A 72,089-nucleotide genomic window follows, 5' to 3' on the forward strand; every position below is an offset into this window, starting at 1 on the left:
TATTTTAAAATTAGCCCCACTTTTTTTTTTTTTTTTTTTGATATGGAATTTCGCTCTTGTTGCCCAGGCTGGAGTGCAGTGGCACGATCTCAGCTCACTGCAACCTATGCCCCCTGGGTTCAAGTGATTCTCCTGCCTCAGCCTCCCAAGTAGGTGGGATTACAGGAGGACACCACCACACCTGGCTAATTTTGTATTTTTAGCAGAGATGAGGTTTCACTATGTTGGTCAGGCTGGTCTCGAACTCCTGACCTCAAGTCATCCACCCACCTTGGCCTCCCGAAGTGTTGGGAATACAGGCGTGAGCCACCGCGCCTGGCTAGTCCCACTTTTATCTATCCTCTTTTTTACCTCATCCTTCCAGCCAGTTGATGGCCCAACAGTTATTAGTGATTCTGGCTGGTGAAATATCAATTTCCATGGCCGCACTGCAGTGTATAATTTTTAGATTGCAATCCCAAAGACACTCAGAATAAGTTTCCTGAAACTTAGAAAATTTATACACACAAGACACAATTTGAAAACAACAACAAACTCTGAGTGATGTGTCCTTCTCCTTTAACTCATATCTAACGGACAGTCTATTGGATTGTGCAGTGTCATAGAGTTTAACTCTGGGAAATAACAGAGAGATCTTTGTCAACCTCTCCTGAGTCAGTCTCAAAATGTGAATCAAGTTTTAATCTGAGTGTTCATGAAGAAGTGAATGCTACTAGTTGGTAAAAGCATTTGAAGTTTTCTTTATTTCTCAAGTTCTCCTATGAACGAATAAATATTGCCTTGACAATAACTTCATAATCCCAATAATGAGCTCAAGTAGTCTAGGGCTTTGCTACTCCAAGTGTGCTTGTTACCGGTAGCATCTCATTACCTGGGGGTTTGTTAGAAATGCAGAATCTCAGGCCCCACCCCAGGCTTACTGAATCTGAATGAGCATTTAGCAAAAATCCCAGGTGATTCATATGCACAATGAAGTTTGAGAAGCACTGGTTTAGAGGCTCAGTTTCCAAAATTTTCCAGGGAAACAGCCATACTCATCATCTGTCAGATGCCTCATGAACTACTAGCTTGAGTTAAGTTCACAGTTTCAACACTAAATCATACTACATTTCATTTGATGATGTCACATCTCTGCAAAGCTGTGGTTTTGCCAGTTTCTGTGATGAAAGCAATTCCCATACTAAAAATTAATAAGAACAGAAAATGAGAGTGGTGATGTCCAATCAGACTCCAAGTTTTAATCAGTTCTATAGGCCAGGTGCGGTGGCTCACACCTGTAATCCCAACACTTTTGGAGGCTGAGGCAGGAGGATCACTTGAGGTCAGAAGTTCGAGATTAGCCTAGCCAACATGGTGAAACCTTGTCTCTACTAAAAATACAAAAATTAGCTGGGCTCAGTTGTGGTCGCCTGTAATCTCAGCTGCTCAGGAGGCTGAGGCACGAGAATCGCTTTAACCTGGGAGGCAGAGGTTGCAGTGAGCCAAGATCACACCACTGCACTCCAGCCTGAGCAATAGAGTGAGATAGATTCTGTCTCAAAAAGAAGAAAAAAGAAGTTATATGTTGTATAGTACCCAAAAGACCCAAGCATCCCATTAGTAAGTAACTGTGGTTATCTAAGGATAAAAAAGAACATTTTTCTTTCAACTTATATGTATGCTTTTCTTCAAATGACTACCAGGTTGTTAGGACATAAATGCTGAATAAGTTGTTTGGATCTCATTACTCAATAGATGAAATTTCTTTTGACTTAGAGGTGCTGTGAAAAAAATTACTGAGCTATTAGAGTACCATGAGCTAAGACCATTTGGGAACCTCTAGTCTATAGCATTGTCTCAACAAGAGCAACATAAAGGCTATTACGCTGTCAAATAACTTTGGGAAATACTGCATGGCCATTTATTTTTGAAGGAAACAAGGGAGACAGGCTCAAGGCAAGTGGCCTGGGACTCAGAACCATTCTAGAAGGGGCCAGGAGTACAAAGAGAAAGCAAGAGAGATGGCCAGACGTGTGTCCCAATGAGAATTAGGGGGTAGTCCTCTGGTAGAGTAGGCTTCATGGCACCTGTGGACTCACCCCATGCTAAGAGGAGGAAAAATTCCCAAAGATAAGCTTTCTAATATACTGTCAACTTTGATTGGGATAGACCATGAATTAGGCAGTGACCTGATCCTATAGATCAAAGACCTTTAGTAACTATAGCTTAGGAAGTAAGCATGGATGCTTCGGATAATTGTAAGAAGAATGCCACCAAAAGTAATAACAACAGTAATAGCAATTACAGCAGAGTAATAAAAATAATCATATGAAAATTTATTATGTTCTAGCTACTGTTTTAAGTGCTGTGTTTATATTAACTTATTTATTATCCTAAATTTCATTCACTTAATAAACATTTATTAAATGCCTCCTGTGTGCAAGGTGCCATGAGCAAAATAGATAAAACCTCCTTTCCTTACGAATTATATTTTAGTGTAAAGAAAAAGACAATCATTGATACAAAAAATGAGTAATTAATAAATTACATCATATATTGGAAAGTGAGAAATGGTATTTTAAAAAGTAGACAGGGCAAAGGAAATCTCAGTAGTGCTGGGGTAGATGGGGCTCGTTTACGTTTAGTAAATAGAGAAGCCAGAATCGCTTGCAGTGAGAAGGCGGGATTTAAGCAGTCTTGAAGGAGAAGATGCATGAGCAGGCAGATATCTAGGGGATGAGGGTTCCAGGCTGTGGGAACCGCCAGAGCAAAGGCCTCTGTGTAGGAGTGTGCCTCTGTGTTCAGGAGCAGGAAGATCTTGTGGCTAATGCATGCAGGCTGTCATAAGGAACTGAACTTTCACTCAGAATTCAATGTGAAGCCATTGCATGAATTTGATCAGAAGAGACGCTTGGTTTGACCGTATTTTAAATGGATCACCCAACCTCATTGATAATAGATTTGTGGGGCAGGAAGACTGATTAGGAGACTTTTGAAATAATAGTGGTGGAGACAAAGATGGCTGTCATGAAAGTAATGAAAAGTGGCCAAATTCTTACATTTATGTTGAAGGCACAAATAAATTAAGTAACTTATCCAAGGTTACAAAGTTAATAAATGACAGAATTGGGGATTGAACCCAGGAAGTCCAGACTCAAAAACTGCTCCGACATAGAGTATGGCCTGACCTGTAAAAAGAGATGGTGAGAAATCATAAGTGGGAGTTGAACAATGAGAACACATGAACACAGGGAGGGGAACATCACACACCGGGGCCTGTCGGCGGGTTGGGGGCTAGGGGAGGGATAGCATTAGGAGAAATACCTAATGTAGAAGACAGGTTGATGGGTGCAGCAAACCACCCTGTCACATGTATACTTATGTAACCCGTTCTGCACATATATCCCAGAACTTAAAGTATTTAAAAAAAAAAAAAAAAAAGAGAGAGAGATGGTGAGAAGACAGGCAGAGCTTTCTAACAATTTTGCCCGTAGGCAGTGATTTTCGATGGCAGGGCCTAAGTTGAAAATGGAAAGCCATTTGTCTGTGATAAGCAAGGGAGCTTCATACTTGGGAGCAAGATGTTTAATAAAAATGACTTTTAAGCCCCTTCTAACTCTATGATTCCCAGATTCCAAATATAGAATGGCACAGTTTATACTTTTTGTCAATAGAAATGAACAATTCTAATGATTACTGTTTTGAAAACCATTTTCTTGCCTTCATCTAGTTTACCAAGGTGTAAACAATGCTAGATTTGGCCCCTGTTCTCAAGGAAAGGATGAAAACTTGATGAATCTGATGAGTCTCTGAAGTGACTAAAAATAAACCCATGAAATTGCCATTTTGAACGCAAATTTAAAACATTTACATATTTGCAGTGCAAATGCCATTACTAGGTAGTTTGGAGATATAAAATCATAAAATAATAGAGGATACTCATGGATTAGGATGATGCATGATCATTGCATAAAACCCTTCAGTACTGCTATATGGGTCTGGCTAATTGTTCAAACAATCAAGGTACTATACCCTGTATGTGTGCATTGTTGGCACACCACTGGAGTATTAGAATATTTGTGTTTGTTTATGAAAAGTACCTGACTGTTTCTGGTATAGCTGTGGGTTGATACGCTAGGTGGTGATCCAAAGATATGACTTCACCTAAATTGTTTTAAATGTTCTTTACCATAATGTCAAAGTGTTTTGGACAAACTCCTGCTAGGTGTGATTTTCCTGCTGTGAGCAATGTATAGCAAGTCCGTAAAACCTATCAAGTACTGCTAGGGCGTTTGGTGGGGCAGGAAATGTAACAACCTGGGAACAATTTTTGGGCTACTTGTAGTTGACCGAAGAGACCAGATAGATGCATGCAGCTTGGTAGAACGGGAAGAGAGGGAAACAAAATGAGGTTGAAGTAGATCCTGACAATTGAAAAAGAAATGCCAGAGCCTCTATGTAGAAGAAAAGCTATTGAAATTCAACCTATCTCTGAAGGTGGAAAGTTGTAGGTTAGTATGCTTTGCCTAAATTTGAGTATATCTGGAGTGCTATTGGTTAGTCTTTTCAAAGAAGGAAAATTAAGCCCAAAGAGAAGGAGGAAAAAATATACCCTTTTCCCCCTACCCACATACTACCTATAGAATGGAATCTGTGATAATGACCCTGTTGGACTTGATTCTGTTTTTAAAAATACAAAAAGTAAAACAGTTTCTTTCTTTACACTGATGTGTGTGCGTGCATGTGTGTGTACTTTCATCATGCAGATATTCCAAGACCTAACAGAGAGAGCCGTTAGTTACTTGAGGCAACTTGCCAGCCTACTGTAGGGCATAAGTTCAGATCTTAATGGTGACTTCTTGTCATTTGAGACTGTTTGAATAACATATCAAAGGAAGAGAATCTCAAATAAAGTGTCTAAATTTAGTAAAGAAACCTCTTCTCCCTGGTAGTTTTGCTTTGTATTTCTTTTGGAACACCATAGACATAATAAAGAGCACTAAGAATTTCAAGTCTGATACTTTACTTTTTGAATAGCTGTGGCTTTCTTTCAGGTTTTGTTTGATACTAGCAACTGATGTCTGAACCATGAAACAAAACTGTATCAATCTTACCTCTTTGCAATGTATAATTGTATTTCCACTTGGACTCTTGCTGTTTAATTCTTAGTGCAATTTTAATGAGTTCTTTTTGTTTGTCTTCTTCATATGTAATATGCAGCCAACGTACTGTTTTAGAATTTTAGATCAACTTCTATAATCCCAAAAATTAATTGTAGAAAATGTTCCACTTTGTAAATGTGTACATGTAGAGAACTAGCACCCCCTAGTGTATTAAAAGCCCCCAAAGGTGTGATCTGGCATTTAATAAGCTAATAACAAACAGGAATGTGTTCTAATAGACAGGTTATTTGTTAACTTTTCCCACTGGCATTATGACATAATTTGTTTAGGCACAGGGAAAGCATTTCTTAAAGTTAATGAAAATTATAAAGAAAGAATATCATATTTCAAACATGGAAACTAAAATTTTAAAACCATCATTGGCATTTGAACTGCTGGTGATATTTAAAGGCTGTGAAATAAAACAGCAATCTGTGGTCATGTTGCTAATTTTCTAAATTCTCTCTCTTTTAGAAAATTTCAGCAACATTCTTGTTTCTGGAAGGCTATAAAACTGAAAGTGTTTAAGATTTTTCTTCTTTTGGTGACTGTTGTACTGTGTGTTCCCTAATGAAACTGTAAACTGAAAATTATAGCTTTATTCCAGAAAGAGAGAGAGAGGACTTATTCCAACAGATGGCATCAAAACACCGGTCTAAACTGTATGATCGCTGATTGTTAATTGCATCTGTAAAACAATCCTTTTAAACAGAGTAATACATTTTATCATACAGATTATAGTTCCATGCTTTTTGGTTTTTCAATGTGTGTTAACATTTTCTGCTCCAATATAAGATTTGTGCTTGTATAATTATCAGATTAAACAACAGAACAACAGTGACTCAATCATTTTTAGGAAACATGAGCAAGGGAGATGGGGAACCATAAATCACATTTTATTTGGACATTGTACTTTAGAAATGTTGGGATTTTTATCAGGTTATATAAAAAGGAAGAATGGGCTAGAGCTCACCCTCATCAAATTAAAATGGTAGAAACCTATAAAATATCTTAAATATATGCTAAGCGTATACTGTACTTTAAAATGTATCTCACTGTAGGAAGAAATATGTTTCATTTACATAGATCTTTGAAATGAAAAGGGAACCTAAAAGACACATAATAAGAAAGAAATGTTCTCTGAAAAATTAGAGATTAAGGCACACAGCTTCCTTTCTGAAATGGTTTCCATGAAAGCCTATGTAGAAGCAGAGGAGTGGGTTTGATGACATCGTGAAGACAGACCTTTTTAGTAAGATTTTTCCAAGATATAGACGGTATTGGGCAAATGGAATATGAAGATTAGATCTTGTGTTGCTTCTTCAGCCTGAGTGATTCAGAGCTGGGAACCTGAAATTTAGAGATGTGGAAAGGATGGTTAACATTCATGTCATCATGAGACAGCTTTTTGGTTCATAGGTGCCACATCAGATTCTCCTCTCTACATCTGATATATTAAGGGTGAATAAAATTAATGGATGTCAAACTTCTATTTCCATTTTTCGTTCCATCCTCTGGGAAAGGATTATAGACAGGAGAGTACCCTAGCTTGTTGAGCTGGAAATATATATTTAATAAGTCAAATTGTGATGATCCCATTTCTGAGTTTTTAAGTATCTTCACCTGATATATAAGTACCATTAAGATAATACTTGGCTTAGGAAGGTCCACTTATCAGACATTATTAGCAATTTAGATTCTAGATAGAAAATCTCAAAACTGGGAACATGAATTTAACTATAAAGTATGTCTAGCAGCAAAAAGACATATCTTTAAAAGTGTACAATAAACCCTTGCCTAGAATGCACTTTTTTAATTTTAAAAAGAATTCTAACAAATCATTGTTTTCCCTGATATTGAAGCCTAAATTAGAAAGGCAAGTTACTAGTGGTAGGCATGCCTCGTTCTGAAAACAGAGTTGGAAAAACTGTGTTAATAATTCAAATAAACATTTACTAATTACAAAGGGAAAATAGTTACTTGGAATATCTCAGCCAACACCACCTTAACCAAGTGATCAAGGTTAACATCATCAGGAATAAGACATATTACGTCATGAACCCTCTGATGTGATTACCAAAGAAAGGGTGTGACCTTCCTTGTGTTGTAGCATTTCTTACCAAGAATGTATGACCTCAATATAATCATTAGAAAAGTCAGACAAATTGAAGAACAGTCCATGTAATAAACTGACTAGGACTCATCAAGAGTGACAGGATCATGACAGACAAGCACAGACCAAGCATCTGTCACAGATTAGAGGATGCTAAGGAGACAAAAAATTAAACTCAATGTGGGGCTCCGGGTTGGATCCTGGAACACAGATTTGGCATTAGTAACTGGTGAAATCTGAGTAAAGTTTTCAGTCTAGTTAGTAGTATTTTGCCAATATTAATTTTTTGGTTTTAAAGATTATATTGTGGTTAAATAAGAAAATAGCATCAGCGGAAGTTGAGTGAAGGATATATATGGAGACTATACTTTTTTGCAATTTTTCAGTAAGTCTAAAATTGTTTCGGGATAATTTTTTTTAATCCTACAAAACTCAAAGTGTGTAGTAGTCTGAGGCCATTTAATGTAGAAGTATGTAATGTTATATACTTGAGTTGTCTAAAATAATGATTGATATTTAATATAATGAGCTCAAGGAAGAATTATTTGTAATATTATTTGCTTAATATAAGTCAGAAAGCCTATAATATATTTTAGAAGCATAATTTTTAATATGAAAATTCAGAAACTGTAAATGAGAAAATTTCAATTACTTGGAAAATCGACTTTTTGGACAATTTTATCACCAATGATGCTGTATAATGAATCATTATTCTTCGATAAAAACTTTCCTGCCTGTGTCAGACATATAATTCTCCTTCAATCCTCTACCCAAGGATAGATATTTTATAACTTAGAGTAACTGTGCAGATATCTGATGTAATCCAGGCCTTCATTTGATACTATAATCTAATTAAATTTGAAAATTGAGCAATGATTAAAGGAATTTTATCACCCCTTGATTTTGGTACCGTGTATGAATAGGGAATTCAAATAATTTTCTTCAAGGCTTACCTCTGATTTCTGCCTTATAAGCAGGAGTTGGATATTTTAGTATCCACACATCAGCTAGTGTTAATAAAACCATAGCCCTGAGCCCCAAACCTATCTACTAATACTGTCATATTTTTCAATAAAGAGTGGCAATGAGAGGTTTCACCAAAGTCCATGCAAGATGGCCGTGATTAGAACAAACTGTGGGAAGCTCCAGTGTCTTAGGCAACTTAATAAGCTGTAAAATCATCCTTTTTCTTAGCCTATCATTTAGCAAACAAGCCTACATTTCTCTAAATTATACCATCATTAGCTGAAGGAAGCTTGTGACAAGTACTTGTTGCGCACCTACCATGTATTCAGTGCTAGATGAGATGCTGTAGGATTCAGAAGTATGCTCCAGTTCTTCTGTATCTTGGAAGAAACTCTTTAAAACCCTCATGGGAGCTTATAAGATTAAAGAACATATGCAGTTGCAAATCAACCGAGTTGTACATACTTAAATATTTAGACCATTGGTTTCCAAGCTTATTGAGATCAAGGACTCTTTTTTAGTGTCAGATATTTTACAAACTCTATGTGATAGCTGATAAGTGTTTAGTACTTGGAAATAGGAAAATACATAATGGCAAAAGACAAGCACAAATTATTTTAGATTAATGTATTTTACCACAAGTGTCTATTAACTTTCGGAAAATAGTAACAAATACACGTAAGGGACATACAGCTTAGTATATGCTTTGGTGCACATAGGGATTTATAGACCCATGATTTCTTCCCCTGCTCGACCCCATCTCGTGGATGCCGGTCCTCAGGCTGTGAGCCACTGTATTGGAGCATAAATGCTGTTGGAATTCAGCTGAAGAAGGCCAGATGATGATTGCCAGAGCCATCATCAGAGACCCTGGATGGGGCTTAAGGCATGCATCAGAGGTTTGAGAAGGTGGGAATATGTCCAAGGGAAGCCATGGAAAAGCAGAAATAAGGTAGGCAAATTGAGAGGGAATGAGGAGCCAAGGCTGGATGGGGAGTTAGAAAAAATAAAATTGGTTAAACAAGACCAACAGAGATTATGGAGAGTTTCGAAATCCAAGCATAGGACCTGCAAATTTCTATTAAGGCAAGGCACTGGACCAGGACTCAAAGGACTGGGCTATAATCCTGGTTCTGCCAATTACTAGGCTTCATCAAGTTAAATTTTAGAGCCTTGACTGTCATTATTGGTAAAACTGGGATAATAATACATACCACTCAGGAAAGAGAGCATCTGTGAAATTTTCTTGTGGGCTTTCAGTCCATTTGGGTTGCATCTGGAATGTCTAAGGGAACTATCTAAGATTACTGAGCAGGGAATCAGCATGATGAAAGTAATATATTAAAGAAGATTAGTTTGGCAGCTCTTTTGCAGTTTGGATTAGAATCGGGAAACCAATGAGAAAACTGTCCCAGTGATCCAGACTCAAAGACTGTGAAAATAAGGACAAAAGGAGGTTGAGATGAAAATCAATTGGAATTTTAGTTTGATAAAGTATCAAGGATGAGATGAATCAAAAATGATTTTGCAGTTTTAGGGTTAGTTGCTATGGAGGAATGGTGGATACAATGAAAAAGAAAAGGAAAATGGAGAAAAAGCTGATTTGGAGAAAAAGGATGTGAGGTATGGCCATGGTGAATGGCATGTGAGAACCAACAGTCAAGTAGAAATCAACTCTAAACTCTTGGGAATATGTAATTGGAGTGAAGTGAAATTTGTGCTGGAGATGGCTAGAGATGACAAGTCATGAAGCCTAGTGGCAGTTGAGCTGTGAAATGGATGTGCCTCTTAATAGAGATTATAAACAGAAAGAAAAACCAAGGTCCTAGGATTAAGCCTGTGTGGTACTTTCTCTTGAGAAACTATTCTAAGGGCGGTTCAATTCATTATTCTGTAACTAATGTAAGATGAAATTGAATTTTAATCATCTTATGGGGGGTTTTAACTTATGACCATTTTTTTTGCTTGTTTTAAAATTCCTATCGACCAAAGGTATATAAACATGTCATTTTTTTTTTCTTTTCAAGAGGGTGATTGATTATTCATTTATAGCACTGCTCTTATGATGAGGCATTAAAAAAGACTGGGTCATTTCTTCCTGAATTATGGCAGGGGAGCCTGGCAACATTTCTGAGGCTACTGTGTGGCTGAGCCTCTCGTAACAGGTATATGTCCAGTGGGGCACATCTGGCATAAATCCTTCGTGATCTGACTTCTCCCCAGCATCATCGTGCAATATTTCCCAGCTTCTTCCAGCTGCACAGATTTGAACTCCAAATATAACAGTTCTATGCTAGCTCTGAGCTCTCGCTCACACTCTTCAGAAGAAGTAGAAACTTGGAATGCCTTTCTCTTCAAGTCTCCTTCTTTTGAAATTTCTCAAGACCTAGTCCCATTGTCCTGTCTTCCCTGAGACTGTTTCTGATTCCATAGTGGGAAAGAATCTCATCTTCGCTTGTATGTGCTTCCACCTCTGCACAGCTCTCCTTCCAGTCTACCTTGCATTGTCATTACTTGTTTCCACACTATCTCCTCCACATGACTGCAAGTTCCAAACAGCAGGTGATGTGTCTGACTCACCTGTGTGCACCCCACACAGTGCCTAGCCTAGTCCCTCACTTAATGCTTGCTAAATTGAGAAGAGAATGACATTTCCCTGCCCCCAGCCCCACCGGCAACATTTTAGTAAAGCAAAATGGAAGAAAGACAGCCTTGGAAAGCAGGGAAAAGAAGAGCCTTCTGTCTTTGGCTTTCTAGGAAGAAGAGATGGTGACAGCAGTAGGGTAATAGCCGTTTCTGTGGGTGGCCCAGGAGAAACATATAGGAGGTTCCTGGAGAAGAAACATGAAAGTCTGACTTCTCGTGGAAGCCTGTGGAGCCCTGACTCTCTAAGCACTGAAAGCTAGTGTTAAAGACCTGACTTCTCCATGGAAAGTTTTAGGTAATGGGGTAAATTTTAAGAAAATGAATATTCAGGGTGGCCCAGCTGTACAAAAGGTGGGCAATAGGTTATAAAGGCTCAGGGAGGGACAGTTGGGGGTTGTGGAATGGATTGAAAGGAAGAATGTCCAATCTATGGGCAAAAGCTAAATATTAATAACTTAAAACATCAAAATGAGGTTGGGAGTATGGGGAAAAATAAAGGGATTATTTTGGAAAGGAGAAAATTTATCTCAGTCTTGGTTAACCTATTCCCCAAATTATCAAATGAGTAATAACCTATCCCATTTGGTTAAGGCTACAGAACCTTCAATTAAATAGAGGCTGAACATTTAAATTTGATTAAGTAAGGTGACTCTTAATAATACAGGCAATTAGCCTGTGGAATGTGCAGGTAGAGAATGAGACAGAAGAAACAATGCTGCATTTTGAAAGCTGGTTTCAGTAATTTTTAATATAATACCTTATGCATTTGTAGCACTTTTCAATTTACAATTCTTCTTAATCTTTATTATCTCACTTGAGCCTGGCATTCTCCTGTTGGGCAGGTAAAGAAAGCTATGCTCACGCCTGGACTTCCTGTGCTCCTTTCACAGCACCCTGCTACCTCTCTCATGGATGTGAAGATAGATCCAGGGTGTTTAGAACTCTTAGCTGTCATTCAAGTAATACATGACAATGTGGTTTGACATGAGTTATTTGAACGCAAGGCTTGTTTTATTTACTTTTGTAGCTATTCCACATGCCATGTGACACAGCGCGCTGTGTATGGTTAATATCCACTAATATTTGAGAAACAAATGAACTGTTACGCAGTTTCCCTTGTCATCCTGACATTTCTAGAAGGTTCCTGAGAAGCAGTTTAGTGGGAGAATAGGAGTGGTGCTGATGGGCAGAGGAGAAAGGAAGGATAAGCCTAGGAGGCTCCGGCTCCTTTAACTCCAGCAGCTCCCTTTTATTTGTCTTATATGTGTCTTATATATTAAATGTTAAGAGTCAAATTGTGCCGCCAATTCATATGTTGAAGTCCTAACCCCCAGTACCTCAGAATATGGATGTGTTTGAAAATAGGGTCTTAGGATAAAATTAAGTTAAAATGAGATCATATGAGTGAGTTTTAATCCAATATAACTAATGTCCTTATAAAGAGATTTGGACACAGAGATTTACAGAGAGAAAACCATGTGAAGACCCCAGAAGGCAGCTGCTATGGTCTGAATGTTCTCCTAAATTCATGTGTTAAAACTCAGTGGTGCAACAGAGACATAGATCAATGGAACAGAACAGAGCCCTCAGAAATAATGCCGCATATCTACAGCTATCTGATCTTTGACAAACCTGACAAAAACAAGAAATGAGGAAAGGATTCCCTATTTAATAAATGGTGCTGGGAAAACTGGCTAGCCATATGTAGAAAGCTGAAACTGGATCTCTTCCTTACACCTTATACAAAAGTTAATTCAAGGTGGATTAAAGACTTAAATGTTAGACCTAAAACCATTAAAATCCTACAGGAAAACCTAGGCAATACCATTCAGGACATAGGCGTGGGCAAGGACTTCATGTCTAAAACACCAAAAGCAATGGCAACAAAAGCCAAAATAGACAAATGGGATCTCATTAAACTAAAGAGCTTCTGCACAGCAAAAGAAACTACCATCAGAGTGAACAGGCAACCTACAGAATGGGAGAAAATTTTTGCAACCTACTCATCTGACAAAGGGCTAATATCCAGAATCTACAATGAACTCAAACAAATTGACAAGAAAAAAACAAACAACCCCATCAAAAAGTGGGTGAAGGACATGAACAGACACTTCTCAAAAGAAGACATTTATGCAGCCAAAAAACACATGAAAAAATGCTCATCATCACTGGCCATCAGAGAAATGCAAATCAAAACCACAGTGAGATACCATCTCACACCAGTTAGAATGGTGATCATTAAAAAGTCAGGAAACAACAGGTGCTGGAGAGGATGTGGAGAAATAGGAACACTTTTACACTGTTGGTGGGACTGTAAACTAGTTCAACCATTGTGGAAGTCAGTGTGGCGATTCCTCAGGTATCTAGAACTAGAAATACCGTTTGACCCAGCCATCCCATTACAGGGTATATACCCAAAGGACTATAAATCATGCTGCTATGAAGACACATGCACACGTATGTTTATTGCGGCACTATTCACAATAGCAAAGACTTGGAACCAACCCAAATGTCCAACAACGATAGACTGGATTAAGAAAATGTGGCACATATACACCATGGAAAATGGTGAGTTCATGTCCTTTGTAGGGACATGGATGAAACTGGAAAACATCATTCTCAGTAAACTATCGCAAGGACAAAATACCAAACACTGCATGTTCTCACTCATAGGAGGGAATTGAACAATGAGAACTCATGGACCCGGGGAATTTTGTGGTGGGGGGGGACACATTAGGGGATACCTACTGTAAAGATGATTAATGGGCGCACAAAACAACATGGCACATGGTGATTGTCATAGCATTAAGAGGTGAGGCCTTTAGAAAGTGATTAGGTCATGAGGGCTCTTCCTTCATGAATGGGATTAGCAAATTTATAAAAGGGCTGGAGGAAACTATCAAGGCCTTTTTGCCCTTCTTCATGTAAGGACACAGCATTTTCCCCTTTTTTGCATTTCTGCCCTTTCACCATGTGAGAACACACAGACATCTACAAGACAGAGCCATCTCACCAGACACCAAATCTGCCAGCACCTTGATCTTGGACTTCTCAACCTTTATAACTGTGAGCAATAAATTTATGTTCTTCATACATTACCCAGTCTCAGGTATTTTGTTATAGCAGTGGAAATGGACTAAGATAGCAGCCGTGTGCAAACCAAAGAAAGAGGCCTTAGAAGAAACCAACCCTGCTGACACCTTGATCTTGAAATTCCAGCCTCCAGAATTGTGAGAAAATAAATTTCTGTTATTTAAACCACTCAGTTGTCTGTGGTACTTTTGTTATGGCAGCCCTAGCAAACTAGTATATTAAGGTTCTGAAGAGAGTTAAAGGGGGAAAAAAGGAGGTAAAGCACTTAATGCGTTATGAAACTGCAGTTCTATGGTTTAAGATTATTATCTGTGAGAGTCAGATAAATGCTTATTTTACATTTAAATCACATAAGTCATCAGCAAGTAATGATGCTTGAGATGATACAGCTTCATTGGACAAATAGATCAAACAGCTTCTAAATGTTGTTATTTTCCAGCTCTAGAGTATTAAGAATCAATTTGAGCAAACATTGCATCTTGGTATCTTGCAGCATAATTACCATTGTTCCTGAAAAAAAAAAAAGAAGCAGTTTCTAAGCTGCATGTGGCACAAACCTATTCCTTAGCTTCCCACCCTTTGTACTGAATACTTCAAACTCTGAGCATCTTCTAAACCCATGAAAAAAAATTGGAATAATTTCACAAAAGTGCACAAAAAAGCAACATACATGTTTTTTGAGCATATTTTGAAAACTCTTGGGAAGAATTCTACATCTTTTAATATCACTATTTGTTTCAAAATTATCTTGGGTCTCCTGGATCTCAATAAATCACTAACATTGAAAGATAAGCTAGCTCCCCAACATTTTTTAGCATGGTATGGTGTAACTATCACCAATTGAGGATGCAGTTTTACAGCAGTGTCACTGTCAAGAAAACTTTTACTGCTGTTTACAAAAGGAAACTAGTGGGAAGGCCTGTAATAAAATTGTTTCTAAAAAGGCTAGATGTAAACTTGGATATTTGGGATCCATTGTTATTTCGCCTGATTCCAAGTTTGTATCATTTGCAAATTAAATTAACATCAGGTTTTTATTTTTTATGCCTGCTGGAGTCACAATACTGAATCTGCTCTGAAGGATTCATATTTTGTATTTTCTAATTTGAACCTAAATTCTATAGGGGTTTTGAATGGAATTGAAACATGAAACTTAGTTATTACTAAGTGTAAAAAAGGTTAAGAAAAATAGGCCAAGTCTACATGTTTACTGTCTTTCATAATAAGTGTTGTCTATATGGCATTCTTTAAGAACACAAGTGAGCCGGGCGCAGTGGTTCACACCTGTAATCCCAGCACTTTGGGAGGCCGAGGCAGGCAGATTGCCTGAGGTCAGGAGTTCGAGACCAGCCTGGCCAACATAGTGAAACACAGTCTCTACTAAAAATAAAAAAGGTTAGCTGGGCGTGGTGGCAGGCGCCTGTAATCCCAGCTACTCGAGAGGCTGAGGCAGGAGAATTGCTTGAACCCGGGAGGTGGAGGTTGCAGTGAGCCGAGATTGTGCCATTGCACTCCAGCCTGGGCAACAAGAGCAAAACTCCATCTCAAAAAAAAAAAAAAAAAAAAAGAACATAAGTGATTGGAGCCTTTTAAGAAACAATCAGACAATTGTCTAATTAGGAAGTGGAAAAGAAAACACTGTTTTATTTACAGTCTACAAAAATAATGCTTTACATGAAAGCATAACTTATTCCAAATGATCTGTTGTGTCAGTATCTGGCAAGTTTTTAAAATTAAAATAATTATATGTAAATGTAAATACAGACTATCATTGACCATATTCCGGTGATTGAATATGCAAGCTGATTCTCTCACAGGACCATCCTCCTAGGACATAAGCCTGCTGGTAACAACAGCAACCAAAATGCATATTCTATTATCTCGCTGGCACTCAGAACGCTCACAGGTTATTCCAATAGAAAGGCCTGTGGTTTGTAAAAGGTTATTGGCTTTTGAGCCAAACATTGTTTCTTTACTTAAGTATTGAAGCACATGTAATGTGTCACCTTGAAACTGAGAGTTGAGCAATGAAAGTCAACTGCTATGCAAGAACAAAGGGGTGCATCTTCTCGTGTATGCTGGGAGCTGGCAACCTGGCAGGAGTCGTTCTAAATTGTCATTCCCAGCCCTTTCTTAAAGGCTGGAGTGTATCACAGTCTTGTACTTACTGCCACAGATCACTTTAGGTTTGCATAATCTATACTGCTTGTGAGTGAGATTGACTACAGTATCAGGACAAAATGGTATAATTCATCCTCTGTGAAGAGTCTAAAGTAAATTCCCAATTCAGTATGAGTATGCAATTCACCAGTGTGTGTTCTAAATCAGCATCTCTTTATGTTTTCTAGTATCATGCAATGTACTTGAAATAATAGATATCCCCCAACTTTTCAAAACTTCGGTTGCATACATTTGCTTGTAAGTTCGTTTAGAATTCAGAGCATATTTTTTCCTATAGAAACAAGATTATGAATATGCCAGTAAAATCCAGCTCCTATTAGAGTTAATATTGCCAAAATATTGCAAGGCTTCAACTGTCTTCTTCACTAATAAACAGAACCAGAACAGAATAAAATGCAATTAGAATTAGCTTCATATTTATCTTGGCCAGTCGTGTCTAAGGAAAAGAAGGATCAACTAAAAAAAGGTGGCGCAGAAAACATAGTCTTCTAGACACTTGAAAGACCTTAAAAGAATGAAGGTCTTAGTGACGTCAAGCTTAAAGATGGGGATGGTTTTCCTTTTCTTGATACAAATGCGCCGTTAACCATGCTCTAATGCTAATGCTTATTGACGATAATTAGTATTAGTCTTTGGGCTCACGGTGACTTATAAGGGGAGGGCTTGAGAGAATAAGGGAAAGAAATGTTTCTAGGCAAACGTGCAGGGATTTGATGTAATGTAAAGAGAAAAGGGGGCTCTAAATATAAGCATATATGTGAAAAGAATATTTACCCGAATAGAATTTATGATGAATTTAAGGTCGAAATACAACAAAAAGTCATCAAGTCTATCACCTCCTGGCCTGCAGAGAAAGAAGGAAGGGAGTAGGGCAGAGGCTTGAGATCTGACAGCTCCCTGTTATCAATCTCTCAGTGACATGACAGCTTGACAGCTACCTGGAGGCGGTAAGGGAGCAGGAGGCAGTGAGGAAGAAGCGCTAGAGCCAACTGGATAGCTGTATGAAGGGGGTGTTTGTAGCTTGAGGATGATTCATGACAATAGGTGTTTTAGTATTATTCCATTATTTATAAGCATCATAGCCATTGCAGTTTGTGTTGCTTACTATCTTTCAGGCACTGTGTTAATCCCTTTATAAACATTATCACACTTAGTCTTATTAACTTCAAAAGAGAAACATAATTACACCTATTTTCCAGATAAGGCAACTGAAGTTACATAGAAGTTAGTGTCTTGTCTAAGATAATAGAGCTAGTAAATAGTGGCCCTGAGACTTGAGCCCTGAGCTGGCCATACTAAGACGTCACTCTGGCCTAGAATGAGACATGAGCCCACTCTCTGATCCATATTGAGGTTTCGTGCCATTAAAATATGAGAGAAAAAATGTGCACTTAGAACAGTGCTTGGCACAAAGTAAATATTCATTAAACATGGTGATTATCATCTGCCAAGGTAAAATATTGCTTATAAAATACCAACAGGGTCAATGTTGGGTCTTGGTATTTATTATAGTTTTTGCTTCATTTTGGTAGTCTTTCTCCACCCTTCAGGCATCTCATGGTTATACATTTCTAACTTCTTGAAAATCCACTGATTTTTCTTTCCTGTGCTTAACCAACCTACAAGCCTGCAAGAACAAGGACTGTTCCTGGAACATAGTAAGCACTCATGAAATATTTGTTAGATGGGATCATTTAATTCAACAACTAGATCACTTACTTTGGCAAGAAGGCAAAATAAAAAATTTAGTTCCATGGAGAAATATCTGTACCATATATATATATATATATATATATTATAATATATTATACCTTAAATATTATAATATATTATACCTTAAATTTTTGGTATAATATACCTTAAAATTTTGAAGTAAAACATTAGAAACTGAGTAGGACTTTTTTTTTTTGTCCTGATGCTGTAGTAACATCCTATGGCATACCATACATACCATTAGGCTTTCCAATGTAAATAGTGTATTTTCATGTTTACACTAAACTAACACGTGAGGAATTTAGCATTACTCTTCACCAGTTGTATAAGACACCTCATTTGAATTTTTGAATTCTATTCTATTGAATATTCTATTGAATTATATTTGCATTCTATTTCACACATGGCACTGCGTCTCTCTTCTTATATTTTAAAAAATTACATTTAGAAACAAGAGTGAATATTGCCACTAAGAAAGTTCATAATCACGTTTCTGAGATTTATATTCTATCTGCTTTCCTCTGGCTGTGTATCCATTCATGTGTGTAAAAAACAAGAATATTTTATTCTTGTTCTGATATGTCCTACTAATACATGTTTGTGGAATAAAATTGCCATGGTTATTAAAAGAGTCTGTGACATTTTCTAAAGAGTGTGGGTATTGCCTGCACAGCCTGGCTGAATTCCAATTTGGGTAATTACATTTGGCTTTCTGGTTACCTTAGTGATCCTCTCTTTTGCTCCATGGGTCCTCACGGTGGTTGAGCTCAGCTGAGATATTGCTGTTTGCTGTCCTTAGTTCTAAATAATAGTAGCTGAGGGGTTCTAGTCTTTGGAAATTTAATTTTCATCTATTTTAACAAACAAAATGTTGTACACATTTTGGGGTGTATAATAAAACCTGGCTTTCTAATTGAAATTCTTCTTGGAGTAGAGTGGGCAATCTAATCAGGGAGGAAATTGTGATCCTTGATTTCTTTCTCTGTTCTTGATCATATTTATTATTCCTATGGAAATTGGAGCAATTTTCTAAATTTATTTAATCTCCCCTGCCTCTGAAACTTCACAGCAATTTTCTGGAACTTCTGTTATTCTTATAGTCTGCCTTGAAGTAGAGCTTCCTGTGGGCTTATCCTAGGCCTGTGACAAATGCTAAACTATAAGGACCTCCCTACTTTGTTTTCCCTGATGGAAACATTTGCAGAATGACATGTTGTAGTTGCTCATTAAATGATGAATGAATGATTTCCCTTTAGGTTAATGTTATTTACTATTAACGACTGAGCCTGTGTTTTGAACACAAACAGACTATTATTCAACCTAATACAGTTGTTTCAATGGAAATATTTTAGTTCCTGGACATTAGCATCACTGTGTCATGGCAGGTTGTGCATAGGGACAGCTGCCTCCCACTCTGCACCCTCTATATACTCTTGGAAAACTTAAGGGTCCCGAAAGAACCAAGCCAGAATTATTATAAGGCTAGTATTGGGACTGCAATCAGTTTATTCTGCACTGGACGATTGAATTTGATCATAAAGGGTAATTCAAAGCAGAGGCTTCCCAAACTTTGAACCACTACATCAAAAAAGGAAAAAAATAGAGAAGAATGGTCAGAAGTAGGCAGTATAGTTTTAACTGTCCCATCCCTCCTACCAAAGGGCATTCTCTTTCTCCCACTCAAGGAAACATATTGAGATGCAAATGTCTTAGACTAACTTTACTGTAGGGTTGAACTTGAATTGGCTTAAACTTAAAATTTAAAATGTAAGAAATTCATAATTGTCATTACTCATTATGAGGAATGAAATTCTTGCTACATATCCCTTAATAGATCGCCATGTATTGTTGTCTTAATACAGATTTAGATTGTTCTCAAGGACTTCGGAGGACTCTCTCTTATACCTTTAAGCCTTATCTTAGGGAACTACTCTTGTGCTTGGTACTTTGGTAACACCAAATTTCTATTCATTCCCTGCACACAGGGGGGTTTCTTTGGCCTGGAATGCCATCTTAGTATTCCTGTCTGGCTGACACTTGTGCACCCCTCAAGACTGAATAAAAAGCCTAGAGGAAGGGGTAGGTGCCCTTCTTCTGTGGTTCTGTTGCATCCTGAGTTTACCTTTGCATTTCTTCCTTGTTATAGCAATGTTCTGTTTTTGTATATATGCCTTTCTGTTACTGTTGGTGGAACTGAACTAAGATTTCTTAGACATTGCAAGTATACAGCAAAACTGCTTGCTAAGGAGCCATTTCTTTATTGAGATATAATTTTTCCCAGGACTGTAGTCTTCAAGGAGAAAGTGCAAGGAAGATCACGTTTACCTGTGTTTCTTTTTCTTCTTTCCGTATATAAGTGCAGTCCAACTATTTACTGTTGGGAAAAACCCCATGAATTTGTTTTATAGTAAATGAGAAAGGAGCTTAATTACTTTCTAGTTCAGCTCTTAGAACACCCTTTCTAAAAGATTTATCTGTAAGCCCAAAATTCCTAACTTATGTTTTGGAATTGCTGTTTCCTAGTTTTGGAAAATTTTTAAAATTAAATCTTTTTTTCCTTCTCTTTAGGAGCACTGAAAAAAAACGAATAAAACAGGAGAAAAAGAAATAAATCTTTTTGTCCTCCCTTTAAACCCCAGCAGGAAATGAGTCATTTTGGTAAATGTTTCTATTATTTAAAAGTCAGAAGTTCATGGGTTTTACTCTAAGATTGACTCATTGCTATGATGCCATGGTGTCAATGAATACCAAATCAAAAAGCTACATTGTATTTAAAATGTAAAAAAAATGAGTATTATATTCCTTCAAGAGGCAGTGTGATATTGTCAGAAGGGCACTGACTTGGGCAGGAGAAGACTAATGGTCCAGTCTCAGATTTGCCACCAGCTATGGGACTTTGCCTCTTTGGAACTCAGTCTCCACTTTTGCAGAATGGTGAAATTTAGAATTGGGCTGGTAAAACAGTAGCGACCACAACAACTAAAACTAAAAAACTGGAAGAAATGTTCAACTACTCCATAAAAGGAAACAATTGGAGGAAATCCAGGCATTTGCTAAAGATCCTCCCTTTCAAATGGATAATTGAGAAAACATGTTTTAGTTCTCTCATTTGATAAGGTTACTAAATTCATAAAAAAGACTGATGACAAGGTACAGGTTTAATTTTTAAAATCTTGCATGTAAACCTGGGATACAATATTGAAAATCAGGAGGCTTGTGGTCTGGTTCTTGCTTTTGGAAGAAGGCTGGCATTATAGTACCCTAAAAAGACTGTATAGGGATTGTTAAGCCAAATGAACCAGCTTTGACCAAACCTAGGAGGCAATATTGCCCAGCTGTAAGGAGCATGGGCTTTAGAATCTCTGGTTGCTCCTTGTTAATGGTGCAACTTTAGGCATGTTATTTAACCTCTGTGGAGATAAAGTTTCTCATTTGGAAAATGAGGATCATAATATTGACCCATAGGGCTTTTTGAAAGATTACTTGGGTTAATATCAATTAAGGGTACAGTAAATAACAGCAATTATTGTGAGGTGACAAATTATTATTTGTAGTCTGAGTCAGATGGGGATTGAGTCCCAGACTTGTTGGGGCAATCATCTCAGACTTAGTGGCAAGAGTCTTTACTCCTAATGATAATGATAAACAACATTTATAGAGTGGGTTATAGAATTGCACATAGATGATCTCGTTTGCTCATTATAATAATCATGGATACAGCTAAAGGTCACCCAGCTAGTAAGTAACAGAGCTGGGGCTCAAACCATATTTTCTGCCTCCTAACCCTTATTCTGTCCATTGCAATTCTAGTTCTACTTAGCACTACTGAGTCTATGGCCTAGGTTAATTGCCCAGCTTCTCTATTTAGCTTAATTAATAAAATAACTAGAAAAGCTTTAAGAATACTTTTGCAATTTCAGATAGTTTGTGGACAGGTGAATGTAAATTCTAATGAAAATATGTTGAAACACAACTTTGTCGTATTATATTGCTATTACTATGTATATAAATAAGAAATTCAGAATAATTCTGACCTTTGTTTTGGGGATTGAGATAGTGAAATTTAGGAGGGATTCACAGAGACCTTCAACTTGAGTGGTAACATTGTACTTCCTGAACTGGGGATAGATATACGGTAGTTGGTATATCATTTGTTCTTTTTATCTAATTGATATAGAAATATGTCATAATAAACTTCTCCAAAAAAGACTGGAAGGAAACTCACACAAATAGAGAAATATACTGGTGCATAATAAATGTATTTTAATATTTTCATAACCTAATGCAGAAATGTTTTGCAATGTACATTCATAATATAAGGAGAAATTTAAGCATTATAAAGAACACATTTATATTCCCTAATACCCCTAGCACTTCTCATAGTTAATCCTGACTTTACATTTGGGGACATAAATAGATCTGTATTTCTCTTGGCTGGGACTGAGGATGTTGTGGCATCAGTGTTAAGAAAAACTAAGAATATTAGTACTTTTGAGTAAGTCGCCTTGTTTATAAACAGCTTATTTTGAAGAATAGACAGTTTCTAATTTCTGCTAGTCAAACGAAGGTGCATATGGACCTCAGCTGCTGGCAATATGTCAGAATCCTCATAGCACTGCTGCCCAAGTGACCCAAGTTCCCACAGGCATAATGCTTTATAGCTTACAAAGACTCTCTCTATACCCTTATCTCATGGGAGCCTCACAGAAACTCTATAATACATTCATCACTATTAGCATTTTCACCATTTTAGAAATTGAAGAAACCAAAGGGCTAATTGTAGGATAAATCAGAACTAGGACTGGAACCCACATCATTTTACTGCAAAAGCCCATGATTGTCTTAACTACATCATAACGTCTTTTATTTGCAGCTCTCCATCTGATACTTTGTTTTCCTGAGTTAATCACTAACACCAGCACCTTGGTTTTTTAAACTTTTCTTCTAATGTTAAAGCTCTTGACCTCTTTCTTATTGTAATAATTAAATATGACTAAGACTACTTGAGAGTTTACCAAATGTCCATGGGTTTCAATGATCCTAGGCTGTTTATGTACTTTCTTTACAGCTTTTTCTTATAGTAGCAGAAAAAGTAAGTTGACTTTTTCATTGATGTTAGGAAATATAAGGATATCAAGGCAAACACTCCACCACCCATTCTACCCGCAGCCCCAAATTAACCAAACTACACAACAACCGTGTTGTCTCTCCTGGGGCCCAGAATTTTGTTAGTAGTTTAAGTGAAGACAGAGGATTCTCTGTATTTTTGTCTTAGCATCTAGCACATTGCCTTGCATTTGGCATTCAATTGATTTGTTTTAATTTTACCTAAACCTTTACATTATCTAGTTCCAGCCTGTGTCTCTGCTGAGGTAAAAAGCACAATTATATTCAAATTGATCAAAATAATAATTTAAAAGAGAACTATCCTTTAATGATCATTTACACAGAGACTCATGCTTTTTTCTGTCATTCTTAAAAACGTTATGCCATATTATTATAAATTGTACTGCAAATGTTCATTCTCAATGTGAGACTCACTTTTGAGAGAATTAATTCATACCATCCAGTTCCTTTTCTGGGAGATATCTATTATTCTTCCTACTAGTTTATCCAAAAGAGAAAATAATGTTTTACGCTAACCAAAAATGAAGGCTACTATGTGAACAATGAGCATGGTGCTTTTTCTTGCATAATTGCATTTAATTCTCCTCATTGACCCTGAGAGGTGGGTCATGTTATCCTAATTTTACAGATGAGCAAACAGATTCAAGGGGGGAAGTAACCTGACATGTACACATCATACACCAAGAAGTGGCAGAGCAGGTGTTTTGGAATCTTTTCATAGCATCGCAATCTCCACAAAGATGAAAGGTAGAGGGAGAACAATCATTTTACAGACCATTTTTGCAGGAGCTTCTTCATGGTCATATTGTCCACTGTTTATACTGTCGATAGACCAGCAACCGCCTTCATAAGATATCTGGCTTTATGGCCCATGGAAAATGGATTAGACTATTAATTCAGAAAGAAAGCACTCAAAGGTTGTGGGTGAATTTGGGAGGTACACTGAGGAACCAGTTTTCATATGCAATAATGCAGCTATGGAGAGTAATTTAACTAAATATCTTAATGATTGAATACGTATATTTATGAATATGAATATACACACATGAATATATATATGTCCACACATATATAGTCTTCAGATGTTCCAGGATGAGGCTGAAGCTCAATTCAACTCAGCAAATATTGTGCGTGTGTGTGTGTGCGCGCACACACACAGACTTACTAGGTGCCAAATACTCTTAAGGGTACCCAAAGATGAGTGAGATGTGATTTCTGCCCTACTGGAAGTCAAGATCTAGTGAAGAGAATTGAGGTTGATAAATAGCTTCAATATAGACAAACACAGATTTATTTTTCTTCTCATTTCTTAATTGATGATATTTACCAGGATTTTATCTTCAGCCATTCCCATTTCGTACTTTTTTCTTACCCTCAGGAAACCATCTATTTTCTTTATTTTGACCACCAATGATGATCTGTAGCTCCAGAAGTTTCTCTCTCCTGGATTCTAATCTCCTATTGATAGCTGTCTTCTGCGCATTTCTGACTGTGTTCCTTAGATATTTTAAATGCTAAATATACAAAAGCATTCCTCCTTTTTATATTCTCTGTTTAGTTTAATGGCATCACTCTGCATCCGTTTTCTAAACTAGAGACCTCAAATGCATCATTTACCTATCCACCAGCTTCCCATCCCTCATTTTCAATTGTTCATCAAGTCCTGTGAATGTTCTCTTCTAAACATGCCTTAAATGTGATCTTGCATCTCTATCTTCATGGCCACAGGTTTAGTTCAGCTGCATTTCATTTCTTACCTGGACAATCATCCAACGATTGTCTTAGCCTTTTATTTCATCCCATTCAAAGTCATTTTTAATGCAGTTGCCTGGTTAATCTTTCTAAAATATAACTGATAACATATTTTTTACTTGCTAAATGCTTTCAATGCTTCCCTTCTGCCTCCTGGAATAGGTTCAAATCATTATCATAGCCCTGCTAATGTGTTATTGATCTATTCTTTACTGCCACTCCTCTTTTGCCAAGTATACCTGACTTTGGTTCTGGGCTAATATTCAGTTATTATGTACAAATGAAACCATTTTCTATTCTGATTGGTCAGTACTCATTCCATACTGATTGTTAAATATTTTGAATATCACCCTTTCTTTAGTGGTACCAAACTGTCTTTCTCCCCAAGCATGCACATACTTTTATGCTTCTATGCACTTTGAACAATCAGTTTTATCTACCAGGAACATTCTTCTTTTTTTCTTTACCTGGCAAATGGCAAATTAATATTAATCCTTTGAGATCCTGCTTAAATATTACCTCCTCTGTAAAATCTTCCCTACCCTCCCTCCACACAGGCAAAATTTTTCTTTCCTCCCTGTACATATCTTGATTAAAGAACTTATCATGTTACATTGCAGATATCACTTACTGACCTAGGGGATTTTTAAGAAAAAAATATTTTTAAAATCTCCAACATGTAGCTTAGTATTTGGTATACAGCAAAGGCTCTCATAAAACATTTATTGAATTGATAGATAGATAGATCTAGAAAAGTTTTATGGGATGGAATTCAAGATTGATTTTGAAGACTAGGCTGAGGATTGAGGATGGAAAGGCATTCCAGGATGGAAGACTGCATGTGACAAGGGGCAGGAAAGGTCAGTATATTATGGAACAGTGAGCCTAAGATTAAGATGCAATGGGTTATAGGTAGTAGTTTAAGATAAATAGGTTGGGATCAAAGAGTGGAGTGTTCCAATAGCCATATTAAGAAGTTTGGACTATATCCTATGCATTAGAAGACTGTGAGCATGGGTGACATTTCCCTCTATGTTTCAGTGAGACATCTCTAACAGCACTGTGCTATGTGCATTGAAGACTCGGAGCCTGTAGGTGGCCACAGTCCAAGAAGGGTCAGATGAAAAAGTCACCATCTAAATCTATGAGATTGCAGAGGTAGAAATAAAAATGAAATTCATTTTGGAGGCAGAATTGGCAAGATTTTAAAATTAGTAAAGTGTATGACTAAAGGAAGAGTGAGAAATGAGTTATAATTACAATGTTTCAAAATTAAGTGACTAAGAGACCAGAGATGGTGTATCATGGGATGATTCACAGAGGTTATGTTTGGTGAATTAAAACAAGACAGAAGAACATAGATGCTACCAGCTATAGACACATATTTCTACTATCCTTGGAATCTTGATTAAAAGTTTACCTCATATGTTTTCTCTGTATTTTTCTATGTTTAATTCCCAAGTGTAGTTACAAGCCTCACTGGAAAATTCAGAAGCAATGGTGATAAGCACTACCAGTCACTACTGTAGGAACTTGTTAAAGATAATTCAACTAACAGAGACAATTATAAATGTTCCTTTTTTATGGAGCTGAGACCACAAATGTTACCTCTCAAATATTTGTTGTCAAAGCAACTTATTTTATATATTGGAACATACATTATTTTGTATTATTGGGTACACCAAAACATCATTAACTTAAAACACAAGAGAGGAAATACTTATTCACGTAACAGGGTTTGAATTGCTCATGTTAACCAATATGGTAACCAGAAGCCACATGTAGCTGTTGAGCACTTGAAAGTGGCTAGTCCAAACTGAGATGTGCCGTAAATATAAAATGCACACTAGAGTTTGAAGACTTGGTACAAAAAATGAAATAATGTCATATATCTTATTAATAATTTGATAGTTCCCTTACATGTTGAAATGATAGTCCTTTGAATACATTGGTTAAATGAAATACATTATCAGAATCAACTCCACCTGTTTCACTTTACTTTTTAAATGTGGCTCCTAGGAACATTTAGAATTACATATATTGTTCACATATTTCTATTGGACAGTGCTGGAGTGGTGTTCTTATTTAGCAACCAGCCAACGGGCATCTTTTTAGTTCTTGTGTACAGATGATTAAGCCTTGAAGTTAGCTGAGAAGTTGCAATTGCATAAAATGATGTATTTTTAGGGCTTGATGACATTTCAATCAATATACAAAATGTTGGTTAAAAAAGCAGATCAAAATGTCTGTGGATTTGATCTGTCTCCCCTTTTGAACATTAGTTCTGTTTTTTTACACTATCTCACCAATATCCTATTAGGTGATTTATAATGATCCATTAAATCTTCTGTTTGTAACAAAACAGTCAGGAATTTGATTTGCAAGTTCCCTTGGTTAGTGGAAAAGAATTAGCACATATCCACATATGGGTGGCAAGGATGTAGAGGCCTGGAATATAATCACTATGCTTAGTCCTCAAACTATATACTCAACATATCTTACTCGTTCTCTGAAGAGTCAGAACGTACTTCTCAGTGTCATAGGCCTTGGAGTCATCCAGAATATTATTTGTTAGCAACAGCACAGAAGAAAGAAAAGAAAGAGGAGAGAGAGAGGAAGGAGGAGAAGGAGAAGAAGGAGAAGGAGGAGGAAGAGGAGAAGGGGAAGGAGGAGAAGAAGGCGAATGAGGAGGAGGAGGAGAAGGGGAAGGAGGAGAAGAAGGAGAATGAGGAGGAGGAGGAGAAGGGGAAGGAGGAGTGGGGAAGGAGAAGGGAAGGGAGGAGAAGAAGGGGAAGGAGGAGGAGGAGGAGGGGAAGGGGAGGGAGGAGGAGATTATTTGCACTTTATAAATATTGACATTTTGGATTAAAAGATATTTTCTATGTGTTGACGGCCTTACAGATATTATATTTGCACTGTTCTTCCAGATAAACCATGTGAATATCTGTGATTGTACAGAATTCACTATTTTTTAAGTAAAATGACTAGTCAATGGACAATATTTTAATTTCAATTTTTCGAGCAAGGCACTTGATTTTTTAATGCCTTAGTTTCTTCAATCTTCAAATGGGATAGATTTTTATTTTGTTTTGTTTTTATGGTAATGAGAAGTAAATGCTTTATTTTTTAAAAAGCTAAGTCTCTAATTATAATGAAAAGTGCTTCAGTGCTACAACAATATCCTGACTAGATCATAAGTGGCAAAACAACAATGTAATACAGAAGATGCAAAGCATTCTTTGAAAATGGCGACTTCATTTTAAAAGAATTTCTATTGCGTTAGAGTAGTGCCTATGAAAATAAATAAGTAGTGAAAAACCATTCCTGAGTACTCAGAGAGTATTTATGAATACCAAGATACGAATGTAGGTTAGCTTTGCAATTCCGAATTAATAGCCTGCCTAGGAACATCTCTTATTGAAAAAGGGCTGCCTGAATTAAGGTTAAGTTATGTTTGGTTTCCCAAGTGCCAGTCAGGATGTGTTTTTATATTCTGATTACCAAAAAGCATTTTATTTCCTTTTTAAAAAGAAAATTTGCATGAGTTGCTGAATAGCTCACATCATGGACTAAAATGCTCTAAAAGTATGTACAAACAAAGCAAAAAGAGGAAAATGGCTAACTTTTCAAATGAATACTGTGAATTGAATTATTCAAGACTAGACTGCATATTCAAATATGAGTTACGCATTTTGACAAAACATTGTTAACATTTCTGTTGACTGTGAATAAGTATTAATAATACACAGATTGTACCTAGTGTTAATAATACACAGATTGCACCCTGTATTCTGGCTGCAAAATATGCCAAATGTACCATTGTCTCTCTGCATTCAGAGTGGTATATATTTTTGAGTCTGCATTGTAATATATGATACTAGTCTTAATATCTACTCAGTCTCAAAAGAAAGTATCTGTGTAAATGGATTATTTTTATATAACTTATATGTTTTACAATACCAATGACACTTAAAACATTTTGCTTTTTAATTAAAATCTTTAAAATAAAAGGAATTAAGGCATTTAAACAAAAAAAAAAGGTCCAAAAAACAAAAGCATTTTATTCACTGAGGCAAAGACACATGAAATACTTTCTGCCAGGTCAAGCCATCTTTCTGGATTAAGGTGGTAGACTGGTCCCCAAATAAGGAGGAACAATGTCGGCAGCTCAAATAGCTCAGGGATATGAAGCAGTCTTCAGCTTTCAACCCATATGTTTATTTTGAACTGAACGTTTGGCCATTGATTCAATAATTGTTTATTGAGTTCCTTTTATGCATCAGACCTTAGCAAAATAGACATAACTACAGGCTCGTGGTACTTACAAACTATTGGGGGTTGGAGGGGGGGATTAACAAACAGTGACTAGACAATTGTGCAGGTAAGTACAGTGGTAAGAGGCAGTGGTTAAGAGCACACACTCTGAACCCAGGCTTGAGTTTGCATCCTGGCTCTACCACTTGTTAGCTGCAGAATCTTAGGCAAGTTATTTGATGTTGATATGCCTCAGTGTCTTCCTTCACAAGGTTGCTGTGAGGTTTCTGTTAAAACATACAGTAGTCTAGCACATAATAAAGTTTATGTATTTGCTATTATCATTCTTTTTCTTACACTGTAATAAGGGCTGCGAGAGTAAATACCACCAGGTGACTGGAACTGGGTGTGGGAGTTTGGAGAAAGCTTTCCTAAGGAAAAGATGTTTGAATTAGGATCTTAAGAATGGGTAGAACTTAAATAGATTGAGAAGATTGGAAGTGATGAAGGGGATGGAATTGAAGTTTTAAAGAACTTTCCAAGCAGTAAAAATAACATGTACAAAGACTCTGAGGCAAGAGGGAACATGGTAACTAAACGGCCCCCAAAGCAGCCCAGGGTAGCTGCAGGGAGGGAGTGAGATGGGGAACCAAAAGGAAGGGTGATTATCTTTGCTCACAAGAGGAACTCAAGTTTTGCTTCTCCCCCTGCCCCACCTTCTGTCTCTCTTTCTCTGATTCTCTCTCCTCTCTCTTTCTCACAAGGGAGGGAGAAGATATTTTCTGTGTCTTCTCTGCTCAGCCTTGGAATTAAAAATAATTTACAAGTGGCTCTACATATATAACCAAAATGCAACATTCTGTCTAAATATAAGATATGAATTAAATTGCTGCTTGGTATTCAACTTATCTTTTTATATGCATTATAATCCTCTATTTGTGTTTATGCTCCACAGCCAAGCCAAAGTGGTGCAACTAGCTGGAACGTTCTTTTTTTTTTTTTTTTTTAGAATACTCAATACAAAAGAGGTGGGATGATTGGGTACTAATTAAACCTAAGTAGTAAGGGACTTAAGGAAAACGAGATTTCTGTATTTCTCCTAATGGGATGAATGTCATGTTCCAATTCCTACTTTATGTAAAATCCATTGTACAATATGTAAAATAATTCTCCAAATCTTGATTTCCTCAATTGAAAATGACCCTGAGCATAAACTATAAGTAGAGGAAGGTTTGAATTTCTTGATCTTTAGCACTCTTTTGTTCTCTCAGTACGTGGAGTCTTAAATCAGCAGAATAATTTAGGAATGGTAGATATTGAAACAACTAATTTTTCTTTTCTGTAATCTGCATAGACTTCAAAATGCCTACAAAGCACAAAGTGCCAGTTCATATAATTTGTTGGCAAGGATAAAAAGAAGAAAGGAAATTATTTCCTAAGCGTGTGAATCAGCCCAGCTTTAACAGATATTTTTCTGTCATGTGCAGCCTGAGGGCTTATGCCTATCTGAGCTTTATTTGACAATTACCACTTGCCAGCATAATTAAATGATAATTTATAAATACTAAGAAAGCATAATGGGGAAGAGCAAATAGGTGCTTATCAGGGCATTGAATAAAGTTGATCTGCTCCAGTGGCAATTTTCATCTCTTATCTTGGTTGTTAACTGGTCTCACTTTGTATGCGTGTTTTGTTTAGGTTTGATATTTGTTAGGGTGATATTATCTACCTCATATACACCTTTTCCCTCCATACAAAATTCTGATATTTCTTTTGGTTATTCATTTTGCAACCAATGTATTTACAAAATATTGCTTATATTTTAATTCATAATATAAATTTAAGATTTAGAATTGCACGTATTACTAGACAAAACCCCAAATAAATAGGAATTTTTCTGTTTGTCTCCCCTTCCCCCCATCTTTTTTCAATGAATGAGGTCTTTTCTGTGTTGTGTGTGTTATTTTCTTTTAATCGGTTTTTTAATCACCTGGGCTTTGCAGTTAATTACATTCTACAGAGTCTCTTCATCTATTTCCTAGAATGCTGGCAGATTTTTTATAAGTAAGAGAGAAAGCACACATGTAAGCCATGGACTCCGGTGAGGAGGGCTTCCTAATCTTGCAGTGATAAGAATGATACTTTATATGCAGCACGGACATTTTGCTATGTTCCTACTTAATATAGAAATTACCCAAAGAAGAATTCTGTAGGGCAGACAGCTTTTGTCCTATCAGTATCTCTTCTCAAGTTTTCTTACCTATTATAAATATTAGGGCAATCTCTGCAGAAGTTGTGGTGAGGCCTTGGACAGAAACACAGATTTGTCCTGGGTAACCTAGATAAAGCAGTGCAAGAGCAATCATCTATTTGAATGGAAACAATCAGTAGAATGACAAAAAAAAAAAAAAATGAATTTCCATGCCTTTAGAAAAGCAGGTTTGAGGAAGGCAAATGGGGGAAGAAAGCAAGACACATTAGTGGGTCATGAAGAGACTAAGGTCTCTCTGTTGCTCACTCTCTTTTTTTTTAACCATCACAAAATTAAATAATTTTAGTAACTACTGATTAGGATTGTGGTGGTTTGAGTGAAGAGTGTGCGAATGGCTTATCAGGAGAATAACAAAATAAAGGGCTTTGGTGTTTAAAGTTGTCAATTCCTCAAATTATTCAGCATTTTGTCCTTATAAATAGCAATTATTTGCCATTTCAGAGCTGAAAAATTATCTTTCATATTCAAATATTTAAATATACAGGGCCGTTACTGGGGCGAAAAAAAAATCCTAATGTCGGAACCGATTTTTATACAAGGAATAATTTGAAAGTGGTGGATTAGTTTCCACCTTTTGAAACACAGTGCTTTCTGTAATCTTCAAACATTATTTAGGATAATGGAAGCCATCATCCTGGTTCTCAAATGTTAGCACTTCCATTAGAATTTGCAGCTACCTCTTATTTTTTATATTAAAATACAAGGCTTAAAAGGTATTATCTTACTAAAGGGGGGCAATTGTAGAGATGATTTGATTGAATAAAGGAAAAAGCTGTACAGGCCTTTTAAGATCAAGGATGTATTGATGGAAAGCTATCATTAGAGACAATTAATGTTCTCCAAGGGAAGAAATTGATTATGGACAAAGATGGACCCTAAGGAGCAGATATGTCTTAATGCCCTAAGGCCTTAAGGATTATACATCTCATTCACAGCATCTGTATTTTAACCCTTTGTGGTAAATAGAATACTAGCTTATTCTTGCAGTGACATGAATTAAATTTATAAAAAGGACTGTGCCTTGTAAAAGATGCTCATAGTGATTGACTTTTGATTCTTTAAATAATACTAAAATAATTAAATTCATGGTATCTTTTCTCTATATTGCCCTTTAGAGTAGATCTAGACATAGATTTGTAGAAGAAATAAGATTAGATAGTGATGGTCAGTCTTCAGCATTATGGGAGTGTGGTAACGCCCAATAATTATGGTTAAAGACGTGTTTTCATTAGGAGCCCCTGAACTTCAGCTGCATTTATGTTTCCAAATAACGTATCCCTTTAACTTTGCTCGTCCTTCCTATAGATCTTGTACAAAGCATTCATCATGTTGTTAGCCAGTCCCTAGCAGCCGCAGATCACAATTGGGTACTTAATAAGGTTGCAACCCTACTGGGAACATTTCACATAATTATTCTTAGCAGAAAGAAGATTGTTATGGCTTTTTTTCCTTTTTGAGTCTGGCAAAATTCCAGGTGATTTAGTTTGAGCTCCTAAAAACCTGTTATATATCATTGGTGAATTATACTTCATGTATATGCTGCATCCTCACGTCCCTGCCATGTATATTGCAGGCCAGCAGACAGAGTTTCATTGTACAGTTGGTCTCCTGTACCAGCCAGCCCCAGAACCAGTTCCAGAACCAGTCAGTGATGCAAACCGCTTTTTGGACTTAGGTTTCAGAGCGTGTCAGTCTGAGCATGGAAGTACTTTTTGAAATCAATCTCTCTCAAGACCACTGCACTCTCTCTGATGGTGTATTATGATTATCACTAAATGCACATGAGAAACTCACACATGAAGTAGTAAATAACTTATCCAGAGAGCTCTGTGATTTTAAGTATCAGTTAAGGGAAAGGGAGTTTAGACCTTTGGCCCTAACTTTGAGCTTCTAAATTGAGAAATAACTGGCATTTAGTTAACTAGATCATTAAAGCAGTTTAGACTTCAAGTTCTAACAATTTAAAGCTATACCTTGATTCTCCTGGACCTTAAAGATTATGCATTTCTTTCACCATGGCTGAATAAGTTTGTCCAAATATTTCAAACTATTTGGAAGTGATTATTTTAAAAAACAGTGGGCAAATAAGCATGATACCTTATATTATGGTGCTACTGGATTATAAGTTTAATTCTCCCAGCTGCATGGCCAACTAATGTCTCCTCTCACATGTGACAACAAACACCTTCACATGTAAGAAAAGAGTTTCCTAGATGGTTCTTCTTAACAGGAAAAATGGAGCACAGTATACACATAATCTTTCTTTGATTTAGACCTACGAATAGAACATACAAGGGATGTGAAGGACCTCTTCAAGGAGAACTACAAACCACTGCTCAAGGAAATAAGAGAGGACACAAACAAATGAAAAAACATTCCATGCTCATGGATAGGAAGAATCAATATCATGAAAATGGCCATACTGCCCAAAGTAATTTATAGATATGATGCTATCCCTGTCAAGCTACTATTGGCTTTCTTCACAGAACTAGAAAAAAACTACTTTAAATTTCATATGGAATCAAAAAAGAGCCCTTATAGCCAAGACAATCCTAAGCAAAAAGAACAAAGTTGGAGGCATCACACTACCTGACTTCCAACCATACTACAAGGCTACAGTAACCAAAACAGCATGGTACTGGTACCAAAACAGTTATATAGACCAATGGAACAGAACAGAGGCCTCAGAAATAGTGCCACACAACTTCAACCATCTGATCTTTGACAAACCTGACAAAAACAAGCAATGGGGAAAGGATTCCCTATTTAATAAATGGTGTTGGGAAAATCAGCTAGCCATATGGAGAAAGCTGAAACTGGACCCCTTCCTTACACCTTATACAAAAATTAACTCAAGATGGATTAAAGATTTATACATAAGACCTAAAACCATAAAAACCCTAGAAGAAAACCTAGGCAATACCATTCAGGACATAGGCGTGGGCAAAGACCTCATGACTAAAACACCAAAAGCAATGGCAATAAAAGCCAAAATTGACAAATGAGATCTAATTAAACTAAAGAGCTTCTGCACAACAAAAGACACTATCATCAGAGTGAACAGGCAACCTACAGAATGGGAGAAAAATTTTGCAATTGATTCATCTGACAAAGGGCTCATATCCAGAATCTACAAGGAACTTAAACAAATTTACAAGAAAAAAACAACCCCATCAAAAAGTAGGCAAAGGATATGAACAGACACTTCTCAAAAGAAGACATTTATGCAGCCAACAAACTCATGAAAAAAAGCTTATCATAACTGGTCATTAGAGAAATGCAAATCAAAGACCACAATGAGATACCATCTCACGCCAGTTAGAATGGCAATCATTAAAAAGTCAGGAAACAACAGATGCTGAAGAGGATGTGGAGAAATAGGAATGAAGCCCTTTTACACTTTTGGTGGGAATGTAAATTACTTCAACCGTTGAGGAAGACAGCGTGGTGATTCCTCAAGGATCTAGAACTAGAAATACCATTTGACCTTGCAATCCCATTACTGGGTATATATCCAAAGGATTATAAATCATTCTACTATAAAGACACATGCACACGTATGTTTATTGCAGCACTATTCACAATAGCATAGACTTGGAACCAACCCAAATGCCCATCAATGTTAGACTGGATAAAGAAAATGTGGCACATATATGCCATGGAATACTATGCAGCCATAAAAAAGAATGAGTTCATATCCTTTGCAGGGACATGGATGAAGCTGGAAACCATCATTCTCTGCAAACTAACACAGGAACAGAAAATCAAATACTGCATGTTCTCACTCATCATTGGGAGTTGAACAATGAGAACGTATGGGCACAGGGAGGGGAACATCACACACTGGGGCCTGTCAGGGGGTGGGGGGCAAGAGGAGGGATAGCATTAGGAGAAATATCTAATTTGGATGACGCGTTTATGGGTGCAGCAAACCACCATGGCACATGTATGCCAATGTAACAAACCTGCACGTTCTGCACATGTATTCCAGAACTTAAAGTACAATTAAAAAAAAAAAAGAAAAGAAAGATTATGGCTAATTTTTTATTTAATTTTGAAATTTCCCTTTCCCATTCATTTTCCTTTTTGGGGAAGGGCAGAGGTGTTGTCTATAATTTGTATTGCCCACATTGCTGCTGAGAAGTGGCATGAAGGCTCTTTTAGAGAGGTAGTGTAGCTTGTGAAAAGAGTGAGTTTGGAGTAGAAATAGCTAAGTAGGGGCTCCAACTAACTACCTGCCTCTGAGATTTTGAACCCTGATGCCTAGGGAGATGGTGGTGCCATTAACAAAAATAAATAAGGAAGGAGAATGAGCTAGGGAGAGGCATATGGAGTTTTTGAGTTTCTGGTCAAACCCAGGCAGAAATGTCCAGCAGGCAACTGGAAATGAAGGTATGGAGTTTAGGAGAGAGGTCAAAGTTTATAATACTGGTTTGGAGATCTAAAAAAGAATTGAAAGTTAGGAGAAAGAATAGTCTAATGCTGTGACTATTAGTAAGTCCAGAGAGAAGAAACTTTCAGGGAGAGAGTAGTCAGTTGCCTTTGATAATCCAGGGAGATCAAGGACAATAGGAATCTAGAAACAAGGCCATTGGGTTTGATCATTTATAGCTCATTAGTCGGCTGAAAAGTCTGATCTGCTTGAGTTTAAGTCCCAATTATCCAATTACTAAAGGACGTGTGTATCCTTGAGAAAATTACTTAATTTATCCGGGCCTAAGTTGATCCATTTATAGTTTAAGAATACTTCAGTGTACCCCTTAAATTTCTTTGGAGGATTAAATGGGATAGTCCATGTAAAATGCCTAGATTACTAGGTACCTGTGGAACAGTAGGGGCCATAACCAGATAACTGGGATCAAGACATGATAAGGGACTAGGAAATGGAAGATTATAAACCACTATTTGGAAGTAGGGAGGTGAGTGGTTGAACAATTTGTGGAGGAACCAGAGATCTGAGCAGCTTAAAGTCTAAAATATATAAAGCACGAGGGACATATTCTGTACCCTTTATATAAAGTAACTCGTTTTACTTCTTACAACAACCCTGATGGGTGGTAATATCATTACAACAAAACTGAGGAGTAAAGAAGTAACCTCCTTCAAGATACATAGCCAATAAATGGCTGGGCAGGACCTAGCACCAAGGAATGTCTAACTCATAAGTCTCCTTTCTGTTTCATAGATCAGTGGACACAGAAAGATTAAACTAATTAATTAAGTAAGGGACAGAGCCATGATCTGAAGCCATGCCCATCCAGTTCTTAGTTATCTACTTAATAGATTATCCTCCTTTCCAATTCCTGACTATAAAAGTATGGAGGGGAGTTTACAAGGATCAGAAATTTGGGGTCCACTGGCTTCAGGTGGCTCTACTTAGTGACCAGTGACATCTGTAGTTGGACCATGTTGGAAAAACTTAATGTAGTCTGTCAGACCTAGGATGTCAGAGTCTGGGAGACATGTGTATTCTTCCTGAATAAAGCCTGTGAAATGGGCCCTAATAAGATCCTACAAACTTGGATATTGTAGAGTGAGGATGAGGGAGGATGAATGAGAATGAACCTTCAGGCTATGGGAGAGATACCAGAATGTAGTTGTTAAATCTGTGCTGAGGCTGCCACCTGGGGAATAAAATAACAAAAACTGACCCAGATCTGGCACAGATGTGCCTTCTGTGTTTATGCCTTTCCAGAATTTAGCAAAATAAACTTGTCTTTGCTTTAAACTGAGTATCTCTGGACTATCCTGGAGACTGATTAATGCAGAGCAGTGGCTCTTGGAGTTTCTTCTCTGGACCAGCAGCATCAGCATCACCTGGGAACTTGTTAGAAACGTAGACTCTCTGCCCCACCGCAGACCTGCTAACTCAAACTCTAGGGGTAGGAACTGCCAGTCTGTGTTTTAATAAGACCTGCAGGTGAGATTCTCATGCATGCTGCAGTTTGAGAACCACTGTCTGAATCTAATTTGCTTCCAAGTTCTTCTGGTGACTAACTACTGCCAAGTGGCCAGATAGATCTGGTTGTGGTATAGAACTGTGGTTCCCAGTCTCAACTGCCATCAGAATCAAATTAAAAGATTCAGTTCACTGGAAACTGGCTGCCACTCCCAGAAATTCTTATTTAATTGAGCTGGGGTGTGGCCTAAGCATTGAGATTTCTGAAACTCATCCCCCCCATGCCCTCTCCCCAACCCCCCAGTGATTTTAACACACTCTGGTCTAAAACAGTGTTTCCCAAACTTTAGTAAAAATCAGAATCTCACCTGGAGAGCCAGTTAAAAGGCAAATTGGGCCGGGCGCGGTGGCTCAAGCCTGTAATCCCAGCACTTTGGGAGGCTGAGGCGGGTGGATCACGAAGTCAGGAGATCGAGACTATCCTGGCTAACATGGTGAAACCCCATCTTTACTAAAAATACAAAAAATTAGCCCAGCGTGGTGGTGGGTGCCTGTAATCCCAGCTACTCGGGAGGCTGAGGCAGGAGAATGGCATGAACCCAGGAGGCGGAGCTTGTAGTGAGCTGAGATCATGCCACTGCACTCCAGCCTGGGCGACAGAGCAAGACTCTGCCTCAAAAAAAAAAAAAAAAAAAAGGCTAATTGTTGGGTCCCACCCTCAGGATTTCTAATTCAGTAGGTTTGAGGTGAGGCCCAAGAATTTGTATTTCCAGTAAGTTTCCAAGTGATACAGATGCTGCTAGCTTGGGGATCACACTATGAGAACTGCTGGCATGGAAGTTAAATATTCATTTTTGGAGGTATGGAGCTGATAATTTCCATCATAAAGCTCACATTTCTGCTGCCAGGCCTAGGTGAGGGTCTTTGCCAGAGAGTCCTGGCGATGCCTCCATTTACGTATCTCATTGGCAAGAGAGACTTTGTTTGGAAATACATGTGGCTGTGCAGTGCTTCTCAAACATTAATTAGTGTACAGATCACCCAGAGATCTTGCTAATGTAGGTTCTAATTCAGTGGGTCTGGGGCTGAGCCTGGGGGTCCACATTTCTCACAAGCTCCCTGACAATGTTGATGCTGCCAGTTCATGGACCATGCTGGGTAGCAAGGCACATAAGAAAGTGTTTCTTAAATTTTTCTGATCATCTGATCCACCTGAAGTGCTTTTACTAGAGATTTTTGGCTTCCCCTGTGACCTACTGAATCATAATGCCCAGGGAAAACAGCCTTACATATATGTATCTTTAAGTGACTTATTAATTTATTCAACAAATATTAATTAAACATCTACTTTGTGCAGGTTCCATGCTAGATGTGAACAAAGTAGATAAGTAGTCCTTTATCTTATGGGGCTTACATTTTAGTCAGAGAAGCAAACAATAACTTACAATAGCGACAGTCACCTCAAGGTCCACGAAGCACGGCCAAGTGTCTGAGTTCTGGGGTGAAGCAGCATTGTTCAAGAAAGCGCTTCCAAAGAGGAACCGCCCCAGCTGCAGCTTGTTTATGTGAAGGTCTTGGGTAAGGAGAAGCAAGGGCTCTGAGGATGGACTAAGCTTGGCCGATTGCCTGCAGTTAGGGGCAGGGAGAGGATCAAAGGTAGGAAGATTGAGTGCCCAGCTGATTTTGATACTTCGTCACATTTGGAGAACACTTTCAAAACTCTTTCTTACCAGCTGTCAGACAGTTGAGTCTTGCCCATTTTGAAAACATCATCAATCACCCCATCATTGGTCCCTAGAGGAAGAATGTAGAAGCTGTTATACAGTCCCCTAATGGCCAATAAAAAGAAATTGTCTCTGCAATTCATAGGGATAAAATTACAATGATTTCTTGCTAATTATTTAACTATGCAGTAGTGATCTTGTACACAGTCAGAAAGTAACGAAAGTATGAAAGAATTCTACTTAGAGAATGTTTCTACAACTTTGAGGTTTGTATAGCATAATGAATACTTTTTGGAGGGTTTGTATGATTTTCCAGAAAGCCCAAATGCATGAATAAAAGGAGCAAGAAAAACAACAAAGAGCCAAGAAAAGAACAAAAGACACAACAAAACAAACAAAAAAACAAGGAAGGAATACATGGGGTTTTCTGAGGGAGGAAGTAAGCTCAAGTGTTTTTAGCATTAAGTTACAAATTTGTTTTATGACTGCTATTTACATAGATAATAATTGAGAGCTTACTTTTTTATATATGCTGCATTTAAAACTACCTAAATGGCAGAAGAAAAATAAATAAGAACTCTTTGGGCAGAGGCAGCTTTCACCTGTATTTTTTTTTCAAGCTGTGTGCACTCCTTAATTACCAGTTAAAAAAAAAAAACATTTAAGATTGGTAACATATGTTGTTGTCAGCATGTGTTTAGCACCTGCAGAAATGAACATGAAAAATGTGACAGCGCATAGGTGGAACACCCACTGCATTGACTGTGAACACTGTCAACAAATTTTACTTTGTTAATTTTTTCTTATTGAAAAAATCTAAGAAAAAAACTTAATAGCACAGGTGTTCAGAGCATCATAGCAAGACGATATAATGAAGGAGAGGCTATAAACCTTTAGCATGAGAGCTGAGGTCTAGATCTGCACATCTTTAAGCTTTGCCTCTCACACTCTTCACTGTTCTTTTCTTTTCTTTTTTTAAAAAACCCCTCTGCATGTTGGAATTGGCAGGCTTGTTTGTCCTGCAAAGCATTTCCTCTCAGAAGTAACGGTGAGAAGCAGCTCAGATTCACTCAGTGGAGATCAGCTGACAGGCAGGACCAGGCAAACAGTACCTAAAATAACCATTTTCCAAGGTTGGAGATGGAGGTGTTTATCTTGCACATTATTTTCTAGTAATGAAGTCCTAATCATTGTGGGTAAGAGGTTTCCTGTCAGTTTCTTCTACAGCAAAGCTTCTATGAGTATAGGCTCTGTCTTCTGAACTCTTATTTTGGAGTACAGGAAATTTCATCGGGCTAATGGCATTCCTCAAAATGCAGCGCTATGCAGAGAGCGGGACTTACTGGACGATGCTGCAGTTGCTATGCCTTCTCTGGTGTTACTGGTTTGTTCTACTGTAGAATGAGAATGTTGCAAGTTGCTTTCCATAATTTTCTATCATTGATTGTTTCATTTCTTAATTCTTAGAAACCATTTCACTCGAAAGGAGTGGGTTATATTTGCTGTTCATTTGAAGAGACATTTCTCCCCAAAATGACTTTGCCAAACTTCAAAATAAACAGTGGCAGGTGTGTTAATTCCTACTTTGGAAACTTTGAAGTCAACTTGTTTCCACAGAATCTTCCCCATTTTCACACCTCTTACACTCGTTGTGAGGTCTAATTACTGCTAATCTTCATTCTGGCAGGCTGTAAAAAGAAATTCAATGACAAAGTATTCCAGTGACCCAAAGTATTCCCATGGCACAAAATAGAAAATTTTAAGTTAAGTTTAAGTTCAGCCAGGTCTGTATTTCCTCTCCGACCCAGGGAAAGGCTCTTGATTGAGCTATGGCTCTCTGGCTGCGTGGTGTGGGAACCGTTTGCACTTCTCACAGCTGAGAGAAGACCCTGGAAATGACACGTTTTACACCTCTTAGATGAGACTGGGGAACTCGAAAGCACTTCACTCCCGTCCCTCTGGGATGAAGAATCTGTTTGCAGTAATCACTGGCAGTGTTGACAGAATGTTCAAAACCATCTGCTCAAGGGCAAGTGTTAACTCTATCAAATCCTAATATTTTAAGCACACTGATCCCTAAGCCCAGGAGACCTCCTGATGGAGCTCTCCTTGGGCTCTGTGTCAGCCTGCCATCAGTTATTATCCCACTGCAGAAAGGCCTGATGCACCAGCCAGAACTCAGTGAGGAGAGAATGTTAGAATGAGAAATGCAGCAACAGAACACACTTCATTCAAGTCTTGTTAGTTACGATGAATCTGAGGCTTTCTGATTCTTTAATACAAGAGTTTCTTTGCAATAATAACTGCACTTTTTGTCTTTAAATGTATTGTGTTAAATAAGCTTCTTGATTTGTTAGAATCCAGTGTATATCACTTTCAGCATAGATTTGTATAAATTCATGTAGACTTACTGTGCACACATAATTACATACAAGTATGCGTCCAGCCAGGCATATATCATCATGTTAAAATCCTTTACTAATATTACTTAATAAAACATAAAATTCAGCTGAAAGATTTTTGGTACATTATTCTCCCAATAATCACCAGTCATCAAATTGTTTAAACAGTTCAGAATATTTATTTACTGTTAATATACTTAATATACTTTGCTAGCACAGTTGCTCCAAAATATTTCAGAATTGAAACTGATAGAGGAATTGGGGGGAGCATATTGCAGTAAAAATATTACAAAGTCCAGTGGACCAAAAACACTCCCTCTTCAAAGGAAGCCAGTCAAAATTTTCCAGGACAGGTTTGAGCCCTTTGCTCCAGGAAGGACACCACTGGAAAAAAAAAATGCACAGGCCTGAGCCATCTGTCAAAACATCTCCCTGCTTCTCCGTCCTTGTCAGAGACATTTCAGTAAAACTGACATGATCTGCCATAGTGACTCGGGGTGGTTAAAGGAAATACTGAGAAGAAACCTAGCACTAAGAGAAACTTCTTAGCCACAATCCCCTAAAAGTTCAAATATGATATTTTAATTTTTAATTTTCTGTTTCTATTTCTGTGTATGTATGAATTTCATCTTATGCCACTTATTAGGCCAGGCTATTGTAGGTGCTCAATAAATTACATGTTAAGAAAATGGAAATAGGCTTTGCTCCACTATGGTTTTAATGTTACCTGAATTTATGTCCCAGATATGCAGAAGAGTAATTAGCAGAGTTCTGGGATTGTAGTCACCACCAGCAAATTCAATGCCATCCCAACATAACAGTCGCTGGGTGTCTGCTAGCATGTGTCAGGCACTTTTAACATATTTTTTCATTACCTAATTGCATCAGATACATTAAGCAAATCTTATTATAAGCCCCATTTCGGAGATGAAGAAACTGAGGCTTAGAGAGCCAAATAGCTTGGCTAGAGTCAAACAGTTAATAAGTGGTGGAGCCCAGACAGGAACCTAGGCAGAAGACTCCAGAGTTCATGTGCTCAACATAATGCTGAAGCACTGCTAAAACGGAACTATTTAATTTTTTTTTTTTTTTTTTTTTTTTTTTTTTTTTTTTTTGAGACGGAGTCTTCTTCTGTCGCCCAGGCTGGAGTGCAGTGGCGCGATCTCGGCTCACTGCAAGCTCCGCCTCCTGAGTTCACGCCATTCTTCTGCCTCAGACTCCCGAGTAGCTGGGACTACAGGCGCCCGACACCAAGCCCGGCTAATTTTTTGTATTTTTAGTAAAGACGGGGTTTCACCATGTTAGCCAGGATAGTCTCTATCTCCTGACCTCGTGATCCGCCCCGCTCAGCCTCCCAAAGTGTTGGGATTACAGGGCGTGAGCCACCGCGCCCGGCCACTGTTTAAATTTTACAGAACTCTAGGCCAAAGAGCACAGAGAGGACTGCACATTTTCTTTCAGAGTCTCATCAAATGCCATTTATTCGTTTATTGGTCAAACATTTATTGAGGGCCAAGCACTGTGCTACCCAGAGGAGATATGGAGATTCACCTTATAGCTTAAAGCAGTGAAAAATCTGGGGAAGTTACAAAACACTATTGCAGAAAAATGCACAAAGGCACAACATTTGCAATTTTGTTTTGAGGGAAGGGGCTGTGAGCTACAGGTTTAGAACTTCTGGGAGAGGTTCCGTGTATTAAAACAAGGCAAAACCTATGTAGACATTTTTTTTTTTTTTTTTTTTTTTTGAGACGGAGTCTCGCTCTGTTAACCAGGCTGGAGCTCAGTGGGGCAATCTCGGCTCACTACAAGCTCCGCCTCCCGGGTTCATGCCATTCTCCTGCCTCAGCCTCCCGAGTAGCTGGGACTACAGGCACCTGCCACCGCGCCTGGCTAATTTTTTTATTTTTAGTAGAGACGGGGTTTCACCGTGGTCTCGATCTCCTGACCTCTTGATCCGCCCGCCTTGGCCTCCCAAAGTGCTGGGATTACAGGTGTGAGCCACCGTGCCCGGCCTAACCTATGTAGACATTTAATAAAAATTCTGGGGTAGTACAAGGGCAGGATTTAGTAACTGCTTGGGGAAGTCAGGAAAATGAATTTTGGAGTGCTGTGCAGTGAACAGACTAAAATCTACCTACAAAGTCCCATCTCACCTAAAACCTAATAGATTTACATTTTAATCATTCTTTCTAAAGATGACCATCGAGACTTCTCATCTGACAGTTTCAGATCCTGATTTCCTTCAGAGGATGCAATATTTCTATGATTTTATATTTATCTCTGCTATCCAGAAAACATTGTGTGTTGCTCTCAGCATTCCATGTTTTATTGTAGTTCTCATTGTAACTGTGTTTCTGTGTCTTTCTGTGTGTATATGCACGGGGAAGAGAGAGAGAGAGAGAGAAACTTAGTGAATACATAAGCACACAAATTTACTCATAATTAGGAGCCTGGTTAATAGAAGCACTTAGATTTTCTGGACCTCTTGGATCAGTTTCTTAAAATCTCTGAGCTTTAGTTTCTTCATTTAGACAAGAATACCTATCTCTTAGAGTTATTATAAATATTAAGATAATGTTTTTTAAAAGTGTCAATGTTTTTATCAGGCACATTTTAAATGCTTAATGAATATTAATTCATTCTCTGGTGTCCTCCCCTCATCTTTTTTTTTTTTTTTTTTTTATGTTATTTGTAAAAGGGAACAATGTTGGTAACCTTGGTCCACAGGGAAGCAAAGGGAAAGTAATAGCCTATTCGCATAAAACTCATTGGAGAATGGTTCCCTGAAAATTAACTTGTATTTCTGTTTGGATATGTGCCTTTTATGTTAGTATTACTTGAGATGAGGCTACCAAAAATTTCTGTAATTAAAATAAATAATCTGGCATAATAGTTTGCTACTTAATGATGTCTAAAAAGATGATTTTACTTTGTGCCTATATCTTGAAGGCCAGCTTTTTTTCCATCTCCTGAAATATGTAAAGAGTTCTGCAGCAGAGTCCTCTCCTTCAATATGATACCGTTTATTTCTTCAGAAAGTTATGTGATGATGAAAATGAGGCACTGTCCTAGGTGCTGAAGGGACTGTCGGGAGTTAGAAGAGCTATAGATTCAAGATAAGACTAGGTAATGGTGAGTGATGATTTTTAAATGCACATGTATGTACAGGCAATAATTGTTCTAAAGAATATCCTGTACCTCTGACAATGAAATTTAAATGATATACACTCCTTAAAATTACACCTTTAAAATTAAGGAAGATAATTAAAATAAACCATGTATTAATTGCCTGTAGACTATAGAGGCCCATATTAATGCAAAAGACTATCATTATCTTAATTTCCAGGATGATTTTCAAGGATATAATGAGGCTATCTATAAGGTGTGAGTGTTTTTTTTCTCTGCTTATTTGTAACATTAATAATAAAGAAGTTTAATATGTTCTGTAAACAGTGGCTTCCAAAAATACAGAGCTTTCGGCTTTTTCCAGATGGCTGGTTTTTATTGAAAGGCTTTCTGAGGAGTGTTAATTTGTTATTCAACCCTTATTCACTCAATGTGTTCTAATCTCACTATTTGTCAGGAATTCTCTTCTTTCAAGAATTTTGACTCTTGGTCATTTGGATGTAGCATTCACCTGTGTGGGATGGGAGAGAAGAAAGTGAGTCCCTGATGCTTACAGAGAAGAAGAATGCTGAGCATTCCCTGACATTTTTCCTGGTCAATGCCTAATATAGATGAATGACTTTACCCTTTGGGAAATGGGAATACAATAGGAGACTCGCCAGCAGGGTTATGTATCTAGGGTGGGCCTTGATCACAGAGGCCAGGATGTCCGAAAAGGGCAAATGGAAGATTGAAATGTGTGTTCAATTTTTCTGCAGGCTGTAATGGAAAAAGGGGAATGACAGTCCCTCTTGGGAATAAGTGTCTTCCTTATTCTGTGCAGACATTTAGGGAGTATTGCAAGCTGTGAGCTTCTCTGAGCACATCTTGTCTCTTGCTTTCTCCTTGCTGAGCCCCTTTCCTCTGTTGCTCCATCCTTCCAGCTGCTTTTGTGAACTCTCCTCTGCCGTGTCTCATCCCCCATGGCTGCTCAAATGTGATTCCTCTAAGCCTCTCTTCCTGTCCAGCTGCATCTGTTCACTTCCCTTGCTGATCGATCCACTTCTTTAGCTCAGGGACAGCAAGAGGAAATGATTCCAGCAGCTAAACAGCTTTTATGCAGAGAGAATATTTAAATATTCTCAGTTTGCCTGATTCCCCTTCACCTCATGCTATGATCAGAGGTTAATGGAGACAGTTTGGAGCTTCTCTCTGTTGGTAGAAACCAGAAGACTTTTAGAAACGAAGACCAAGGTCTTGCAACATCCCACCCCCCCCAAAAAAACCCCTATAAATTTATATAGAAGGGTAGAAATATTTTTTTTCATCAAACTCATTCTTTTTAAAATAGTGGTCCCATGTTCCAGTTCTCCCTCTCACCCCCACCTCCCCCACCACAAAAAAAGAAAAAAACAACTATGGACAAGACTGCAGCCAAATTAGAAGCTGTAATTAATTCTCATCATTTTTAGTAGATGAAATCTTAAAATGACTATTGTATTCTAAGTGTTTGTATCATTAAAAATTATCTTTTGATATATAAAGTATATTTTTACAGTGCTATTTAGTGAATATCTGATTTTTTTAAGATAGTTTATTTGGGCAAATTTAAACTGTGAGACTTGGTACAAAATAATCTGCCAAGGCAGAGCAGTTGTGAAGATTAAATGTAGCAAAAGCCTAGCATAGTGCTTGACCCATCGTGCCCAATAAACACACACACACGCACATACACACACACAAACACACACACAGACACACACAGACACACAGACACACACATACAGACACACAGACACACACACAGACACAGGCACACACACAAACACACACAGACACACACACAGACACACAGATACACACACACAAACACACAGACACACACAGACACATATATACAGACACACAGACACACACACACAAACACACACAGACACACACATATGCAGACAGACACACACACAGACACACACACACACACATATATATGTATATGAATATATATCCTCCATGTATTGGTCCAATATATGTATTTCTTTTAATTAATTATATATTGTCTCTGCATGTTGCTATGCCAGTTTACTTATCTACTTCCTTATTCTTGGACATTTATCTTATTTCGATTTTTCTTTCTTTACCTCCATTCTCTTTCCTTCCTTGCTGTCTTCCTTCCTTCTCGTTTTTTTAATTTGAAAATTTATTTCTTACTTTTCTTCCTTTCTTATGTCCTTCTTCCATCCTTTCTTCCTTTATTTTTCTTTTCCTTTTCTCATTACCTTCAGGTGTATTGAGAACACCTTGTATACATTTTTCATTTCCTTTTCTGTATTCTTCTCTTGTGGTATAATTTTACCAAATAACATTCCTAGGTCAAGGGTCTGAATAATGCCTGTCTATATTATTTTCTCCAATGTTGGCCCATATTTTCATAGTAAATGTACATCCTATATATGCCAGGTTCCCCATGGTCCTGCCAACATTGGATTTTCTTATTTTTGTGTATTCAGTACATTTTAATGGTATTTTTAAAGGTCTTTTGATCTGTTAGTAGGGCTATAATTTTTCTATTTGTTAATTTTATATATTTAGAGTTTTTATATGTAAACTGTCTATCTTCTTTTTTTTATTATTGTACTTTAAGTTCTGGGATACATGTGCAGAGCATGCAGGTTTGTTTCATAGGTATACATGTGCCATGGTGGTTTGCTGCATCCATCAACCCATAATCTACATTTAGTATTTCTCCTAATGCTATCTCTTCCCTTGCCTCCCACCCCTGACAGGCCACAGTGTATAATGTTCCCCTCCCTGTCACCATATGTTCTCGTTGTTCAACTCCCACTGATTGAGAATATGTGGTATTTGGTTTTCTGTTCCTATGTTAGTTTACAGAGAATGATGGTTTCCAGCTTCATCCATGTCCCTGCAAAGACATGAACTCATTCTTTTTTATGGCTGCATAGTATTCCATGGTGTATGTGTGCCACATTTTCTTTATCCAGTCTAACATTGATGGGCATTTGGGTTGGTTCCAAGTCTTTGCTATTGTGAATAGTGCTGCAATAAGCATACGTGTGTGTGTATCTTTACAGTAGAATGATTTATAATCATTTGGATAGATACCCAGTAATGGGATTGCCGGGTCAAATGGTATTTCTAGTTCTAGATCCTTGAGGAATAGCCACACTATCTTCCACAACAGTTGAATTAGTTTACATTCCCACCAACAGTGTAAAAGCCTTCCTATTTCTCCACATCCTCTCCAGCATCTGTTGTTTCCTCACTTTTTAATGATTGGCATTCTAACTGGCATGAGATGGTATCTCATTGTGGTTTTCATTTGCATTTCTCTAATGACCAGTGATGATGAGCTTTTCTCATATGTTTGTTGGCCACATAAATGTCTTCTCTTGAGAAGTGTCTGTTCATGTCCTTCACCCACTTTTTTGATGGGGTTGTTTTTTTCTTGTAAAGTTGTTTAAATTCTTTGTAGATTCTTTGTCAGAAGGATAGATTGCAAAATTTTTCCCCCATTCTGTAGGTTGCCTGTTCACTCTGATGATAGTTTATTTTGCTGTGCAGAAGCTTTTTAGTTTAATTAGACTCCATTTGTCAATTTTGGTTTTTGTTGCCATTGCTTTTGGTGTTTTAGTCATGAAGTCTTTACCCATGACTATGTCCTGAATGGTATTGCCTAGGTTTTCTTCTAGGGTTTTTATGGTTTTAGGTCTTACATTTAAATCTTTGATCCATCTTGAGTTAATTTTTGTATAAGGTGTAAGGAAAGGGTCCAGTTTCAGTTTACTGTACATGGCTAGCCAGTTTTCCCAACACCATTTATTAAATAGGAAATCCTTTCCCCATTGCTTGTTTTTGTCAGGTTTGTCAAAGATCAGATGGTTGTAAATGTGTGGCATTATTTCTGAGGCCTCTGTTCTTTTCCATTGGTCTGTATATCTGCTTTGATACCAGTACCATGCTGTTTGGGTTACTGTAGCCTTGTAGCTTGAAGTTAGGTAGCGTGATGCCTCCAGCTTTGCTCTTTTTGCTTAGGATTGTCTTGGCTGTATGGGCTCTTTTTTGGTTCCATATGAAATTTAAAGTAGTTTTTTTCTAATTCTGTGAAGAAAGTCAATGGTAGTTTGATGGGAATAGCACTGGATCTATAAATTAATTTGGGCAGTATGGCCATTTTCATGATAATGATTCTTCCTATCCATGATCATAGAATGTTTTTTCATTTGTGTCCTATCTTATTTCCTTGAGCAGTGGTTTGTAGTTCTCCTTGAAGAGGTCCTTCACTTCCCTTGTAAGTTGTATTCCTAGGTATTTTATTCTCTTTGTAGCAATTGTGAATGGGAATTCACTCATGATTTGGCTCTCTGTTTGTCTATTATTGGTGTATAAGAGTGTTTCTGATTTTTGCACATTGATTTTGTATCCTGAGACTTTGCTGAAGTTGCTTATCAGCTTAAGGTGATTTGGGGCTGAGATGATCAGTTTTCTAAATATACAATCATGTCATCTGCAAACAGAGACCATTTGACTTCCTCTCTTCCTATTTGAATACCCTTTGTTTCTTTCTCTTGCCTGATTGCCCCGGCCAGAACTTCCAATACTATGTTGAATAGGAGTGGTGAGAGAGAGAGCATCCTTGTCTTGTGTTGGTTTTCAAAGGGAATGCTTCCAGCTTTTGCCCATTCAGTATGATATTGGCTGTGGGTTTGTCATAAAAAACTCTTATTATTTTGAGATACATTCCATCAATACCTAGTTTATTGAGAGTTTTTAGCATGAAGGGGTGTTGAATTTTATTGAAGGCCTTTTCTGCATCTATTGAGATAGTCATGTGTTTTTTGTCATTGGTTCTGTTTATGTGATGGATTATGTTTATTGATTTGCGCATGTTGAACCAGCCTTGCATCCCCAGGATGAAGCCAACATGATAGTGGTGGATAAGTTTTTTGATGTGCTTCTGGGTTCGGTTTGCCAGTATTTTATTGAGGATTTTCACATCTATGTTCATCAAGGATATTGGCCTGAAATTTTCTTTTTTTCTTGTGTCTCTGCCAGGTTTTGGTATTAGGATGTTGGTGGCCTCATAAAATGAGTTAAGGAAAGTCTCTCCTTTTCTGTTGTTTGGAATAGTTTCAGAAGGAATGGTACCAGCTACTCCTTGTACCTCTGGTAGAATTCAACTGTGAATTCATCTGGTCCTGGTCTTTTTTTGGGGGGGGGTTGTAGGCTATTAATTACTGCCTCAATTTAAGAACTTGTTATTGTTCTATTCAGGGATTCGACTTCTTCCTGGTTTAGTCTTGGGAGGGTGTTTGCGTGCAGGAATTTATCCATTTCTTCTAGATTTCCTAGTTTATTTCTGCAGAGGTGTTTGTAGTATTCTGATGGTAGTTTGCATTTCTGTGGGATCAGTGGTGATATCCCCTTTATCATTTTTATTGTGTCTATTTGATTCCTCTCTCTTTTCTTCTTTATTAGTCTGGCTAGTGGTCTATCTATTTCGTAAATCTTTTCAAAAAAAAAACAGCTCCTGGATTCATTGATTTTTTGAAGGGTTTTTTGTGTCTCTATTTCCTTTATTTCTGCTGTGATCTTAGTTATTTCTTGTCTTCTGCTAGCTTTTGAATTTGTTTGCTCTTGCTTTTGTAGTTATTTTAATTGTGATGTTAGGGTGTCAATTTTATATCTTTTCCGCTTTCTCCTGTGGGCATTTAGTGCTACAAATTTCCCTCTCAACACTGCTTTAGCTGTGTCCCAGAGATTCTGGTACATTGTGTCCCTGTTCTCATTGCTTTCAAAGAACTTCTTTATTTCTGCCTTAACTTCGTTATTTACCCAGTAGTCATTCAGGAGCAGGTTGTTCAGTTTCTATGTAGTTGTGCAGTTTTGAGTGAGTTTCTTAATCCTGATTTCTTATTTGATTGCACTGTGGTGTGAGAGACTGTTTGTTATGATTTCTGTTCTTTTGCATTTGTGGAGGAATGTTTTAATTTCAATTATGTGGTCAATTTTAGAATAAATGTGATGTGGTGCTGAGAAGAATGTATATTCTGTTGATTTGGGGTGAAAAGTTCTGTAGATGTCTATTAGGTCTGCTTGTTCCAGAGCTGAGTTCAAGTACTGAATATCCTTGTTAATTTTCTGTCTCAGTGATCTGTCTAATATTGACAGTGGTGTGTTAAAGTCTCCCACTAGTATTGTGTGAGAGTCTAAGTCTCTTTGTAGGTCTGTAAGAACTTGCTTTATGAATCTGGGTGCTCCTATATTGGGTGCATATATATTTAGGATAGTTAGCTCTTCTTGTTGTGTTGATCCCTTTACCATTATGTAATGCCCTTCTTTGTCCTTTTTCTTCTTTGTTGCTTTAAAGTCTGTTTTTATCAGAGACTAGGATTGCAACCCCTGGTTTTTTTTGCTTTCCATTTGCTTGGTAAAGTTTCCTCCAACCCTTTTTTTTGAGGCTATGTGTGTCTTCGCACTTGAGATACAGCACACCAATGGGTCTTGACTCTATCCAACTTGCCGGTCTGTGTCTTTCAATTGGGGCATTTAGCTCATTTAGATTTAAGGTTAATATTGTTATGTGTGAATTTGATCTTGTCATTATGATGCTAGCTAGTTATTTTGCCCATTAGTTGACACAGTTTCTTCATAGTGTCAATGGTCTTTACAATTTGGTATCTTTTTGCAGTGGCTGGTACTGGTTTTTCCTTTCCATATTTAGTTCTTCCTTCAGGAGCTCTTGTAAGGCAGGCCTGGTGGTGACAAAATCTCTCAGCATTTCCTTGTCTGTAAAGGATTTTATTTCTCCTTTACTTATGAAGCTTAGTTTGGCAGGATATGAAATTCTGGGTTGAAAATTCGTTTCTTTAAGAATGTTGAATATTGGCCCCCACTGTCTTCTGGCTTGTAGGGTTTCTGCAGAGAGATCCGCTGTTAGTCTGATGAGCTTCCCTTTGTGGGTAACCCAGCCTTTCTCTCTGGCTGCCCTTAGCATTTTTTCCTTCATTTCAACCTTGGTGAATCTGACAATTATATGTCTCGGGGTTGCTTTTCTCGAGGAATATCTTTGTGGCGTTCTCTGTATTTCCTGAATTTGAATGTTGGCCTGCCTTGCTAGGTTGGGGAAGTTCTCCTGCATAATATCCTGAAGAGTGTTTTCCAATTTGGTTTCATTCTCCCCTTCACTTTCAGGTACACCAAACAAACATAGTGTTGGTCTTTTCACATAGTCCTGTATTTCTTGGGGGCTTTGTTTCATCCTTTTCATTCTTTTTTCTCTAATCTTGTCTTCATACTTTATTTCATTAAGTTGATATTCAACCTCTGATATCCTTTCTTCTGCTTGATCGATTCAGCTATAGATAGCTTGTGTATGCTTCATGAAGTTCTTGTGCTGTGTTTTTCAGCTCCAACAGGTCATTTATATTCTTCTCTAAACTGTTTATTCTAGTTAGCAATTCGTCTAGCCTTTTCCCAAGGTTCTTAGCTTATTTGCATTGGGGTAGAACATGCTCCTTTAGCTTGGACAAGTTTGTTATTATCCACCTTCTGAAGCCTACTTCTGTCAATTCATCAAACTCATTCTCCATCCAGTTTTGTTCCCTTGCTGGCAAGGAATTGTGATCCTTTGGAGAAGAGGCGTTCTGGTTTTTGGAATTTGCAGCCTTTTTGCACTGCTTTTTCCTCATCTTCGTGGATTTATCTACCTTTGGTCTTTGATGTTGGTGACCTTCGGATGGGGTTTCTTTGTGGACATCCTTTTTGTTGATGTTGATGCTATTCCTTTCTGTTTGTTAGTTTTCCTTCTAACAGTCAGGCCCCTCTGCCGCAGGTCTGCTGGAGTTTGCTGGAGGTCCACTCCAGACCCGTTTGCCTAGGTTATTACCAGTGGAGACTGCAGAACAGCAAAGATTGCTGCCTGTTCCTTCCTCTGGAAGCTTCTCCCCAGAGGGGCACCCGCCAGAGGCCAGCTGGAGTTCTCCTGTATGACGTATCTGTCGACCTCTGCTGGAAGGTGTCTCCCAGTCAGGAGGCATGGGTGTGAGGAACCCACTTGAGGAGGCAGTCTGTCCCTTAGCAGAGTTTGAGCGCTGGGCTGGGAGATCCACTGCTCTCTTCAGAGCTGGCAGGTAGGAACATTTAAGTCTGCTGAAGCTGCACCCACAGCCGCCCCTTCCCCTGGTGCTCTATCCCAGGTAGATGGGAGTTTTATCTATAAGCCCCTGACTGGTGCTGCTGCCTTTCTTTCAGAGATACCCTGCCCAGAGAGGAGGAATCTAGAGAGGCAGTCTGGCTACAGTGGTTTTGCTGAGCTGCAGTGTGCTCCATCCAGTTCAAACTTCCTGGGGGCTTTGTTTACACTGTGAGGGGAAAACCTCCTACTCAAGCCTCAGTAATGGTGGACGCCCCTCCCCCAACCAAGATCAAGCGTCTCAGGTGGACTTCAGACTGCTGTGCTGACAACGAGAAATTCAAGCCAGTGGATCTTAGCTTGCTGGGCTCCATGGGGGTGGGATCTGCTGAGCCAGACCACTTGGTTCCCTGGCTTCAGCCTCCTTTCCAGGGGAGTGAATGGTTCTTTCACTGGCATTCCAGGTACCACTGGGGTATGAAAAAACACTTCTGCAGCTAGCTCGGTGTCTGCCCAAATGGCTGCCCAGTTTTGTGCCTGAAATCTAGGGCCCTGCTGGTGTAGGCACCTGAGGGAGTCTCCTGGTCTGCAGGTTGCAAAGACTGTGGGAAAAGCATAGTATCTGGGCCCTGATCTGCCTATCATCTTCTATCCAGCAAAATCTGGGTGATGATATAATATATTCCTTTCAACATATTACATATTTTGAATAGTAATGAACCACTAAATATTAGTTTAGTGACTATTTTGTGCTAGGTATTTTTCTAGAAATAATAGGGAAGTAAGGATACAATGACTGATAGAATAGTCCCTGGCTTCAAGGAGGTTTGAGAAGTTTGTCTGGTAAAAGGTGACAGGTATATAGAGACAAAGTGCATTACAGTGTGATAGGTATTGTGATGAAAATATGTATAGAGTTCAGTGCAGCCACATGGGAAGTGGAATAATTAATCAAGCTAGAGTGTAATAAAAGCTTTTATTATTGAGGATCATAGAAGAAACGTTTACCCATTAAATTTGTCACTTATTTTCTTTCTGATTCTCTTGGATCTGTGTGTCTTTTGATTGTTCACCAAAGCAACTTCATTGCTTTCATTTTATTATAACACCATGGGCATCTATGACTCAATGGTATGTAACAAAATACGTGTGTGCAGTACTGCATCAAGGTACATATTACTATGATGTGCTTTATAGGACTCAAGGTGAAAATAGAATATCATTAATGCTGAAGACATAATGATCTATGCTTTATTTGTTATTTTGCGTTTCCAATTAGTGATTATGCACAGTCTCAAGTTTGAGGTTGATCTTCTCATGCCCAGCCACTACAACTCTTATACACCTCTGTCAGAGTGCATGGAATGATCTCATGGGAGAGCATCTTGGGGAGCATAGTGAACTCTGAAATGTCCTCTTCCCTTGCTCCTGAAGATTCATCAAACTATATAAACCCTGATCTTGCTGATATCAAGGTCTTAGGCTCTTTCTAAATTATAGTAATACAAAAAGTTCCTGGGTTATGGGAAACACAGTTTATCTAGTTTTATCTTCTGCTAGGTTTAACAGTTAATTTTGAGGGTGGGCCTATCATAGGTATTCAAGAACTACTTCAGTTCTTGGTTGATTGGATTTAGCACTTTTTGACAACGGCCAATATGAAAATGTTCAATTTTTTTTCCCTCTTTTAAAAACCTAGCTTATCTTCCCATCTTTCTACTTCTCTTTCTTCCATGCTTTCTTTGCTTAAATGTGATTATCTTAGTCTATGAGCTTGAGGGCAGGGATGCTCTTCTATTCATCTTTAACCAATGTGTTTAGCACCAGTGCTGGCACATGGTAGGCCCTCAACGTATGCTTACTGTATGAGTGACGCATGTCCTTCTTGTCTTTGGGATTACACTAGTTGCTACTCTTAATGCAGTAATAGTAAGACATCTTTATGCCCTCAGAGTCCCAACTCCTGACCCCGCTCCATGTGAGAGAATTGCTTTGACTCCAGGTGTTTGTATATCCACTAGAGGGCACTGTTTTGTCAGAGGCTGTTCTAAACTTTTCTTCAGTATCACGATAGACACCTTAACTTCATGGGCCACTCTCAGCTTCAAGTTCTTAATATTTCTGTTAATGAATAATTCTTTGAGTTTGCCATCACAACTATTCTTGCCAATATATAATCACAATAAGAAGTCATAATTAAAAACAATTGTAATAATCTTAGATACAAGCTAATACTTATTAATGGATATGGCAAATACATATTTAATAACAAAACGTGGTAAATAAGAACACTCATATACGTTAAGGGAATTCTTTTATGTTTCTTGTTTCCAGATTTTCTTCTGACCAAAAGTAGAAGGGCAAGTAAAGTAGCCATTAAATCTCAAACTTCATTTTTTGTACTTTCATAATGAAAGCATTGTAAGGAGACTAGGGAAATTCCAAGCTAAACACATTATATCCAAATTTGAAAGGTAGCTTCAGTAGAAATTTGTTTTGAATGAGAAGGGCAGTATCGAGTCTGATATTTTCTAAAGCTATAAAAACTACATTTTATGAAAAGTTTCTTCTGCCTCCATTACTTCTATTTCCACAGAACTATCTTTAGGCAGAATCAAATGAGTTCCTGGGCTTTAACGTCAAACAGTTTGAGTTTGCAAATATTTTCACCTTACACGTGAATCAACACAGGGGATATGTGAGAAGACAAAGCTGTTCACACTGTCAGCAAGCTTCCAAACACATCATTAACCCAGTGGTGACTTGGGAGGTCCTACTGTAGCTGTCTCAGGAAGCTGCAAAAGAGGGAGGAGCCAACAAGGAGGGCATATTTTCCCAAGTTTAAAATCTTAACTCTGAGTTATGTCATAGAATTGAAAGAGATGGTGGGACCCAGTAAATTCTGTAAACAATTAAGGAACAGAACATAAATAAGAACTCTTGGCGTTTTCGCACAAGAATCTTTGTGATAATCTGTTAGCAAACTCTCTTTTACATTATGTTTAAGGACTTTTTAAAATGTGGCATTTTTTTTGTGCCAGGCTGCAAAGTCATTTGTGAAGTGTTTAATTAAGCTTACTTTGATTAAAAATGTAGGCTTAAATATCTGTTGATTTTGTGACAAGCTGTGGATGTTAATTGTCTTGATTGGATTTATTTTGTATTCCTAGGATAACAGGATCTTATGTGTATAACTGTAGTTGGAGAAAGGAGCAAAAGTGTAATTTTTGAAAGGAAACATATATTTCTGAAGTTAGCCAGATGTTACAAGACCACATACATAGGAGGCATTGGGCCTGAGACAGAAAAACTTGAAAGATCTGGTAAAGAAATTGAGCACCCCCCCCTTAAATTTATATCCAGCAGAAATGGATGCTAGCTTTTTTCATGAATTTTATGTGGAATCTAGAGCCTATCTAGATTACTACTCAATAATCCCAACATTTGTATATTTATAAATGACACCATTTCCCTTGAATATCATACTTCTTTTCCAGAGGACTTTAAAACTTTTAACAAAGAGAGAACACATTTATTTTCACCTATTTGAGGTAGCAGATTATTTACGGAGCCAACATGTTGACACACTATAAACTGTAAAAAATGAGGCCTAATAAGGTTAATTGTCATCTGAACCTTTCTCTGTAGGCTGCAATCTGTGGGCTTTGATCGTTTCTCTGGGGGAAACTCTGCCCAGATGGCGAAGTCCTCAAGGCCCTGACCCACAAGAGGCCTGCGGAGATGGAGAACAAGGTGCTTCTCCACAGACTAATTAATTTACTAGTATAGCACCTGTTCCAGAATAGATAGGGCTGGAAGGGAAAGCAGTCCCTGGGCACAGTGGCAAGCTCTCGGGTAAATGGATTTCAGCTGATTATATTAAGCTGATGCTTTGATCATCTAAATGCGTTAAAATGGAAATATGTTTTTTTCTGGCTGTTGGCTACTGTGAGTGTGGTTTATATTATTATTATTATCATAAATGTTGGATAATAGAAAAGGCTGTTTTAGATTTCAATACATCCCACTTAAAAAGTGCATGGTATCTTTGTGTATTTCTATTTCCAGTTTAGAAATGCATGTTGCCATACAACTGCACCTTTTAAACAATTCTGCTTTCTTGTTTCCATTTTATTCCAGCCAAATTACTAGCTGGAAATCAAACACCAGCACAGATTCCTTTTAGCTGGAACATTTTATTATGTACTCACACCTTTAATTCAATATGTGTAATTAGGCTTTAATCAGCTGAACACTATTTGTGAAAAAATATCAGACACTTCTTTAAATGAAATTCTGGTAAAGTCGTGCCATTAAGCATTGGTGACTAGTTACTGGCACGAATAAATCCTTGTGTAAACAAGGCTTGGTAGTAAATGGATTTACAATGTGAGTCTTTCTGCACTCAATTTCACTTTATTGCCTCTTTGATTCCCAAAAGGATTAGAGGTAATTTTTTCAGTCCTTTAGATGCCATAAAACTGTTTCCCTTTCCAAATTAACACTATGATCTTCCATGTAATGTGTTTGGCAAACATGAGGAATTTATAAGACCACTAGTCTTATGTTGCATAGTAATGGAGATAAGAATATGGTGCCTTAGATGTCATGGCCTTACAATGGGAAGCTTTTACCAAGATTGTGAATGACATTTTGAAAATAGAAAAGTGTTCTTGATTGTATGGAACACAGCCTAAAGAATGTTAATGATTATAGCTATTTGATAAGTTAAATGATTTGAACTATTTCTATTACCATTGCGAGTTAATTTCTCATGTTAACATTATGACAGGCAAAATTTAGTCCTTTTTAAAGAAGATATGACACAGGATAGGAAAACAGCAAGCACAACAAATTTAGCATATAATCCTGAGGTTTATTTCCAGATTGTCCTCTCTGGTTGTATCCTTATAATCCTTGGAACTGTCCGTTCTGTGAAAGAAATTGAAAATTTCATGGCTGCTTTTCCTTTGTTTTCTTCTCTGAAACTCCAAAAGGCATCTTTAAGGTGTTTTTGTTTTAGGGGATTTATTTGTTCAATAAACATTCTTTTTTAAAAATCAAAATGCACAGAAATGTATATAGTGAAAGTAGTTAATTTACTATCTTAACTCCTGAACCTGGTCCCTTAATCCAGCACCTTAGATTGACCAGTTCCTCACGTTGCCCTCCAGGGATATTTTAATGGTGCTTGGTACAAACTAAAAGACATTTGAGATATTTCCAGTGATTTGCTTCTATAAGTAATACTGCTGTTAATATCTCTGGGCCAATAGTGCAAATGCAACTGCAGTATATATTCCTAAAAGTAAAATGGCTGGCTCATGGGGCACATGCATTTTAAATCTGGTAAATATTGCCAAATTGTTCTCCAAATATGACAGGAGTGTGACTGTTTCCCAACAACCAGGTTTGTTTTCTCCCTAACCTGACAGTTAAATATTGTATCTTATTATTTTAATTTGCATTTCTTTAATTATGACTGAGGTTGAGTATCTTTTCAAATGATTAAGACCCACTTGATTCTCTTTTGATGTGAGCAGCTTGTTCATGTCCTTTGCCAGTCTCTCTGTTGGGCCATCAATGTTATTCTTATGGGGTTGAAGAGCTCTTTATGGAAAAAGGAAATCAGCCCTCTGTCTGCCAACATGCAGTATTTGTCATTTCGGTGGCGTTTCCCTTCATATCTGTCTCTCATTTACCATGCCTTCTATTCCTCTTCTTTTATCATTGGCAGTCTGGATTTAGGGTTGCTTAATAACTCCTGGAAACCAGAAATGATAATGTCATGGGAAAGGGGTTAATTTAAGCATTTTCGTAACTTTGACTTTTGATGAAGTAGGAGGATAAGGACTGAAAGGACAAAATTAAAGAGGGTGAGGGGACTTTAGTGATTTGAAAGAGGGGCTTTTACACTGACAAGACCTTGAAAAAAATAGCGTTTATACAAAAAAAGCAATTTACTTTACCCATAATTTTCTGCTTTTCTTTTGCCATTATTACAGGTATTTGTGTCAGAGTCAGAAATCTCTTTCTAGATGTTTTTGCCATAAAGTCATATTTCTGTGTTTTGGACATCGCATTTTGTGGTCATAAAATGGAAGTGATTTTAAGGCCACGTATTCAGCACAATGACCTTGATCCTGAATGAAGTGGAGAGAGGAGAGAGAGAACAGTGTGACTAACAGCTCTTGTTGAAGCACAAGTAACTTTTTATGTTCCACTCCACAATGATGAAAAAGTAAACACAGAGACAGGTTTTAGATGTTGATGGCTTTATATGAAAGTGAAATATATTTGTCATGTTCCAAAGTTACCTTCGTTATCATTATTTTTAGAGGAATGGTTAAAAGCATAGGCTCTGGAATCAGACAGCTTGGGTTCAAATCTTGGATCTTTCACTTCTTAGCTGCATCACCTTCGTTAAGTTCTCATCAGTAAAAATAGGAAAAACATGAGAAACTACTTCATGGGATTGTTATAAGGATAAAGTGAAATAATGCATGTGTCTGGCATAGAGTAATCTCTATCAGTGTCAGTTAGTATTAGCATAATAAATTGCGGAATGTTTGTAAAATGTTATCTAAATTGTGCTATACTCGACCTGGTTTAAAGTAAGTGAATGGATATCTGTGAAACTTTCTGACATGTGCTAAAATACCTTGCAACCTTCGTTAAATCTCATTTGAATAGTTTCTGAGTAAAGTTACTTCACAGCATCTCCCCTCTCTTTGTAATTTTTACCAAGCCAGGTTGTTTACAGGTAAAAATCTGATACATAGTAGTATTATCTGATAGAAGTTAGCCATGGCAAGAAGCCTCTTTCATGCTTCACTGGTCTTAGAGTGAACATTGGCTACCCTCTTGCCCCTCAGTCCCTATTGCATTTATGTGTATGTTCATGCTGTTCCTTCTGTTTGAAATGCTATTCCTATCTTTGCCATTTACACCTGTACACACACACACACACACACATATATATATTTCCTCCTCTATTTGTCAAGGAAGTTGGTAGCTACATTTTATTCTAAGTCACTTGTGCTGATGAGCAAGAATAATGCTAAGCAATACTGCTGAATTGGGTATGACCATCCAGTATTATAAAGGAGACAAGTGTGTTTATTTATTAGTTTTAAGTGAATGACTTTCAATCACTCCAATCAACATTTCTGATATGGATATTTTCACGTGAAATGATTGCTTTTGTGTTGGTTAGTTTTGCAAATCAGAACCTATTTGCAGAACACTATTAGGCCAATATATCTTATCATAATATTTGCCAGTACCACAGGTTTTACAAATTAGTTATAATGACTGTAGTTTTCTATTAACATGAAGTTACTGATTGACTAATTTATTTACTTTATGGGAATTCATATAGCACAGCGCCAATGTTCCATGACTAAGAGTGAGTGCATGGATTCTTGATATTAAAAACAACTATTCATTGTACCTTTTTCTCTGGCTCTACATGCCCAGAAAGTGCCTGATGGAAAAGATTATAAAATAGTTACTCAGGAAATTAATTAGTAACATTTACATACACGATCCTGAATCAAAATCTACTCAATTTACAAGGGTTCCTTCATGAGTGACTACAACATCAACAGAGGAAGATCACTGGAATTGTGGTGCCTAACGACTTTATTTTTTCCCAGATAAACAAATGAAAATAAAAACTAAATACCATTTCCACCTACCAAATAGGTAAAACTTCTAAAATAGTAGTCAATGCTGGAAAATACATAGATACCCTCATGAATGGTTGGTGAGGCTGTGTATCAGTATAACTTTTCTGGGAAGTAATTTGGCAAGACATATTAAGAGCCTTGAAATGGGCTTCTCAGCAAAATGGTTAATGGAGCACACATATCTAGCCTCCAGGCTTTGCAGGATTCTGTTAAATCACCAATGAAATATAAAAATTGGAAAATGTCAGTGTCTGGACTATACTGCTACTACTACTACTGATGATAAAATTCTGAACCCAGAATCCCAGATAACTACAAAAATTGGAAAATGGGTGAGGAAAGGCAAAGGAAAAAATAATGCATGCTGTTTCTTATCTAATTTAGAAGTCATTAAATGTTGTTCATTACGGAGAAAATCGTGTGTGCATGTGTTTGGATCTGAGTGGGTGTGTTAAACTTAAAGGTAATCACTAGTAAAATAAAGATAGGATAAATGTTTTCCAATTACTAGAAAAAATATATAGGAAAAACAAAATGGTTTATGACGTAAAAAAGAAAAACCAGATACAGAAAATAACAAAACAGATAGCATTTCAATTTCAACTCAGGGATGTGAATTATACGCATAAGACCAATAAAATTTTATAACTTAATTTTTCATTTCAAATAGTGGCTATAAAAGGGGGTTTAAGTACAGTCTGGCAGCCAGGACCATGAGAAGAATCATCCTAGATGTCCACAGGCAGATGTGGCTCTCACACTGGGGCCAAGAGTTTTGGCTGTAAGAAATCCAAGTTAGCCAGAGTGAGTGAGTGGCTTTATACCTTTCAGTCTAGAAGGATATACAGTTAAGGAGTTTCAGTTAATTGCCACGGAAACTGTTCTGCATATTTCAAAATTTGAAATATATAAATATTTGTGTGTTAAGAAGATATCTGTGTATATTTAGTATCTTATGTACTTGGATATTGAAGTAATTTAGTCTAGTAGAGTCTGTTCAACATCAAATAATATTGGTCCATTACAGCCTTGTAACTTCAATTTAAATGTGGTAAGTTGTTAACTTGATATGTTAAATTGAGTAAGTGATTTAGATTTAAAATTTTAAATTGAAATCTAACTGAAGTTTAAGTACAGTATTGGCAACCAAAATAATTTAATTGTATTTATTAATGTAAACATTGGATTTTTATTTATGTACTTAAGAAGTTTCAATTTGTTAATTCAGACAACTGAAGTACTTAGAAAAGAAGCCAAATACATTAAATGTATAAATGCAGTTTTAAATGTTTGAAGTTGTTAAATATCTATAAATGGGCTCAAGCATTACCAAAAGCTCCTTAGAAACAATTGCTAAAATCTGCCAAACTTCTAAATATAATTATAAATTTCTTAAGCTCAACTTTAAAACATATGGAAAAACTAGATTTTTAAAATTTGCGCCTTATTACATTAATATAAATTTTAAAACAAATATAAACCCAGTAACAAACTTTTCTGTATTTAAAAGCCACCGTCAAGGACAACGAAAAATTCACATTACCGGATATAATAATAGGTAAAAAATTTCAAAAGATGACAATATTAATTGTAGAAAATGTAAAATTCAAGACAAGAAACATCAAATGGGACAAAGGAGGCCAGTTAATAAAAACCTCTATGGTAAGGATAAAATAATTATGGACCATTACAATGTAAATAATAGCACTAAAATTTTTTTATTAAACAAAAACTTACTAAAATACAAAAAAAAAAAAAAAAAAACCCAGCAAACTAACAGAAACATGAGAGAAGAAGACTTTACATAGTAACAGCAAAAGATGTATTGGAGCTTAAAGCAAGTTCATATTTTTCTACTCTGAGTTTTCACTTTGGAAATCTACTCTAATTATATAATTGGAAATGTAGGCAAAGCTTTATATGCAAGAATATTCATTAAGTTTTAGTCATAATAGTGAAAAATTAATTACTCAAATGTCTAACAATTGGGAAATGATCAAATCAGGGTTCTTAACTGAAAGGATCTTTGAATATCTGAAGTTACATGCCAAATTTGGTATGCTTATTGTAACTTTCAGCAGCTTCACAAAGTAACTCATGTCCCCATAATAGTAAGAATAACTAAATAAAAATTTGAGCATCTACAGACTGTGACCAACACAGTCAATAAAAATGTTTCCAAATAATTTTAATAAGATTAAATGATAATTTTTTAAACTTTCCAAATGGTTTTAGTAAATGTAACAGTAAGCATTACAAAAATGTTTCATACATTACGTGGAGTGGAAATTGGCTAAAAACTCTCCACATATCTGACAATTGAATGAAGACCCCACAAAGAGTGCACGTCTGCAGACTCGTCCACAGAGAAAGAAGTATCTATATGGAAGCTTCATACGGACAGGAATTTGGGGTTGTTTTCTTCACTGCTGCAGACTCAGCATCTAGGGTCGTGTCTGGCATGTAGTAAGTGCTCAATAAATATTTCTCGAATGACTGAATAGAATTCCTCAAAGTGTTAATAATGGTGACCTAAATGATAAGATTATGTATTCTTTGCTTTCTTTATATCACGCTTTCCAAATTTTCTATAATGTGCGTTTATGACATTTAGAATGACAAAAATAGTTTAAAAACTGGAACAGGACTCCCCTATTGTGAATCTCTACACTAATGAGAAATCTTCCCTTTCTTCCCTTAAGATTTGTTTTCTTGTGTGCTTTGTGTTGATATCTGCCATCTGAAATAAATCTTATCACCCTGCCGCTTGGGAGTCTTGAATGTTTGCAAGCCAAATTTTGCTTCAAAGTCCAAAATATGGCCCTAATATAACTTCCCAAGTGAATCTCCAACTCCTAAATGTTAGAAAATGCCCTTGCCGCCGGGCGCGGTGGCTCACGCTTGTAATCCCAGCACTTTGGGAGGCCGAGGCGGGCGGATCACGAGGTCGGGAGATCGAGACCACGGTGAAACCCCGTCTCTACTAAAAATACAAAAAATTAGCCGGGCGTGGTGGCGGGCGCCTGTAGTCCCAGCTACTCGGAGAGGCTGAGGCAGGAGAATGGCGTGAACCCGGGAGGCGGAGCTTGCAGTGAGCCGAGATTGCGCCACTGCACTCCAGCCTGGGCGATAGAGCGAGACTCCGTCACAAAAAAAAAAAAAAAAAAAGAAAAGAAAATGCCCTTGCCACCTTCATTTGCTGCTCTCAATATTTACTTCTAGGGAATGTGATGGATAATGCAAAGGCACTGGCATCACCCATTCCAACCAGGTGGTCATCTTGCTCATCTTACCCCTGCGTTCATAATCCTGCTCATTTTCACACCCAACCACTCCCTCATGTTTTGTGTGACCATTCCACTCCAAAAGGAATTCTTTGTCTGATATCCTTTAGCTCCCTTTCTGTCTGCAGATTCTTTTGACTCTTAACCCTGTATTGTTACTGTTTTCCTGAAATATTTCATAAATGTATGCTGTGTTTTCCCCAACATGCTAGCAAACATTTTCGGACTGGGGAAAATGATGCTTCCTTCTTTATATCTCTTATCAAGCCTGGCACAGGGCATTACACACAGCGGGCACTAAACACATGTTTACTGAAAATGGCTGGAAGCTGTTTAGTTCTAACACTGGTGAGAAAAGTTGAAAAAACAGAGATTTGGGGTCAGACAGGCTGGGGTTCAAATCTAACCTCTGCTGATTACTATTTAACTTTGTGACCTTATGTAAATTAATCTCTTTGAGCCTTTGATGTCAGTTTACTGCAGTGGTTATAAGTTCTTACTCTGTCTTCTCAGCTATGTCATCTGCTGTGTGAATTTGAGAAAATTATTCTCCCTCTCTGAACCTCAGTTTCCTCATTGGTGAAGTGGAGAAAACAATACCATCTAGCTCATAGGATTATTGGGAGGAGTAAATGAAATAAAGCGTGGAAAAACCATTAGCACAGTGCAGAGCACATGATAAAGTCTTGCTCAAAATATCTTAGTTGTTACATGTTCTCGCATCCAAGCAGGAGCTAACCAATGGGCACACATGGACATAGAGATGGAAATAGTAGATACTGGGGACTCCAAAAGCGGTGAGGGTGGAAAGAGGGCAAGGATTGGAAAATTACCTATCAGATACAATGTTCACTATTTGGGTACTTGGTACACTAGAAACCCAGTCCCCACCAGTACATAATATACCCATGTAACAAACATGCATATGTACTTCCTAAATCTAAAATTTTTTAAAAAGAGTATTAGATGAGAGTATTAGTTAGTATTAGATATGTTAGTAATGAGTATTATATATATTAAACTAGTATCAGTATTAGATTAGTATTGAATCACATTCTAGTTAAGTATTAGATATTAGTATTAGATTATATTCTTGTTAAATATTAGATATTAAATTAGGTATTAGTATTAATTAGTATTAGATATATCAGTAGTAAGAGTATTCATATTGGATGGCACAAGATGAAATTAGATTTCCGTAGCAGTGGGAGAAGAGGACCCAACAGTGGTTTCTAAAGGGGACAACGCCCTCCCTGTGAGAGGCATTTGGCTAGGCCTTGGGAGTAGTTTGAAGTTATTTCAACAATGTGGGTTCTATAAATATTTGTTGCCTAGGACCAGTTCTGTGTCCTATACTAGCAGTCCTATACTATTCACTGCTGCAGACTCAGCGTCTAGGGTTGTGTCTGGCATGTAGTAAGTGCTCCATAAATATTTCTTGAATGACTAAATAGAATTCCTCAAAGTGTTAATAATGATGACCTAAGTGATAAGATTATGTATTCTTTGCTTTCTTTCTATACTAGCAAGAATTGTCCCATCTAAAATGCCAGTAGCACTCCATTGAAAAACCTTGAAAGATCTTAGGCTCTGTAAGGACAAATCAAAATGAAAAATAAGAGGCTTTCCAGACAATGGAATATTATTCAGTGGTAAAAAAAAAAAAATGAGCTATTAAGCCGTGGAAAGACATGGAGGAATCTTAAACGCATATTAGTAAGTGAGAGAAACCAATCTGAAAATGCTACATACTGTATGATTTGAACTATATGACATTCTAGAAAAGGCAAAACTATGGAGATGGTAAAAGGATCAGTGGTTGCCAGGGGTTAGTGAGGAGGGAGAGATGAATAGACAAAGCATAGAGGATTTTTAAGGCAGTGAAACTATTCTGTATGATACTATAATGGTAGATATATGTCATTATATATGTTTGTCAAAACCAATAGGATGTAAACACAAAGAGTGAACCCTAATGTAAACTCTGGGCTTTGGATGATAATGATGTGTCCATGTAGTTTCATCTGTCGTAACAAATGTACCATTCTGGTATGGGATATTTATAGTAGGGGAGGTGGTGTGTATGTGGGGCCAGAGGGTATATGGGCAATCTCTGTACCTTCCACTCAATTTTGCTTTGAATCTAAAACTGCTATAAAAAGATAAATTTCTTTAAAAAATATATAATGGTTGTTTTGGTATTCGGGAGGACAAAAATGGCAAGAAAAGACATTATTTCTGAATCTACTATGTCATAGTCTTCCCATGAATGTTAAATGAGGTACTGCAAAAGGAAATGCTTAGCATGATACTAGCTCAATAGGTTCTGGGGCGATGATTATTTTAGTTTCTTATATAATGGATTAGTAGTACAGTCATGCGCCACATAACGACTTTTTAGTGAACAATAGACTGCATACACCACGGTAGTCCCATAAGATTATAATGGAGCTGAAATATTTCTGTTGCGGAGTGACATCATTGCCATTGTAACATCGTCATAGTGCAACACACTACCTTTTCTATGTTTAGATATATTGATATTTACCAATATTTGCCATTGTGTTACACTTGCTTACAGTATGCAGTACAGTAACGTGCTGTACATGTTTATAGCCTGGGGCAATGGGCTACACCATAGAGCCTAGGTGCATAGTAGGCTGTACCGTCTAGGTTTGTGTAAGAACACTCTGTGATATTTGCACAATAAGGAAATCACTGCATTTCTCAGAGCCTATCCCCACCATTGAGTGACACATGACTGTACCTAGTTTGCAGAATTGTTAGTTGGGTTCAATGAGAAATGAGTATACTACAAGTGATTAATAGATTATAATTTCCCCTCACTTTCTGTACCCCACAACTAATTCTTCTTGACACCTCCTGCTGTAGTCTTGAACTTCTGAACTGTTGGGGTACTCTAGTCATGTCTGAATGTAGAAATGGTTTGTGGAAAAATGTTGGTCCCCACCAACCTTCTCTATATGTTGTTTGACCCTCAGTGGCATGTACTTTGTATGCATCATGACTAAAGTCATAATTCAGATTATAGCAGAACCAAAACAAGTGACAATTCAATAGCTTGCAGATGTAGAAAATGAGGCCCAGAGAGGTTCTGTGAATTATCCAAGGTCACACAGCATGTTATTTGTGCAGTCTTTTGTGTTGTGTGGGCCTATTTTGCCTCTCTTCCCCTGGGCTTATCATAACTCTCACAACGCATGTGAGACCTGCAGTGTCCTGCAGACAGCGGAAAAATTTGCCTCCTCTTCTGCTGGATCTCTCAGAAAATACATTTATGTAAAAGTTTTTTGCTTTTATTTTTTTCCCAAAACTCATGTTGTTCATTAGAATCGCTATTTAATATTAAAAAAAATTAAACAGGGGAGGGAAAAGAAAGCATTTCTTCAATGTTTTTTTTCCAGTTGCTTTTTGTGCAGGTGGGTTGCTACAGGAGTCCCCTCTTCCAAAGCCCATCTGGGATGTTAGTTTAGCTCTATTGATGTTTAAGGCTCTGTCTTTCATCGTAACCACATGCCAAGACAATAAGTAATTGAACCACATGTTTTGCCTTTTTTAAAAGGTGTAATCTCCTTCTGAAGTGTAGCGATGTTTAGCAGGATTTTTCTAATTTGTCTGTCATCACACCATGCGGGCTAGGCTCCAAGCCTTGACTGCGATGTCTCTTTATCACCGTCTTTTGATGAACACCTGTTTCCAGCATATAAATGCATCTGCTGAGAAGCAAAATTAAAATAATTTCAACAGTATAGGAATAATTAGGAACCTTTTTTGCAAGGTCCACCTGTTCCAAATATGAAAATATAATATTTAGTTGCATATACATTCTTTTATCACTATATATTCTTTATGCTGGTTATGTATATATTTGGTAGTAATTCTCTGATATTTCATTAGCTGAAAAAAAATTTTCACTTTTAGATAATTAATTGTAGCAATTTTTTTAAAAAATCAGAATTTCTTATGCCCATTAAGAAAGGAAAAGAAGGAAATTACTCCAAAACTTCTTAAAATAAGAAACTTTAAAGTGCTCCATTATTTATGTTTGTTATGCTTTTCGTTAAGGACTTAACTTCTTCATGAATAAAAAAAGATTATGTGAATCCTAAGTTGGTTATAATAGATATCATTCTTTAAATAAAAATATGAGTGCCCTTATAAGAAAAGGGTTTTTTTGTTATTGTTTTGTATATTAACATATTTAAATCAATAGATTTAATATGAAGAATTATCGTTTTTATGATTCACATTCATGTCTCTTTCTATTTAAGACTTTATCCTTCATGCTTATTCTTGGCCTTCCCATAGACCTTGAGCTGGATGGTTTGAGACTTCAAAGTGAAATTACATGGCAACTGAAATCCCCCACTTCAGGAGGCCTTCACCAATAGTGACCCCTGTCCTACTACTACATGAGAGGAATTGCCATTTTCAGGAATTCATATTTTTTACAAAAATATTCAGAGTAAGAGAACTTGCTATACAAAAAGCTGTGTAATGATTTAACATTAGCCACACTGTTGTTCACTCAGGATAAAAAGTAACTAGATATTTATCCAAACACCCAATAAAGCAAATTCACAGGTGAGAGCCAAGTTGATGTAGAAATATATTACAATTTGTCTTCATTTTCAGAATGTGAAATCTGAAGTGCCAAATTTTTGTTGTTTTTCTGACAACATGGGAAAAAGTAAATCACCAGTTGCCTGGCCCTTTCATGCAAAGTTGTACGTGAGGCATTATGTGACTGGTTGCTTTTTAGCAGTCAGGGACATTTTGGGCAATGGTTATATACACAAGACTAATTACACTAATTAGTCCACACCAATGTGTGAGCAGTAAGCATGTTTTTACAATTAGGATGTAATTTTAAAAAATCATTTATTGGGCACATTTAGAGACACAGCAGTTTTGGATTTACCATACAATAGAAAAAGAAATTATCCAAATTGAATAAATGTACATTTCAGCATGGGCAAATAAATTAACATATGGCTAATGAAACCTATGCTTGTGTCACAAATATGTACTTGCATAAGAATGATTTTTCTAAGCAGGTGTATGGATTGTAACTTTTGTGGTCATTAAATTATAGTGATCTAAAATCACTTTGCTTAATGCAGTATAGCAACATCTCATTACTTCTACTAGCTTTTACTTCTGATGTGGGTAGGTGTGTTAGGCAGAATAATGCTCCCCATCCCCCCCAAAGATGTCTACATTCTAATCCCCAAAACCTGTGAATTTGTTACTTTACACCACAGAAATGCACTTAGCAGATGTGGTTAAGAATTTTAAGATGGGAAGTTTATCCTGGATTATCTCAGCAAGCCCACTGTAACCACAAAGGTCCTTACAGATAAGAAAGAGAGGCAGGAGAGTCAATGTCAGAGTTGTATGGTGTGAGGAAGACTCACCAGCCATTGGTGGCTTTGAGAGTGGAAGAAGAGGTCACAAGCCAAGGAATGTGGGCAGCATCTACAAGTTGGAAAAGTCAAGGAAATGGATTCACCCCTGAACCTTCAGACAGGAATATGGCTCTGCTACACCTTGATTTTAGTTTCTGAGGCCTCTAGAATTATAATAAATTTGTGTTGTTTTCAGCCACTAAGTTTATGGTAATTTGTTATAGCAGCCATAGGAAATGAACACAGGTTTTTGCTTGTTTTTTCTTTTTGTTTTTGCTTCTCAGAGCCTCAGATTCCTCATCTATAAAGTGCTAATAACATTTGCTTGCTAGTTTTTGTAAGAATTAATAATATAATGCATGTGTCTTTAAAATGACCAAAGTCTTAAAAGATAACCATTTTGTGAAATCAGTAAAATTATTTCCACAGTAATTGATTGAGAAACTCTGACAATATAAATCTCCATTGTTTAAATTCTTCCTCAAATCCCTGTCACGTAAGAATTAGCAACTAGAGCCTGGCACTGTGGCTCATGCCTGTAATCCCAGCACTTTGGGAGGCTGAGATGGGCAGATCACTTGAGGTCAGGAGTTTGAGAACAGTCCAGCCAACATGGTGAAACCCCGTCTCTATCAAAACTACAAAAATTAGCCAGGCGTGGTGGCGCACACTTGTAATCCCAGCTACTTGGGAGGCTGAGGTGGGAACATGGCTTGAACATGGGAGGCAGAGATTGCAGTGAGTCTAGATCACACGCCACTGCACTCCAGCCTGGGCAACAGAGTGAGACTCTGTCTTAAAAAAAAAAAATGGCCACTACAAAATATAGAGTATGTCCAGCTTCATTAGAAAGCATCTGTTGGCCGGGTGCAGTGGCTCATGCCTGTAATCCCAGCATTTTGGGAGGCCGAGGTGGGTGGATCACGAGGTCAGGAGATTGAGACCATCCTGGCTAACACGGTGAAACCCCATCTCTACTAAAAAAATACAAAACATTAGCTGGGCATGGTGGCACGCGCCTATAGTCCCAGCTACTCTGGAGGCTGAGGAAGGAGAATGGCATGAACCTGGGAGGCGGAGCTTGCAATGAGCCGAGATTGCACCACTGCACTCCAGCCTGGGCAACAGAGCAAGACTCCGTCTCACAAAAAATAAAAAAGGAAAGCATCTGTTACAACATATTGAGGCAGCCAGAGAAAGGCATTAAGTCAATGACCTGGGCAGTATGAAAAGCCACGAACATAACTGATGTCAACAGGGCAGAAATTATCTTAATAGGGCTGAGGAGAGGAAAAATAGAATCACCAAAAAACCAAGTTAGATTATTTGCAGCAAAAAACAGCTTAAATGCCCCTTAAACACTATTTTATAAAAAGATGGGTATATAACTCTTTTGCTCAGAGGTATTCAGTGTTGAATTACTTATATTAGAAAAAAATGAAAACCAATGTAAATGCCCAACAATTAGGGAATGATTAAGTAAGATATGGTTTAGCAATAGAATTAGATGTTGTAATAAAGAGTAATTGAGAAAATCTTTTAATCACCTTTGGGGGAAAAACAAATACATATATGGACTATTTTATCAACTTTGTAGAAATCCCTTTTAAAATATAGTAGGAAGAAATTTACAAATAAAAATGTTATCAGTGGTTCTCTCTGACTGATAAAATAATGATAGGTGTTTTCCTTTTTCAATTTTTCCTTTTCCAATGCTCTGCTCTTTTTTTCTTTTTGTCTTTTTTATTTTTTTGAGACAGGATCTTGCTCTGTTGCCCAGGCTGGAGTGCAGTGGTGTGATTATGGCTCACTTCAGCCTTGACCTCCTGAGCTCAAACAATCCTCCCACCTCAGTACCTTGCCCCACCACACCCAGTCGCTGAGACTACAGATGCATGCCACCGCACCTGACTAATTTTTAAATTTTTTGTAGCGATAGAGTGTCATTATGTTGCCCAGGCTGATCTCAAACTCCTGGCTCAAGTGATCCTGCTGCCTTGGCCTCCCAAAAGTGCAGGATTATAGGTGTGAGCCACTGCACCCTGCCTGAATTTTCTAAAGTACATATACATTGTTTTCTATAATCTCCTAAAACAGCATACATTTTAGAAATTATGTCATACTTTTAAGAATATATACTTTGGGAGCCGCGGTGGCTCAGGCCTCTTGTCCTGGTGCTTAAAGAGGAGAGGCTAGGCATTCGAGGCCAGCCTGGACAACATAGAAAGCGCTCATCTGTATTAAAGAAAAAAGAAGAATATATACGTTTACTGGGCAAGTTTATTCACTGTGGCCATACCCTAATTAATGACCATCTTCTTGTCTTACTTCTCATTTAATCCAGTGACATTTATTAGATAGCTGCTTTATTCTAGGCACTTTGCTAGGTGGTGAAAAAACATAACAGTGAATAAAATATGGTAATTGACTTTTGTAAATTTATAAGCTAGTGGGCAGAAAATACAAATACATAAACATAAGAGGTTTAAGGTATAAACAGAAGACTATAGAAAAATAAGAGAAGGTGAGGTTAGGTGCTATGGAAGGGGGCGGGGTCTCAGCAGATACTTTAGAGATGACTAGACATAAACAAAGAGACCCGGGGAAGATGGAAGTATGTGCAGGTAGAGATGTAGGTACAAATGTAGGGGAAAAGGTCAAGGGCATATCTGGAGAAAAATGAAAATTTTCAGGGAGTTAGAGTAGAGTTTGGGAACAGGAGATCGTAAGAGGTTGGAATGAAGGGGGAACAAAGAATTGAAGCTAACGAGCTGGTTGTGAAATGTCTTGAAGACTAGGCTGGTAAATTTGGATATCGGCTTTGTCTATGCTAACTTCTTGACACTAAACCACCAAGGTGAAAATTTAAGAAGAAAAGGCAGGCAATCATCTGAATATTTGACAGCAAGGTAGTTGGCTAAATGCTTACCTTTCATTCGAATGTTTTAGGGTATTGAATACACACCCATAGAACAGGTAGATTCCTCCACTGAAAACATCTCCTGGATCAGGATTTTAAAGAGGCAACTCCATTGATCTGTTCACTTGTCTCAGTCGTAATCCCAGGATAAATTTTAAGGCAGTACTATAATCCTTGGATTCAAATTCAGGACTCTGAGACCGAATTTGTATATTTTTCTGT

This window comes from Hylobates moloch, unplaced genomic scaffold (genome assembly GCF_009828535.3).
Source record: "Hylobates moloch isolate HMO894 unplaced genomic scaffold, HMol_V3 SCAFFOLD_13, whole genome shotgun sequence".
NCBI lineage: Eukaryota > Metazoa > Chordata > Mammalia > Primates > Hylobatidae > Hylobates > Hylobates moloch.